General features: G+C 43.6%; 2 protein-coding genes across 2 annotated transcripts in view; one reads left to right on the forward strand and one right to left on the reverse strand.

The window, feature by feature from the left end:
• The window catches only part of LOC147336891 (uncharacterized), a 3,197-nt gene extending 97 nt beyond the window's left edge, over positions 1-3,100 (forward strand). Inside the window, exons 2-4 of the mRNA XM_086287700.1 lie at positions 1,508-1,560; positions 1,813-1,911; positions 2,459-3,100. Of these exons, the coding sequence (XP_086143826.1) occupies positions 1,508-1,560; positions 1,813-1,911; positions 2,459-2,776 (470 nt within the window). The 3' untranslated portion in view covers positions 2,777-3,100. The remainder of the gene's footprint in view (positions 1-1,507; positions 1,561-1,812; positions 1,912-2,458) is intronic.
• A 17,626-nt stretch (positions 3,101-20,726) lies between these two features.
• On the reverse strand, positions 20,727-50,040 carry LOC147336892 (protein NLRC3-like). The gene is made up of 6 exons (XM_086287701.1): positions 49,922-50,040; positions 48,494-48,572; positions 48,146-48,332; positions 46,217-48,008; positions 43,177-43,350; positions 20,727-20,985 (listed from the first exon to the last, which is right to left on the reverse strand). The coding sequence occupies exons 1-6, from the start codon at positions 50,038-50,040 to the stop codon at positions 20,727-20,729; spliced, it is 2,610 nt and encodes an 869-aa protein (XP_086143827.1).
• Positions 50,041-72,089: the final 22,049 nt, after the last annotated feature.

Here is a 72,089-nt window from a genome sequence, read left to right on the forward strand (position 1 = left end):
CTAACGTGTTTTTGTTTTGTTTAAATTTAATTTCGATAAACATTCTTTTTTATTTTTTACTGGAAATATATTCGTACTTTGTGCACAGTGAATGTTTGTTATAAATGAATTCGAATCCAAGTAATTGTAATTTTAGAAGTTTTCGAATGTGACAAGTACGTAATGTTATTTCAAATTAGAATGGTGTAACGTTTTGGCGGTTTACCGTGGGGGACAACATTTCCCATAATGCATTGTATTCTTGCCCGGGAAGTTGACGGTTGGCAGTTCTAGCTCCATGCGTTTGAACTTTCTACTAAAACTTTCTACTGTCCGTTTCTACCGGTTGTCATATTCGCCGGTAATGCACGTGCGTATTGTGAGTATACTTATTTCAATAAGTGTCCGTGTTACACAGTCAGTAGTTTACGCTGTTGAGCTGTGTGTGTGTGTGTGCTAGCATGAAGCGAACAATATTAAACAACATGAGTGTGTTATCATTATGGTAATTAAACACGCTTGTATTTTTTCGTAGTCTCAAATGTGTGGTTGTGAGATAATCTCGAAATCCTTTTAACAGTTTAGAGGGGTATTCCACTAAGCGAGCTCTACAAGTCAAGGCTTGCGGAAAAATGCTTCGCCTGATTCAGCCTAACATTATACACTGGTCGAACTCGGTGCTACGAACGAAGTTCAGCTAAATTGTTCGCGCTAATTCGACAAGGCTCAACCAGCCAGACTGAGGCGCCTACTTGACACCTTTAAGCCAGACCCTATCGATTTTGCTAGATAAATTGAAATGAAATGAAAATAAAGAGCCGCGTTCTGCTCCCAGGCTAAGAAAGAATCATTGATGCAGACTGTGCGGATCACAAATACTCCCTAACCTGTAAGGCTGGGGTGTCCAAACGTTTTTCACTGAGGGCCACTTACTAGAAATTAGGTAAATAACCTTAACTTTAGTGTATTAAAGATCACAAAATCACTTAAAAGTGGTCGAATATGTTATATTGTTGAATATAATTAAAGACAAAACTGCCTTCATCACAGCTTTCCATAAATGGATCTTTATTGATTCATTCAGAAAAAGCTTTGGTAGCTTATTTTCAGAACAGCAGCCTCAGATTTCTTCTTAGACAGAAGATTTACAGCACAGAGAAAAAACAATAAAGGGGAAAATAGGACGGGTAAATTTCAAGTTTGTTATTTAAGTTATTAAGCTTAGCAACACACCTATCAACATTAGTTTGAAACGGTTAACATTTACAGACTGAACTGGACTTAATAACAGGAGTGCATATAATCTTAGTAAATTATTGTGGTGAGTATCAGCTGCGCTGGGTATGTAAATCGGGCCATCCAGCTGCGATGCTGATTCGACGTCACTCGTGCCAAAAATCCGGACAAATGTCACTTGATCAAGGAGCAGATATGCATCAGATGAGATCAGCTGACTACATGTGTGTGTGCTGTGCAAAAAATGTTTTTGAACATTAATAAGTCGTCTTTGTGCACATATTGTTTACAGATATCAGATTGCAAAGAGCTACAGAGAGTCAACATTTCACCAGTTGTCAGTGGGTGAGTTTTATAATTTGTCCTAATTTAAATAAAAAATAAATACAAAGAAATTAGAGAATTTTGCCCTGAATTATTCAAATTTTTAGATTTTTTTGGGTTACCCTTCTAGATTGACAGGTTTAGCCCGTTACACAAAAAGTTTGGACACCCCTGATCTATAACAATGACAATCAGAACATGGCTATCCAACACTTTGTTTTTACTCTGCATTTGTGTAAATACTATTCTAATAGATATTGTATGTTCATCTAGGAACAGCATGATGTAAATACAAGACGGGCCCTCGTGCACGTTCGTGCACTTCCTGTGTACCTGCGTGAAGATGCCTCCACGTTATTCAGGACTTGTGATGTAAGTGTACTGGCCTCAGCATCAACCCCTTTGCCTAGCTGTTCAGTCAAACATATGACATCACTCAGAACTCAAGGAGAACCAGGGTGTATATCAGGAAGGAGGTTCAACACAGTCCTCATCTGACTTGTTTTCTCCCATATATCAACTATTGTTGAATAAGATTGCAAGAAGATTGTTACGCATAAACCAGAAAACATGAAAATAGTTGAAAGATTATTAAACAAAGACAAATCCACAGATAAAAACTATCTCTCTTTTAAAATTCAAGTGTTCTATTTTTTGGAGGTGCCATGTTGTGGTCAGAGAAATGTTTGGTAAATAACAAAAACAAATATTTTGGCATATATTTATTGAAAACATTTAAAACCAAACCCAAATTAAGATTATTGTAATGCATCATGATGTATCGCAATATCAAATTAAATCGTTGACATTATAATCCTAAAAGAAACGTGTGACTTATGAAGATTCACACCTCTAATCAATAGCATGATTTGTGTCCTTTTGGGGCTGAACTCATTCTTGTATTTTTTTTGTTTTTCAGTCAGCAGATGGTCCAGACCTCACTGACACTCCTGTGGCTCTGCTGACAGTTGTCACGGATGACACTACTGATTCGGCCCTCTTCAGTCCCGAAAGCATCTGCATTGTCATTGAGGATGAAATACTTGTGAATGGTCCCACGAATCTGGCTGAGTCATTTCTCCTGCTCTTTGGGTACATCTATGCACTAGACCTACAATATCCAAAGAAACCTGAGCTTACATTCACATTTATCCAGAAGGTTGTGATGTGCCTTGAGGACAACAAACAACTGAAAGGGCGTCTACTGATGCTGAAGAATGATTTGTTCAATGAGTGAATCACTCAGAATTGACTACTTGTTGAGCTGAGTATTGAGGAAGCTTTTTTGTTTGTTTTTTTCCTAATCATTTGCCTCTTCTACCTCACATTTAAGACGAATGACTGTTCAGTTCATGCACTATTCATGTTTAATGTTCTGTTGCCTAATACGTAAATGCACTGCCTTGATGTTTGTTCCCTATAAGTACAGCAGTGGAAACAGTACTGTTTGTTTTCATGTATTTTTAAAAAAGAAAGTGAGCTGCAGCTGTCAAGGTACAGTAAGTGTTAAATGCCTCAATGTTCTAATAGCTGCAATTGCTGTTAATACTGAAAATGTTATTGAATTTTAGAATTGAGATGGAGACCTTTGGAGTCTTTTTCTCTTGTTTTATTTATGAAGCACTTTTTTATGAGTGAGCTCTGTTGTTTGTGCCTTTTTAAAAGCACATTGCGTTTAATAAAAAGTTGTTAAATTGTTAGTGTTGTTACTTTCATGTTTTCTAACACTTTTAGCTGATTATAATTTACTGGGCAAACAGTTTAGAATTATTTGTAAGTGTATTTCACACCGTATTTTAAAAATATTGAAGATTTTAAGTGTTATTTCCCATATTATAAGTTAGAAAATATGAAAAAGTTGAGTGTATTTCCCACCTTAATTAAGTTGAAAAATATTGAACATTTTGAGTTTATTACTCCCTAATTATAAGTTGACGAATATCAACATTTATGAGTTAACATTGAGGTAATTTAAGGCAACTGCAACTATAATTTTTATTTTAGTTAAACTTAAAACTTTTAAAAACATCACTAAAAAATTGTTGTGTAATCTGTTACACAACAATTTTTGAGTTCTGTGAACTTATTAGGTTTTACAGTGTGGAGTCATTGGTTACCGCTCCATCATAGACATCTTGCGGCCCTCCCAGTATACTTTCAGACTGTGTCGTCATCGATGGATTCGCTATGCTGGCCAGCAAGCCCATTCGGTCCTACCAGTTGAGTGTCCACCTGTATGGAGCTGGAAGCGGGTCTCTGGAGGAGGTGTGGATTACAGCAATCTTCGCCGGCTGGGACGTGCTCCTAGTAGCGTCAACGTGGCTACGCTTCGAATGGCTCTGCTAAACACTAGGTCACTGGTGAACAAGTCCTTCGTTGTAAACGACTTTTTTCTCGCGTCAAGGCTGGATGTCCTGTTTCTAACAGAGACCTGGATTCGCCCTGGTGAGTCCTCTTCCTTTTCGGAACTTCTTCCACTGGATTGTGCTTTCTTTAACTCTCCTAGGACCGCGGGCAGGGGTGGAGGGCTAGCATCGGTTTTTAGAAGTAAATTCCGAGTGCGGCAACTGCCTCCCGCCTTGCATTCCAGCTTCGAAGTTCAACTACTGGAGCTGTCCGGTTCCCCCCGGACTCTCTGTGCGGTGGTGTATCGACCTCCGAAGCGCAACAAGGATTTTATCCGTGAATTTGCTGATCTTTTAGGAATTATCTTTTTAAATTATGATCGTGTACTTATTTGTGGTGATTTTAATATTCATATATGCTGCGAAGAGGACCTATTGGCTAAGGATTTTCTTGCCCTTATTGACTCTTTTAATATCACTCAGTGGGTGAGGAAATCAACCCACATTAAAGGGCATATGCTGGACTTGGTATTGTCGTATGGACTGGACATTTGCATCACGGACATTAATGATGCTGGGATTTCGGACCATTTCCCAGTTATGTTTGATGTTCAGCAATGCAATATGGAACTGAACTCTGAGGGTCCACTGAGCCTATCACGTCCGATTAATTCTGAGGCTGTTGCTCTTTTCTCTGCGGCCTTTGCTAACTCTTTCTGTTATGATGACATCAGTAATGCACCTCTCTCGGTTGATGGCGTAGTCAACTCTTTTATCTCTACATGTTCTTCTATTTTGGACACTGTGGCTCCAGTAAAGATTCAACGTCGTAAAACCTCACGCCAACCTTGGCTAAATGAATCCATCCTCGCTCTTAGACGTGAATGTCGTCGAGCTGAGAGAAGATGGAAAAAAGATCAACTTCAGGTGTCCCTTGACATCCTGCATATGAGCCGGTCTAAATTTCAGAAGGCTGCCAAAATGGCAAAAACTTCTTTTTTGTCAAACATTATTGCGACTAATAGTCACAATCCTCGAGTTCTGTTCAAAATCTTTAACTCAGTGGTTAATCCCTGCTCTGATGTTTCGATGGGTGCCTCCCCGGCCCTCTGCGAAAAATTTCTAAATTATTTTATAGATAAAATCTCAGTGTTAAGGGCCACACATTCTCCGGTAGTAAATCAAGCCCCAGTTTCTGAATGTTCAACGGTTTTTCAACAGTTTGAACCTGTGTCATTCTTGACTTTAAAGGAAATAATTAATAACCTGAGAAGCTCAAATTCTCTGCATGACATTATTCCTTCTCGTATCATTAAGGATGCATTGAATACAATCGGGTCTTGTATTTTATTTTTAATGAACTCTTCACTGTCATCTGGCTATGTTCCGATTGTTTTTAAACATGCAGTCGTACAACCTGTTATCAAGAAAAGTATCCTTGATTGTAACATTCTAGCAAATTACAGGCCGATTTCTAAACTCCCCTTCATGTCAAAAGTTTTAGAGATAATAGTGCTTCGGCAACTACAGGCCTACTTAGAGAGAAACGGTATAAGTGATAAATTCCAGTCTGGATTTAGACCGCGTCACAGCACCGAAACTGCCCTACTAAGAGTCGTCAATGACCTTCTCCTAATCGCCGACTCTGGGCGCTCTGCGGTCTTAGTTCAATCCGGTTGTTCAGTGATGACACGACGAATCCTACTTCCGGGTCTAAAGTAGTCTGCGTTTAATATGGCTTTTGTGTTGTTAACATGTTTAATGTTATGTATTTTCTTCTATTTGATCTCAAAAAGCTCCTAAAACAGTCAGCGATCACTGTTGACCTCCCTCGGCTTTTATTACCACTAATCATTTATTTAAGCTCAGTTTTTAAAACCTTAGGATGTAACTACAGCCCAGCCCATGCAGCAGTATATGAATGACTAACCTCGTATTGTGGATGGATTATCTCAGTTGTTCTCCTGGCTGAAGTTTGGTCCTTTTACAGCATCCTGACATGCGATTACATTTGTTCCTGACCACCGAGAACACTCACGTTAACTTTTATCGAGTGGAAAAAAAAGTTAGCTTGTTTATGTTATGCTAACATAGCTGTGTCGCTAGCGGTCACGTAGCACATCATTATATACCAGCTAGCTCAACTTCAGTGACCCTACAAACGTCACTGCTGTTTAGTTTTCTGTCTTCATTTATGCTGGAAGTGATAGCAGAGCTGTACGTTTGAATTTGTTTCCAAAACCCCGCAGTCAGGACATGCTATATTATATTTAGATAGAAGCTAGTGAGCTAACTCCCTGCTAACTTCTAACTCCGTTAAATGTCATAAATTCCGTTTTCATGGATGCCTGGATGTTAAACTCAATTGTTACACCTGGTAGAGCAGAACGCTGATCATTTTATTAAAGATGAAAGACTTTAGACAGTTTTTCAACTCTCAGTAGTGCCATAGTGATCGTTTGATATATGGACCTGTAGCGGAGTTTAGACCCAGACACGGCTAGTGACGTCAGACTGAACAACCGGATTGGATTTGACCTCAGCCTTTGACACGGTTGACCATGATATCCTTTTGGCAAGATTGGAACAAGTAGTAGGCCTCAAAGGAAATGTTCTATCTTGGTTTAAATCATATTTTTCTGAGAGGTCGTTCTCCGTCATGATGGGAAAATATTCCTCTTCTTCTGCCCGTTTTCGCTGTGGTGTGCCCCAGGGCTCGGTACTGGGTCCTGTGTTGTTTTCTCTGTATATGCTGCCCTTGGGCTCCATTTTTGAAAAACATAATGTCTCTTTTCATTGTTATGCTGATGATATTCAAATTTACCTCCACCTGACTGGGGATGCTTCATCTTCACTACATCCTCTGTTTGATTGTCTGAGCGATGTCAAAGACTGGTTATCACGTAACTTTTTTACTTTAAATGAAAAGAAGACAGAAATTATTGTTTTTGATAGAAATATGCCTCTGGGACAACTGACTGGCACATTTGGGCCTGTTGCTAACCACCTCACTGATACTGCTAGGAATCTTGGAGTTTTCATGGATAGTTCCTTCAAACTAGATAAACAGGTCTGTACTGTGGTAAAAACCAGCTTTCACCAACTACGCCTAATTTCTAAGGCTAAACCTTACATACCACACAAAGATATGGAGAAACTCATTCATGCTTTCATCACGTCAAGACTGGACTATTGTAACTCTCTCTACTTGGGCCTACAATCTTCTCTTCTGCAGCGTTTGCAGCTGGTCCAAAATGCCGCAGCACGTCTCTTGACCGGCACTAGAAAGTACGACTCTATCACCCCTGTTCTGGCAAATTTACACTGGCTTCCTATTAAATACCGAATTGATTTTAAAATTTTATTGTTTACTTATAAAATTCTAAACAATATGGCACCTGACTACCTAGCTGATCTCCTCTGTCTGTATAGCCCTCAGAGAGCACTAAGATCATCGGGCCAACTGCTCTTAGTGCAACCTAGGTCTCGGCTGAAGACCAGAGGAGACCGTGCCTTTGCCGTTGCTGCACCCAGGTTATGGAATACTCTTCCCTCTTCATATTCGCGCATCAGATTCCATTCAGTCTTTTAAATCACGTTTAAAAACGTATTTGTTTAACCTGGCATTCAAGGCGAATTAGGGTAATTTACATCTGGTTTTGCATTTAGATTATATAATTATCTTATATCCTATATATATATCTGTAATTTATATTTTATTGTGATTTTATCTGTATCATGATTTTACTGGAAAGCACTTTGGTGTACTTCGGTCTTTAAAAATGTGCTATATAAATAAATTTTGATTGATTTTTTTTTTTTTTTGATTATGTTTGACAGGTCTCCACTTTTTACCGGAAACGATGTAAATGTTCTTATTCAGTCTTTTAATAGGGAATGCACCTCCATTTTGGATCAAGTGGCACCTATTAAAACAAGCTCGGCTTTACAAAAGTAGACATGCCCGTGGATAAATGAGACTATCTTAAACTTAAGGAGAATATGCCGCAAAATAGAACGACTACGGAAGAAAACCAAACTTGACGTACACAGGCTCCATCTTCGAGATCTCATGCTCTCCTTAAATGATACAGTGAAAATTGTTAGATCTGAAAATTTTTCTAGACTCATAACAAAAAACAAGAGAAATCCCAAGTTTCTTTTTGACAAAGTTAGTGCTATTGTCTCCCCAGATGTGGTACCTTTAGATGTACACTCTAAAGTAGATAGTAATAAACTCCTCCAATTTTTTGTTGATAAGATTAACGACATCAATGCGAAAATCTCCCCAAAGCTTTCTTGTTCTCCGAGTCAGGCACTCCCTCATATGACCCCTGTATTAAAGTCGCTGCACTGGCTACCAATCAGATTCAGGTTCCATTTTAAAATTCTAGTTTTAACTTTTAGAGCATTACAGAGACACTGACACTGCCCTCAATGTAATAAAGGCCTGACTGTGTCATGAACTCAGGAGTATAGGAGACCCTCCCTAGTTGAACTGTGAAAGTAAAGCAGAGAGGAGTTAATGCTGAGTGGAATTTCCCCAGAGAATGTTTGGGTGAGGGTCTCAACATTTGTAACTGGATAACTGTGGTCTGGAAGGGACATGGGTTTTTATGACCTCTAGGGAGTCACCTACACCCACAGTGTTTTAACTGTCACGCACACTCACTCACGTGCACAAACATACACACAGGTATGCATACACAGTCACTCACGAGCACTCACATAGACACGCGGGAACGAGCACACATAGGCATTCATGTGCTCGTGCACATAGACACAGACAGAGTTTGCAGCACACTGTAGGGGGTTTTATGATGGGGTCGCCTCTATAAAGCTGGCCGTAACTAACAAAGGGGTAAAGATTTTACAGAGGGATCCACCGGCCTCGTCTTCCCTTCTAGAAGTCTATGCTTAAATAAAGATGAATAAAGGTTTTGTGAAATAACTACTGAGTTCCGGTGCCATCTCTGGATGCCTCGACGAATAAAAAAACTGATTTCGCAACAGTTTTGGTGCCGAAACCCGGGATTCGCTCGAGGCCCAGAGAGGATGAATTGGCAGTGCTGAGATCGTGAAACGAGGCGAACAGAGAGCTAGCTCACATGATTAAAAGGTAAGCACGACCTGTTTATTTTCGAACCGTGCATATTGTTTAAAGCCTAAATTATCTGTTCGCTAAGTTGAACGTATCTCAGTGTAAATTCACTCAGTATGTTAAAGAAATGGTGTGTGATCCGTCTTAGTTAGTAATTAATAGCATCGGTGTTTCATCCGTGGCGGTGTGTGATCCGTCTTAGTCATTAGGAAAAAAGTGGCGGTGTGTGATCCGTCCCCGTGCGTTAAAGCAGGAAACGTGTGTTACTATTAGTTAGAAAGCAGGGTTTAAGGCCTCGTCGCCAGCTGAGGGCTGTGTGTGTCACGGGTTTGGTTACCCCACCTAGTCTCAGACGCGGGGCTAGGACCTGTGAGGGCAGGAGATCCAGGGTGGTGACCTGGGGATTCGTGGCTCCTTAAATAACTAAGTCGGGGAGAGGTCTCTGTCACAGTCTGAAGTATGCATAAAAGAAGGATCGGTTGCTTTCGCCGGTTAGATTCCGAGCTGAGTTGAACCAGTGCCTGATGCAGAAGGAGGACGGTGTAGTGTGTGTGAAAGCGCCGTTAGAGTCAGCGTCTCGTCTGAAGTACGGGAGTCAATTAAAGTAACAAAAATAATTTGTGTCTAAAAATGTGTGTTTGTGGTGTGCAGAAATTGCGGCAGGAGGCCGTGTCGCGAATTGTTGCAAACTGTGAAGTCAATTGGGGGGTTTAATTTGGTTTTATTTTTTATGGGGAAGAGAAACTGCGGTATCCAGTCCGTGGCATAGTTTGAATAGTTCGTGAGGCAAATGTGGCGCGATCTGAAGATCGTGAGCCTAATTGTTATCCTGAATCAGCAGAAGTGTCTCGCAGAAAGTTTGTATGGGACTGCAAGAAGTATGAAGTGTGTGTGAGCCAGCCTCGAGGGGCGGGTTCACAGGTGGAACGAACGAAGAGTAAAATGTGCGTGTGTGTGAGAGAGAAAGAAAAGGTGGGGGCGAGTGACCAGCCTGTGAGTGTGTGTGAATTCATTGATGACAAAGAGGGAGACAAAGTAGATTAGTTGATTTCCTGTGAAATAAAATAGTCAAGAAATCGTAGTGATCAAATAGGAGAAAATGAACTAAAGTAAATAAAGCAAATTAAAAAGTGGATTAGCATTAAAGTAATGATAAATAAATTGATAAAATTAACAGTGACATTTAAAGGTGACCAAGTACTCAAGGATGAATGGAGAATTTGATTGCTGACTGTAGAAAATGATGAAAACAAAGAAAATAAAAAGTGTGGAAGTGTGAGTGGGAAATTGTCTCCAACTGGGGGAAGCAGTGACACTACAGGTCACCTTTTTCCCCTGCTGGACACAAAAGAAAACATAATTTGGAGTGTGGTGGATGAAAATAATTAACAACAACATCAAGAAGATTTTTGTGTTTGGGGTTAAGAACAAATAAAATTTCATTTTTAGGGTTTAGCAGAGGCCCCAGTCCGCGAGATCTTCAACGCACACCTCCGGCAGAGCTTCAACAGCATTCCGAGGGAGACTGGGGACATTGAGTCCGAATGGACCATGTTCAGCGTCTCCATTGCCGAAGCTGCTGCATTGAGCTGCGTCCGCAAGGTGGTTGGTGCCTGCCGTGGTGGTAATCCCCGAACCAAATGGTGGACACCAGAGGTGAAGGGAGCCACCAGGCTGAAGAAGGAGTCCTATCGGGCTTGGTTAGCCTGTGGGACTCCGGAGGCAGCCGACAGGTATCGACAGGCCAAGCGGAATGCGGCTCGGGCAGTGGCTGAAGCAAAAACTCGGGTGTGGGAGGAGTTCGGAGAGGCCATGGAAAAAGACTTTCGGACTGCCTCGAAGAGATTCTGGCAAACCGTCAGGCGTCTCAGGAGGGGAAAGCGGTGCTCTACCTGCACTGTGTATAGTGCTGGCGGAGCGCTGCTGACGTCGACTGAGAAAATTGTCAGGCGGTGGAAGGAATACTTCGAGGACCTCCTTAATCCCACTGACACGTCTTCCGAGGAGGAAGCAGAGTCTGGGGATGAGGGGAATGACCCGCCAATTTCCGGGGGCGAGGTCACTGAGGCAGTTAAACAACTCCTTGGTGGCAGAGCCCCTGGTGTTGATGAGGTCCGCCCCGAGTTCCTGAAGGCTCTGGACGTTGTAGGGCTGTCCTGGTTGACACGCCTCTGCAATGTTGCATGGAGATCAGGGGCAGTACCTGTGGACTGGCAGACCGGGGTGGTGGTCCCCATCTTTAAGAAGGGGGACCGGAGGGTGTGTTCCAACTACAGGGGGATCACACTCCTCAGCCTCCCTGGGAAAGTCTATGCCAGGGTGCTGGAAAGGAGAGTTCGTCCGCTAGTCGAACCTCGGATACAGGAGGAACAATGCGGTTTTCGTCCTGGTCGCGGAACACTGGACCAGCTCTTTATCCTCTCGAGGATACTTGAGGGTGCATGGGAGTTTGCCCAACCAGTCTACATGTGTTTTGTGGACTTGGAGAAGGTATTCGACCGTGTCCCTCGGGGTGTCCTGTGGGAGGTGTTGTGGGAGTATGGGGTGTCTGGCCCATTGCTACGGGCCATTCGATCCCTATACAACCGTTGCAAGAGCTTGGTTCGCATTGCCGGCAATAAGTCGGACTCGTTCCCGGTGGGTGATGGGCTCCGCCAGGGCTGCCCTTTGTCTCCGGTTCTGTTCATAATTTTTATGGACAGGATTTCTAGGCGCAGCCAAGTGGCGGAGGGCTTTCGCTTTGGTGGCCTCAGAATCTCATCTCTGATTTTTGCGGATGATGTAGTTCTGTTGGCTTCATCGGGTGAGGGCCTCCAGCTCGCACTGGAACGGTTCGCAGCCGAGTGTGAAGCAGCGGGAATGAGGATCAGCACCTCCAAATCTGAGGCCATGGTTCTCAGCCGGAAAAGGGTGGAGTGCCCACTCCGGGTCGGGGATGAGTTCCTGCCCCAAGTGGAGGAGTTCAAGTATCTCGGGGTCTTGTTCGCGAGTGATGGGAGAAGGGAGCCGAAGATCGACAGACGGATTGGGGCTGCAGCTGCAGTAATGCGGACGCTGCACCGGTCCGTCGTGGTGAAGAGGGAGCTGAGTGTAAAAGCGAAGCTCTCAATTTACCAGTCGATCTACGTCCCTACCCTCACCTATGGCCACGAGCTGTGGGTAGTGACCGAAAGAACGAGATCGCGGATACAAGCGGCAGAAATGAGCTTCCTCCGAAGGGTGGCTGGCCTCTCCCTTAGAGATAGGGTGAGAAGTTCGGCCATCCGGGAGGGGCTCAGAGTAGAGCAGCTGCTGCTCCACATCAAAAGGAGCCAGCTGAGGTGGTTCGGGCATCTGACAAGGATGCCCCCTGGGCGCCTCCTGGGTGAGGTGTTCCAGGCATGTCCCACCGGGAGGAGGCCCCGGGGCAGACCCAGGACACACTGGAGAGATTATATCTCTCGGCTGGCCTGGGAACGCCTTGGTATTCCCCCGGATAAGCTGGAGGAGGTGGCTGGGGAGAGGGAGGTCTGGGCCTCTTTGCTTAGGCTGCTGCCCCCGCGACCCGGCCTCAGATAAAGCGGATGAAGATGGATGGATGGATGGATGGTTTAAAGTCAGAGTTTAAAACAAAATGAGTGGAGATGTGTGGCTTTAGGGTTAGTAATTAAAAATATATGCAGTTACAGTGAATAATGAAAGTCTCTCAGTCTGTCGTTTACAGGTGGGGAACGGACCTGGATCAATTCTCCATGGGCAGCAGTCGGAAGGAAATTATAGGTTAAAATCATTAGAAAAAATAGAAACACCCAGCCAGAATTTTTGGCTGAATTGTTTTGCAGCTTCCCGTCCTAATCCTGAACAAGCAAGCTCCAAGGAAGCTAATCTCTCCCTGAAGACACCGAGTGCAGTTCCAGAAGCACAGCCTTGAACATCAACAGTGGACAGCAGTCCAAGAGACAATACCAGTGTCCTGAAAAGAGAGGTCCAGCAGCGCTGTGGGCAAACGGCATCAGAAAGAGAAGAACCACCATCTAGATTGGATGGATGGAGATGCGTTTCCAGCAAGCTGCAACCTCACTGTGTATGAAGGACTTTTGAGAAGACTGTCTGAGCTTGACATTTGCCATGTTTGGAGCAAGATGGCAATGAAAGAGACAGTGGGACAAAGAGAGACACGGGACAAAGCTGAAGAAAACTGACTGCCATTGGACTGCAAAGTGGGAGAGAAGAACGGAGAAAAAGGAGAAGGGGAGGACAGAGGCTGCTGTTTTAGTGTGGGGAATCAAATTGGGTTAAGGAATCCGGGGAGACAAGCGACTGCCTGGAAGTGGAGGATTGACACAGTGTCCAGACCACCACAAAAGGGGGAGGAAGACAAGCACTGAGGTATGGAAGAGTACTGTTAGAAAAATGGAAAGGTGACACCACACATACAGATAATATGCACTAGAAATGACACAAAATCATACACAAAGTGTGACACATTAAAAGAGGGTATTTGTAGAAGGGGTTAACCACACACAGTGTGGTTGCCAATGGTAACCTGCAAGCATTTGGGGTTTAGCTGTGCCTGACTATGACAGAGTTTTTCATTTAGATGTTTCTGAAACAAAATTTGGAGTGAACGGAGTTTTGTTTCAGAAAAAAGGGGGAAGGTACATAAAAGGACACACAGAAATAGAAAATGTATTAACCCGACTAACACACACACACGTAATGAAGCTCATTAGGATCAAACACAATTTTAAGTAGGCAATACGGTTACTATCATCCTGTCTGGTTTATTGAGTTGGTTGAGAACTGATACATAGACGACTGAATTAGTATTATTTTGGGGAACATGATAGCAGGGGTGAACAGAATCCTGCAGCCAGAGTTTAAATGAGTGAAACTAGCAGATTTTTTGTTTTTGTTTCTGTTTCTGAAGTATGGGGAAGGTTTTACCATGGCACCAAGTTTTAGATTTGGTGTTTTCTCACCTATAAGAGAAAGAATATTCTGCAACAAGTCCTAAGACCGGGCTTCTGTATTTTTATTTACTTTTGTTTTTCAGTTTTATCTGTTATTTTTCATTTTATTTTTATTTTTGAACAGTGCACTGATTTCTGTTTGTGAATTTCTTTTCTTTAAGCAGATCTGCACGTCGGGAATTAAAAGTGCTACACGTCATCGAGAAAATTGTTGCAAGTGAGTTTCTCCACATTAAAATGGGCTCTGGAGAAAGCCACTTATTTGGGACAATTAGAAAATGAGAGTCCCTGCCTAAAAAGGATTCAGCGAGGTAATCCGATGTAAAGTTCTTCTTTTTCTTTTGAAATGACGTCATTTTGCTGAGAGTGGAAACTAAATGCGACAATAGGTTCCACTATCAGCAAAGAAAGAAAGAATGGATGAATGAATGGAAATAAAAACAAACTGACTGACTGGTAAAAGCTGACAAGACTTGACCACGACTCAAGGTTAACCTCCACCTAGACAGGACAACAGGGTGGATGAATTTATGTGTTTCTTTTTACAGGAGCAGAAAGATGACAGCAACATTCAAGGTTGCGTGATGATTTAACTCTTAAATGCCACTTTCTATGTTTGTGAATCTACCAGGGGTGTGTTATTCATGGGCTTGTGTTGTGTGTTGCTCACAGAGATTACTGTGAGAAAGTGTGTATACATCTTTGCAGCGCTAACATTTGCATTCACTTTTCTACAGCATTACAGTTCTTCATGTGATTTGATGATGTGATTTATAACAGAACAATTGGTTGATGTTTGTTTCTCTACTACAGGATTTCTGGGTTTGTGTGTGAAGAAAACTGTGTTTACAGGTTATGAGTTGGTGATGCTATTACACTGTGTTGAATACTACAGGGGAGATGTGAATAACGTGAGAAATTTCCTGTGTTGAAACCGTTTAATTTTATGGCTTAATTTTATGGCCTTTTACAGCACCTTTGGAATGCGGATGGCCGACGCCTGCCCACCAGGATGATCCATGTGTGCTCCTAATGTTTGTTTTTTCTAAGAGTGCATGTAGAGGATTCAGCAGAAAACAGAAAAGTGACATGAGAAAACAAATAAGGGATGCAGTGTTTATGGAATAGTTGAATATGGGCTCATTAGCTGGCCACTATTGAGCTCCTAGTGATAAAATGAGTGGAGTGACATTGTTTAAGGAAAGTCACAGATTAAATTGTGGAGTAAATTGGGATGATTCTTGATTTGGGACAAATTATGGTAATAATAGTGATTTAATGATTGGAGAAAACCTGCACATGATACTTGTCTGTTATGCTGAGTACTTTATCACTCTCATGATCTATAGTTGGTTGCAAATGTGAAGTTTGATTTAACAGATTTGTTTTCCAGGTTACAGGCTCCAGGTGGAGCTGGGAGTTAAACAAGCTTAACATGTGACTGCTGATTAATGTTTTACACAGGGCTACAGGTTGGAGTATGGCTGCTCCAAGGGACAAACCCTGGAGATTGTTTTAGAGAGAATGTGCAACATTCTTGTTCATGTCTCATTGGGGAGTTGACACATGGTGAAAGCCATGTAGCAAGAGGAGTGTTATTTTTTAATCTGTAGATGTCGCGAGGTGCCATGACGAGAAGGAGTGGCTGAGAGGATCGTCCACAAAATGGGAGCTGAGGCCAGGAGAGAGGCTTGAGGAGGATCAGAGATCATCTTCAGCACAGCAGACACAGAGAGCTGTGCTACTGAGCTTCCAAGAGATCGAGAGGAGACTTCCCACAGCAAGATTTTAAATAAAATGAAAGATTCAATGTTGACGCTGAGGAAGACAACTAAGGTGTACGACGTGCTCTGCCTTAAATCTTCAGCAGTGTTGGACGTGAAAACTCGAGGGATGGAGAGAGCATGCCAAGCTCCAAAAGTGACAGTGCAGAGGAAGTCCAGCGATGGAATTGGGATTCTGTGTGAGGCACAAACACTAGGAGACTAGGAATAGTTGACACCACTTGACACCACTTTTCCCAAGGATGAAGATCACCTAAAGTGTGTCACTTTGCCATGCAGATTTGATGCTCTGCAGAGAAGCCTTCTACGAGGGAGAGATGTAAACAGACGAGCCTTTCATCTACATTTAATTCATGTCAACTTCTTTAGGCTGGTTGAGGGGGAATTGGAGAGAAACGGTAGTGTTAGGTGTGACTGTGGTCATTGTAACTGTGATTTTTCTTATAAGTGAATTGCCCAGAGACAGACTTGAATCCATTCCAGCGACTCCACCATCACCGGCCACGGTGAAGCGAACCAAACGTAATGAAACAGGTAAATCAGATGAGTGTTTTGATTATTATGGCGGTGTAGAGTTGGACTACGTTAAAGGGTCCACAATCTCATATACATTTGATCTTTGCGCTGTCATTAAATGCAAGGGCTTGCTGAACAGTTGACTCCAACATCTTTAATGGCAGTACAAAATCGGATGGCGTTAGATATGTTGTTGGGAGAAAAAGGGGGCTTTTGCGCGATGTTTGGGGATATGTATTGTACTTTTATTCAAAATAACACAGTTCCCGACGACTCTGTGACCCTAGTTCTGGAAGGTCTGAGAACGTTGTCCACCACAATGTATGAGCATTCGGGAGTGGATAACCCGCTGGAAGCGTGGATGACCTCTGTCTTTGGGCAATGGAAAGGTTTCATTATGTCAATTATGGTTTCTTTGTCTGTTTTTATTGCAGTATTAGTGACATGTGGGGGTTGTTGTGTGCCTTGTATCAGAGCTTTGATTGTGAGACTCATGAATCGTGCTGTGGGAGAATCTGATACAAAGGCAGACACCATGATGCCACTTTTGGGAAATGGGGAGTCACAGTATGAAAACATTATGGTGAGGGATTTAGTGCCAATTATCTATGAAGCCCACATCGTTTCTGGGACACCACTCAGACAGCCAGCAATTTAAGGAGAACATGCAGCTAAACATGTCACTCCTGGTCTGATTGGGGAGGGGACCAGAGAAAACTACAGAGTCCGTCCGACATTGTTTTGGCAAAGTTGCACACCGATTCAATATTGATTTTAGTGACCTCCGATTGGCGTAACCGGGTGTCATTACTGCCAACGTGAATTATGATTTTACTGAATTTACGTTTACCCTTAGCCAGCAGTTTTAAATTTCCTTCAGTGTCGCCTGCTCTGGTCCCTGGAAGACATTTGACTATGGTTGCTGGTGTCTCTAGCTTCACATGTCTGAGAACAGAATCACCAATTACCAGAGTTTGACCCCCGGCGGGTGTGTCGCCGAGTGGGGAAAAACGGTTAGACACAGGTGGTGTACCTGGGGCTTCTGTTTAGTACTATGCTTCCTCCTCACCGTCACCCAGCCGCCCTCTTTCCACAGCTGCTTGGGGTCTGCCGGGGAACAGCTAGCGGGGCCTACGCTATCTTCGGCTCCACCAGCTACAGGGGCCTGGCTAGCTATGGGTGAATGAAGGGTGCGAAGCCGAGTCTCCAATTCAGTAATCCTGGCCTCCAAAGCTGCAAATATGCTACATTTGTTACAGATATCATTACCGAATTTCCCAGAGGAACCCACCCGAGGAATTAATAAAGTTTTATCTTATCTTATCTTCTGCTAAAGGAGGCCGAGGAGTAACTAAACATCTGACACAATGAGCAAGAAAGTGCAGGAGGGACAGGTGAAGTAGCCATGGTGCTAACGAGTCGGCTACGAGCTAAGCTAAGCTAGCGAAACAGTACAGAGACAGTGAGTGAATATTTTGGCTATAAATTAGGTAGTGAGTACACAGAAAGTGTGCTTCGGATGAAGCACGTGAAGATTATACTATGAAAAAAGAATGTATTTAAAAGTTTTTAATTAAATTGCTAAGCAGATAAGCTACTCAGAAACACCACTGTGTTTGAGCAGGAACAGGAAGTGATACTCTACCACAGAGCGAGCGAACACCAAGTGACAGCGCCACCAAGAGTCCAGGATCACAAGAGCTTTAACACTCTCTCATGACCTTAAGGTGTGTGTGCATGCCAGAGCACTCTGGAAGGCACACAGAGTCTTCACAGACTACTAAGGATCGAACCTCTGCATTATGCAATCGATTATAAAACTCATATATGAGTAAATATTTCTAAGCAAACCTTACAGCTGGTTTTAAAAGCAGAATTTATTTGTTTCTCAAATGAGAAAGAGCTATCGAGAAACACTCCTAAATCTTTAGCAAACAGAGTTCTGAACTTTTCCAGTGGGCCAAGGTCAACATTATTAGATAATGCTAATTCTTTCCCTTGCATTATAACAATATGAGGAGTTAATGCTAAGTATACTGCCATTAGCGGCTAATTCTAATTAGGGGTGAATAATTATTACCAGCTAATGCTAATATCGTTTTCTCTTCCCTTTTAACAATGTGAACAGCTAGTGCTAGGTAGGCTGATGCTAGCAGCTAATGCTAATTTGACGTGAATGGCATTATATTAGTGAGGAGTTAATGCTAAGTAGACTGCCATTAGTGGCTAATGCTAATTTTAGGTGAATAGGAATTGGCATCTAATGCTAATTGACCCTGTGCACGAGAAAATGCTAACTTCCTGGTTTGAGACCGGATGTGGGGTTGTACATTTCCGGTAGCTTTACTTTGCGGTCAATCGCTACTGCGAAGATATCCTCCAAAATCATGTCCAAAACTCGAAAACGGAAAGATTGCGTTAAGTTACAAAGAGGAGAAGGTGGGAACACTCACCACTGTTGTGTCATAAAAAAATCTAATGATCAATTTTGACGTTTAAAGAGTTTAGATCGATCAGTTGTTTACATCACTCAACACAAGCAGAACTGCATTACTGCAGCAGAAGACACATCGTCCACATTCAGAAGCACATCTCTGTATAGTGACTGGTCTTATGATTTAAACAGGCAAATGTTCAGCATTCAAAGTACAGGTGAAGAATAGTCAAACCGGATGTTTCCCGTTATGTCGATATCAGCTAGTCAAGTACACACCCACACAGCATGTTAACAAACCGTGAAAAAAGCCACACAAAAATGAATGATTGCTGGTAAGGGTTTCTATACATTAGTATGTACGAAGGGTATGTTGTGACTTACCTTCAAAATTACAGCGGTCCCTCGCTAATAACGCGATTCAACTTTCACCTCGCTGTTTCGCAGATTTTTTAGTGCAAGTTTGCATGCTTATTTCTTTTTACGTCACATTGTGTCCTGCGTCCGGATTGCTGCAGACAATCTCCTCCGTGAGGTCTCTCCTGTACAGTACAGAATCGCTGCATCGATTGCTAGCAGTGTGACTCTGAAGTGCAGTACTGTATGTCCACGATGTCCACGAAACGTTTTGCACCGTCAAAAAATAAAATTGGCTACTTGATTTCACCTATCGCTGGTTATTTTTAGAACATAACACCCGTGATAAAAGAGGGACAGCTGAGAAATATAACATTTGAATCCATTTTCTCTTTTGCTCTGAGGCGCGGGGGGAAAATATTGACAAGTCGATGAACATCATTTACAGATATATTGGGTAAATGCCCAAGACATCTATAGAAATGTAAATCGCCGCTTGATTCATTCATTTGCTTAACTTGTTTTGGACCGTAAACCAGGCACGAATAGGACACCGGAAACAAAGCTCCCCACAGGAGTTTCCGCACCGGAAGTAGCATATGCTAACGTGCACATAGTCAATACCATATTTTCTTGCTTTATAACAATGTGACCAGCTAATGCTAAGTAGGTTACCGTTATTAGCTAATACTAATTTGAGGTGAAATAGCATTATCCGTTAATGCCAACAATATTTTTTCTTACTTTTTAACAATATGAGTAGGTTATGTGAACACTTTTTTTCATTCAATTTTAACTTTTTCCCTGCGATGTGAAGAGTTAATGCTAAATAGGACGCCATTAGTGGCAATTTCTAATTTTAGATGAAAAAGCATTAGCAGCTAATGCTCATATTGTTTTCCTTTGCTTTGTAAGAATGACAGAAGCTAATGATACGAAGTCTACCATTATTAACTATTGCTAATTTGATGTGAATTAGCATTATCTGATAATGGTAACCCTTTTCCCCTGCATTATAACGATGTCAGGAGTTAATGCTAAGTAGGCTGCCATTAGGGGCTCTAATTAGGTGAATAATTATTAGCAGCTAATGCTAATATTGTTTTCCCTTCCCTTTTAACAATGTGAGCAGCTAATGCTAATTTGATGTGAATTAGCATTATATTAGTGAGCAGTTAATGCTAAGTAGGCTACCATTATTAACTAATGCTACTTTGACGTGAATTAGCATTATGTGCTAATGCTAATACTGTTTTCCCTTACTTATTAAAAATGATAGTAGCTAATACTAATACTCTTTTCCGTTGGGTAACAACAATGTGAGGAGTTAATGCTTAGTAGGCTGCTTTTAGCGGCTTATTCTAATTAGGGTGAATAATTATTAGCAGCTAATGCTAATACCGTTTTCTCTTTCCTTATAACAATATGAGCAACTAATGCTAATTTGATGTGAATTAGCATTATATTAGTGAGGAGTTAATGCTAAGTAGGCTACCATTAGCAGCTAAAGCTAATTTGAGGTGAATAAGCATTAGTAGCTAACGCTAATACCCTTTTCTCTTGTGTTATAATGATGTGAGACGTTAATGCTACACAGGCTTCCATGAGTGACATAAATACATAAATATCCACGTACTATCCAGCTAGACTAGTGTGTCTGTCCCTGAAAATATTCCTGCATGTCTGATTGTTCATGTGTCATCTGCAGGAAACAAACAGGAAGTGAGAGAAAGGCACAGTAAATGTTTCCAGCTCTTCCTCCTCTATCAGACATTCTTCATACCTGAGAGTGTCCAGGCTCCAGCCTGGTTCCTTCAGTCCAACGGAGAGCAGCTTAATTCCTGAGTAGCCTGGATGATTGTAGCTCAGGTCCAGCTCTCTCAGAGGGGAGGAGTTGGAGCTCAGAGCTGAGGCCAGAGAAGTACAGCCTTCCTCTGTGATCAGACAGCCTGACAGACTGCAGACACACAAAACAACAATCTATCTGTCAACAATCGTTTTCTCTTTGTCACAATAACATCTATCCATTTACATCCATTCAATGTAACTTTATTTATAAGTGACAATACCCAACAGACAACAACAGTCATCTGAAGCTGTTTAACAGTGTAAGGTAACAGCATCCAATATTAGAGAGAAAGTCCCAAACATCAGACAATCCACTGTGAGCAGTGATGGTGGGAACAAGAACTCCCTTTGACACAAAGATCCTCCCAGTGAAAACAGGCTCCAGGAGCATCTACCATGACTGGTTGCAGGGTGAGGGGAAAGAGAAGAGATGAGCTCAGAGAGACAAGAACAAAACACAAACTAAGGAGAGAGAAGACAAAAGTTAAGGACATGCAGTAGTGACATATAAAAGCATCAGGAGTGAAAAGAGGGGAGAAGAAAGCAGAGCATCATGGGAAGTCCACCAACAGCCTGAGCCTATAGCAGCATAACTAAGGGATGGTTCAGGGTCACCTGATCCAGCTCAAACTATAAGCTTTATCAAAAAGGATCTGTTCACGCTCACAGAACAAGGTGACCTTTAAACATCATTTCACTAAATGGATGGACTGAGCACAGCCTACAGATGAACTGGTGCCAGAGATCATAAAGAACATCAAACAGTCAAATTCAACACTTTTAATGGAAATATGAGATTAATGCTGCAGACAATCATGAACCTGCTGAATTCATGAACATCAAGAATGCAGCGAGTGGTAAAATAAAGATTTGACCTCAGTGTGCTCAGTGTTCCTGTCTATTCCTAACATATTCCTAACATGATAGCTGCACTTTAGAGCTCTAAAACTGGAACTGAAACATGTTTAAACTCTACATGTTACTCAGTACATTCAGTTCTGACACTAGCCCACAGTCTAGGGCTGCCACGATTAGTCGACTAGTCACGATTACGTCGACTATTAAAATCGTCGACGACTGATTTAATAGTCGACACGTCGTTCGAAGCTTTGTAAGATCACAAAAGACGCAGGAATAAGTAGTAGGATTTAAGAGTGTAATAACGGACTGAAACAGAAGATGGCAGCACCGCATGTACAAGGATGCCAGCTGCCGTTAAACCCCGAAGAAGAAGAAGCTGTGTCCCAGAATTCATAGCACAGCCCAGCTCAGTTTCCAACAATGGCGGCAGCTAGTTAGTTTTAATATTACTCTTATTATTCTTTCTGGGTCACAAAATAAACTTTTAACATATTTTCAGGCGAGAATGTAGCTGTGAAAACCTCAAATATCTGCTCAGTTTATCAAGACACCGCATATTTTCAAAAGCGCTCCGACGTTTTCGGAGACGTCTGTCACCCACTAGCTCGATAGCTAGCCGGGGGCTAGGCTAACTAGAGCCGTGAGAACACCGGACTCCCGGCAAATCGTTTTCAAACCCACCGGTCTTTCGCTACTCAGGTTAAACATGATATAGAAGTCACTTAGATAACTTAAAAATGTTATTGTTTGGCTTTTTTTTAGTATTTTATTTGTTCCTGAGTAAATCGGTTTGGCTGAGATTAAAGTTATAGTTTTTACACAGCTGAATAAACGTCAAGCAGACAGCTGATTATCAGAAGTGTGAGATGCTGGAGAATTTACTCCGGTGTCCTGTTATATTTTAGATAGCAAGGAGTTTATTAAACTTCACCGAAACAATCTGCAAACTTCATTAAAATTTAACAAACTATCATCTTGTCTTTATTTTTAGTTAGCACATACCTTAAACACTTAAAGCTGTAAGCTAATGATAGTTATATAAGAGCAGATGCTGCTGGTGCAATAAGCTGTACGTTTTACGTCCAATGGATGATGATGTGATTAGTCGACTAATCGCAAAAATAATCGGTGACTAGTCGACTATCAAAATAATCGTTTGTGGCAGCCCTACCACAGTCCAACAAAGGAAACATGGAGATCACATCAGTTTGTCATCAAAGTCTAATTATTAGGGAAACTTAACCTGTTATAATCTCGTTAACTCATTAACTGATTAACGTCAGCAATTATTTTAATCACAGTTTTTAAAATCATGATTATTGTGAAAGTGCTCACTGGCTCTGAATATAAAAGCCATGGGTCACAGGAGGGATGTTGATCACTGCTGGCTTGAAATGGGCGTCATTATGCGTCTCAGCCAATGGGAGCATTGAGGGTGGGCCTAATACTACTGCAGCGCTCACATGACCCAGGACAGAAAGAAAGGGGCGGGGACAGAAACATGGAGACAGGTACAGATCTTTGACATGTTCACTTTACACTGTTCCAGGAGGCAGTGTTGATACAACTAAAGTTATCTGTTGTTGAAGAAGTCGGTCTGAGGAACGTTCTTAGGATCAACAAATGACGGCATGTATGAGCCTCAAGACGCAGCATCACAAGAAGAACACATGAGCTGTAGAAAAAGGAGAGACTAGGAAAGCCACGGTGTTACAACATGAACCAGCTGTTGGTCTCTCTGGAGACTACTGGACGTAGCTGGGTAACCATGGTTACCTGGGAGTTACAGAAACGTGCAGAACATGTGATTCATGTTGCACAGCAGTGGGACATTTGAAATAAAGTCAGCACACTCAGTACAGATAGTGCATCAAATATGATGCTGCTGCCAGACGTCTGCCTTTGAACACGTCCCTGCATCGCGCACAACACCAAGGTTGCCATGGCAATCACAGCTGACAGGGACAAAGCGCACAGCTGGAAGCCTGCAGGTATATTTAACATGATGTATTTCTCAGTGTCCTGTCTGTGTGTGAGAGACAAACAGCCTCTGTATGTGTGTGTAAATACAGCATGAATATGTAGAGGACATGTTTGTGGATATAAGTAAATGAAAGCTCTGCGTCATTTGAATCTTTGACTCTTGTTTCTGTTGCAGGTCTGTGACTGAACTTCTGGGAGGAGAAACGTTGGTTTCATGCTCTGTGATTCTGTGTTTTGTCATCTCTCTCAGGTGATGGAGAGCTCAGATGATGACCCCGCCTACGTGGTCAAATTCAAGTCTACATTCAGAACAGACCTGGAGACACGCAAGCAAAATGCCAACATTGTATATGTGAAAACTGCTGCTGGAGCCAGATTCAAGGAGCTCAAGTGTTTACCCAGATCTTACTGAACTTACTGAAGGAACAGAGGGTTGTTGGAGGGAAAACAGTGGAAGCAACAACATCCGAGCCACCAGAGAAGAAGTTGGCCCTGTTGGTGCTTCATCAGAGTGTGAACAGGAGGAAGACTCAGCTGAGAACAGTGTGGTGGATACAGAGCAGAGCCCACCATCAGTACAGAGGCCTGTCCATTAGAGTGCTGCTCCAACATGCAGCACATGTACTTGGCCACAGCTGCAACATCTGTACCTGTGAAAGCTTCTTCTCTGTTGCTGCTCATATTGTGCAGAAGAAGAGAGTTTCTTTATCATCAGAAAATGTCAATGAGCTTGTGAGTCTTAGCAGCTGGCTCGGTGCAGAGGAGGAAGAACATGTCAAGTCAGAGGAAGATAAATGCAGTTCATGTTGTCAACTCAACCTGGACTGTTGAAAGAGTTTTTCTTTGTCTGGTTTCTGACTGAGATTCTCCAAAGGAAATCCAGCACAAACACACACTTCACACACTCAAAGTCCTGCACAGTAAATGAGCTGATGAGCGTTTGTGCTGCTGCCTGATAACAGAACAATAGTTCTGCTGCTTCCTGTTCTGGAAACACACATTTATAAATGTTCACTTGCTGTTGATCAAAGGTATGTTGGTGGCTCTGGACGCTGAGGGAACTTTGTAAAAAACTAGATCAAATGTTAACGTCCTGGCAGAGGCAAAGAACTTTGATTTGATATTTGATTAGATTCATGTTTCAGCTCAGACTGACAGAAATATTTGAACTGCTGCTGTGTTAAAGGGAACACTGCTGTTAGAAAGCACCTGATCTGTTTCTGCACACTGAATGTTGCACTTCTCATACTGCAGTACTATAGAGATTGACAGACCATGTGACTTTTGCGCATTGCATGCCGGGAACTCGTGGCAAAACAATCCAAGTACCTGCATCAAATGCAAGCATTTGCAGCACCGCAAAACGTTCATTCTTCGGTTCCAATAAATTCTTGCTTTTTCTTTGCCCCCCAAAAAGGTATGTACAAAACGAAGGAGAACAATGCCGGTCCGTACAAAGACAGACTTGATGAAAAGTCAAAGAAAAGATACGAGGAAAAAAATCAAACCAGTGAAAGGGTCAGACCCTTACGAGCACACAGAGTGGACAAAATACGTTAGCGTGCTGCCCAACTTTCACCACGCTCAGATTTATAATCATACGGTTCTTGGAGTGAGTGCATACACTCATGAAGTTTAGTAACTTCAGCTCACTGCAACAAGCCCAGGTACAGTTTACCGACGGATGGGTACAGGACCTTGAAATGCACCGTGTAGAAAGTAAAGACCATCGTACATATAAGTTTACCAGTCTCACAAATCGTCGTCATAAATACACATTCGTTAACCATTTATCAATAGGACCTTTGAGCTCAATGATAATTAATTAGTAGTGGAAATAATTTCTGGTAGCATCACAGAAATGTAGCAGTGACAATAATATTGTATGCTGTAATCGCACTGGGAAATTAGTGATACAAAACAACTGTTTTATCCTGTGAATAAAAGTATATGTTTTTGTCAATGTACCATGGTAATAACAGAAGAGAAACGCAATATTGTGTCAGGACAATTCACTATTTATGCACAATAAATAAAGGAGCATAGCGCGACAATTTCTGTTCAGTGCCAGACTTGCTTGTAACCTATATCACCAATTATGTTAAGAAAAATGACGTATTAACTACAACAGCAGACTGACCTTTGTGGAAATGCTTGGAGCAGACTAACCTGTGAGCTGGAGTGTTCTGGGGCGTTATATTTTGTCTTTGAATGGCTGCAATCCAGTAGCCTGTTTGTTACTTCGGAAACATGGCTCGAACAATTTCTCTTCAACGACGTAATCCGATAATCTCTTTACCCGTCGGCTTTCCGTGGCTGTCATGCGACCGGCTATTGCAGTTAATAATACAACAGCTTCTTGCCATTTTTTGTGTTTCTTTTTATTGCTGTGTAACTGTGAAAGCCTGCGTGCGCTAGTACCTCTTGCCACGAGTTCCCAGAATCCTTTGCGGATTTACCCCTGAGTGACGTCACATTTTCAATCTCTATTAAAATAAGTACACAATACACTACTTTTGAACTCATGATTGAATGTTGCTGTAACAAAGCCATTAATGGTGATTCAAAGTGTTCATGGTTTCCCAGCACAACAAATGATTGCACAAGTGTGACTGATCCACTTTCTAATGTGTGTGTAGCCCACACTGTGTGTCACTGTGTCACAGGTGAGTCTGTGTGTCCAGGTTCTATGAGGACAACAGGATATAGTGACTGAGTCCAGCAGCTTAAAGTCTGACTCCATCCTCCATTTAAATAACTCACAGCAACAACTGAATAGCTTTGCCTTTGTGTAGCTGACACTTCATTTTAATGTCCTTCTATTCTGGTTCATCTGGTCTCAGTTTCTATAAGCACACAGGTTTCATCAGGACTCTATGACCTCAGTAATCTTTGCTGGGCCTTAATGCTCTGAACAAAGCTGCACATCACAAGACTAAATAGAAATGAATCAGTCTTTCATTCTCACTGCTGTTTGACTTCAGCTCTCAATGTCCCACCATAACCCATGGAAAGAATTACTGTCCATCCAGGCTGCTGAACATGAAGCTGAAGAAGGTGGAGTATTGTGAGGGCTGATGGAGATGATGATGAGGAATCCAGGAGCAGTGGGCGGATGGCAGCATCAGCATGAAGGATCAGTGTGAGAACACATCATCATCCACAAAGGAAACCAGTCTGAGTGTCTGACGCTCTTGTTAGAAAGACGCAGTCCCAGCAGTTAGCTTGTCTGCTAGTTAGCTGAGAGCTAACTCACTTGTACATTGAATACCAAACCGTGTAAACCAGGGGTGTCAAACATATGGCCCGTGGGCCAAATCCAGCCCTTGAGATAATTTCATATGTCAAATATTGATGAATTTTCAGGCTTGCTGATAATCAATGTGAGCACGGCTGAGATGTTATTCTGATGAGCAAACCATGTGGCCAAACACTTTAAGAGACAGACTGGGATCATACCATTATGTGAAAGAGGACATGTCCCATAGACAGCAAGGGTAGTGGTAGAGACCAGTACAGAGAGAAATGGGAGCTGTACTGAAATGCAAGCGTGTCAGGAAAGAGTGAAAAGGCAAAATGAGCAGCATCTGGCTGCATTTCAGTGATATTGGAGACCACAAAGCTGAGTGCAACATTTATACAGGAGATATACAGGAGACGCTGAGAGCAGAACTGATAAAATTAGGAGCTGGCTAAAGTGAGACCCATTTTTATTTCCACCCATTTTCCATTGTGGAGGACAAAAGGTTTCAAACTGGTCCAGGTCTTAAACCTCACGTGTTCTTCCTAATAGCAGTAAATGGATAAAAATAAGGATTTTATGAAAACACTGAATAAAAAGGGCTGCATTTAAAAAGACTAAATGTACAGTTCAGTATTGAATCCTACATAAAATAAACTATATATAAAGTGTGTCTGAATGGCAGAGATGCAGAAATATGTGCATGTAGCACAGAGCCACGGCTCAGTGTCTGAATGAGTCTCACAGACCTGAATGTGCTGTTGAAGCCATTTATAATTATAACGTAATTCTTTACTCGTTTGATCTGCTCCTTACCACAAGCCACCAGATGTAGAAGGTTTTGGACTTTTAACTATATTTTCTTAAGTTTTACAACTTTTCTTACTGTTAAAAACCTTGTTATGGCCATTCATGCTGTACAAAGTAATTAGACATGTGTGGTATCTACAAAAACGTCAGGATCTCAGCTAAAAGTTCACAAAACCATCTCAACAACCACCAAACAGCTAAAACAGCAGGTGAACAGATTACACAAAAAAGATGTAAACACAAATCCCCCTGATCATCTGTTTTTTAAACATGAAGCGTAGTTTTGGACGTTCATTTACTGCTGGTTCAGTGAATTTTGGTTGGACAGTGATGAAACCTGCAGCCTCAGAATCTGTGAGAAGTCTGCTTTCAGCTCGCAACAGCATTGTTGTGTTGTGTGGATTCACCTCTGCAAACTCATCACTGTTTCACCATCATGTTTCTACTTAGACAATAACAAAGGAAGCAGTTCCCAGGAACTACTTCCTGTCTTGTTAACATAAGAGTATGTTGCCCTTCAAAACACCTCCACTTCTCCTCTTATTAGAGGACTGCCTTATTATTAATCTGCTAATTCTGTCAGTTGATGAAAGAAAAATGCTTGATCTCACCTGAGAGTTTCCAGTGTACAGCGTGGACTCTTCAGTCCTTCAGACAGAAGCTTCACGCCTGAATCCTTCAGGTTACTGTTACTCAGGTCCAGCTGTCTCAGATTAGAGGTCTGAGAGCTGAGACCTGAGGACAGAGCTTCACAGCTTCTCTCTGACAGGTCACAGTGACTCAGTCTGAAAAATAACAGATAAACAATTACAAAAATAAAACACTTCTGTTGAAGTGTAATGAGATACTATTATATTTAGCAATATTTCATCTTGTTTTTGTCAGGAAACTGAGCACTGATGCAGAGCAACATGTGGAGAGAATCAGAGGAGAAGAAGTGAAGAGAGAACAGCAGTAAAACAACACTGAATTGTTCAGTGTGCTTTTGATATCAACAAAATATGTCAAATTTCTTTATTTTGTATTTCTTTTAGTAGAATTGATGATTATCACTTAGATAACAACCACAGGCCAGGTCTAAATTGCACTTTGGTGACAGTTACACCCAGAAATATTTCAGAAACGTGGACAATTTGTGCTCCAATGTATTCAGTATTGAACAAACTGAGTACCGATGACCACTTAATATTTTTGATATTTTATTTGAGTTGTTCCACCTGATCTGTGTTAACTAGAATAAACATTTAAAAACTAAAGCTATGGTCACATAATTACTTACAGAGCTTTGTTGGAGGGTTTGAACACTGGCAGCAGCCTCAGAAGAGCCTTTTTAAAGGCTCATGTTCTCACTTAGATCATTTATTTCTACTTACATTTCTTTCTGGGAAAAATGGGGATTACTTTGAAAACAAGAACTATTTTCCCCAAAAATCAGCCCTGGATTAGTAAATCACTCAAACATGTTCTCAGTCAGAAGAAGCTGTCTTGTTATGAGGGAGAGAAGAAAAAGATTGAGGCACAGAAACTTGTTGAAAGAGAGATAAAGCAGCTAAAATCAGGTGTAAAAGTAAAGCAGAGCATAGGTTGAATAAAGGACACTCAAGGCTGGCTTGGAAAGGAATGAAGTCCATGGTGGGGATGCAGAACAAGGACCAAAGATGAATGTGATGCTGAATCAGCAGAAGACTTGGACTCATTTGATTCCAGCTTTGATATCATTGATTTCAATGAAGAGCTTTGTAATTGTAGCAAAGGGCTGGTAGCTCTGAGAGTCCCAATGATGAGTGTTTGTGAAGGTTCGCAGTCATCTAAAGAGCTTAGAAAAAAAGGCATCTGGACTTCTTTAAGTTTCTTGAAGACGTTTCACCTCTCATCCAAGAAGCTTCTTTATTTCTAGGGTCAAATGGTGGAGAGTCCCAGATTAGCCTGTGTACAAACAGACTTCAGCCATATGAGAGTGAGTGTGAGTGAATGAGAGCACACACAGGACACTCTGATCTCTGAATGTGTGTGACGCAGTGAAAAAGAGGATTGTACTGGATATACTGTGACTGACAAACAGAGTTTAAAGAGAAAGGTGTTTGGATTAAAATGGATTATGCTAAAGTGAACGTGCTAATGAAATCTGAACTGACTGAAATGTGAAGTGAAGATAATTCAGATGTAAAATAGAGAGAGGGGGTGGTAATAAGGTGGGGCTGAAGATCAGTGAAGGGCATGTAAACACCTGATTGGTTGAGTAGATATCAGATCGACAGTTTCACAGTTTTCCCTGTGGATTATAACTTTAAGAAGATGTGACATTCATCAACGAATCCTGCTCCCCGGATTATTTCCATGAACACTGAGCTGGATCACATCTACAGTGCTGGAAGTGCCCGTCTCACCACCAACCTCTCTGTGCACATTCACTTTTCAACCCTTTGTGAGACACTAAAGGTGTAAATCTGAGTATTTATCTATGTTAGTCCGAACACCTCTAATAGGTTGGTTTAGTCTTTCCAAGTCATAACTTCCCTTAGATCTGCGGTCCAGGCTCCTAAAATCATCCTAGTTTTACAAGCACTACAATCTAGAGGAGAGCTGCACTAAGAGGTGTGACTGATAAGATCTGACCTGCAAGGATACTCATGTTTATGTGTATGAGGACAAGCAGGGAAGACCTGGACATCAACTCTGTCCGGCTGCCTGAGTCCTCTCACCCACATCAGCTCAGAACTCTGCATTATCTACTGAGTCAGACTCAGAGGATCAGGGATCAGAAGTTCTACAAAGAGTAGAAACAGACTTCCTGTATAGAGGTGTGTGGGCCTACTGATCCACAGTGTCAGCACAACTTTCATACCATATTCATCTCTTTCTTTCAAAGGTCGTTTTATTAGACAAAGGTTCCAATACAATGTATACAATAACACAAAATGCTTCAGAATGGTCCAAAATTTCAATCTTGCTCCCACCCTAACCCTTAAACAACAAATAATTGGCAACCTGCTGCCCGACTAAACCAAAAAACAAACAGAAGAAAAAAAAAAACAAAAGCAAAAATCAACAAACAGACACATAAGAGAAAAGAAAAAAAAGAACAAGAGGGGGGGGGGGGGGGGGGTTCCCTTGGACTACTCAGTAACAGTAGTTGTGGCCCTTTCAAAGAAGTCCAGAAAGGGGGACCACAGTTTATAAAAAAATTTTTTAGACCCACGAACTGTATATCTATTCTTTTCTAAATCCATACAAGACATTATATCTTTTAGCCATTGTGTGTGTGAGGGGGGAGAAGAGCCTTTCCACTTCAGCAGTATAGCTCACCTGGCCAACAATAATGAAAAGTTTAATGTTCTGAGTCTGGAGTTGGACAGATTCAGATTCTGGACCGCACCAAACATAGCACAGAGTGGCTCTGGTTCAATTTGATGCTGCAGGACTTCAGACATGGTATGGAAAACAGATTTCCAAAAGGTGGACAAAGAAGGGCAGGACCAGTACATATGAAACAATGTACCAGGAGCACCCCCACACCTTATACAGGCTGGGTCCACCCCTGGGTATATGTGTGCCAGTCTATACCTGGACCAACGCCCCCGATGAACTATCTTAAATTGGATAAGTGTATGTCGAGCACACATTGATATATTGTGAACCTGGCCAAGGATAGAGTCCCACAGTTCATCCATAATATGAAAGGTAAGGTCCTGTTCCCATTTAGATTTGACAGCAGCTACTGAAGAGCCTTGTAAATTGGAAATTGAGCTGTACAAGGCTGATATTATGCCCCTTGAGGTTGGGTTTACCATTAAAAAAAATCATCTACTGGATTGTGTGGAGGCATTTGGGGGGATTCTGCTGTCACACTCTGCACGTAGTGTCCGGCCTGTAAGAACCGAAAAAACTGAGCTGCAGCTATGCCAAATTTGGTGGATATTTGAGAGAAACTTACAAATTGTCCATCTTCATATAAGTCTGCAAAGGATTTTAGGCCCTTTTTATGCCAGATATGAAAAGCATTATCTGCCATTGAGGGAACAAATAGGTGGTTTGCTGCAACTGGGCTTTGAAGTGAGAAAGCCCGGATACCCAGACTCTTCCTAAACTGAGACCAGATTCTAAGAGATTGCTGGACAACTCTATTGTTACTGGGTAGAGGCAATGCCAAAGGGAGTGATGAACCTAAAGTCGCAGGTAGAGAAATTTTCCCACTTGAATATGACTCCATGGCAACCCAAACTGGTGGTGACGGGTCAAGATGATAGTGTCTCCAATACAACAAACACCTGATATTGGCGGCCCAATAATAGTACTGGAAATTAGGGAGGCCTAAACCTCCAGCCGGCTTGGGCCTTTGAAGAATAGATTTCTTCAATTTGGGAGGTTTACCATTCCAAATAAATGAAGTGATCAGTGAGTCTAGAGATTTAAAAAATTATTTTGGAATCAGGATAGGGAGGCATTGAAAAACATAAGAATTTTGGAAGTAGCATCATTTTCACTGAGTTAATCCTACCTATTAAAGATAAGGATAATGGGGACCATCTGGACAGCATGTGCTTGCACTGTTCCAGCAGAGAGAGGAGATTCATTCTTAAACAAACAATTAAATTGCTTTGTGACACATATCCCAAGGTAATCAAAGTGATCCGTGACTATTTTAAAGGGAACATTTACCAAATCCAGATTTTGAGCACTCTCGTTAATCAAAAACAGTTCACTCTTATTCATATTAATTTTGTATCCAGAGAGATGACTAAAAGCATTCAGTATATTAAGTACAGCGGGTAAGGAGGTAAGCGGGTTGGAAAGAAATAGAAGAAGGTCATCGGCATACAGTGAAACTATGCTCAATCCCCCCCCCCCCTCCATATGCCCTTTATGTCCCCACTACCACGGACTGCAATTGCTAATGGCTCAGTTGCAAGGGCAAAAAGCAAAGGGCTTAAAGGGCAGCCCTGTCTCGTTCCACGGTTGTCGCGGGGTCCTCTCCTAAACTTCTCCCGAACAAATACAGGCATAGTCGGAACGCATTCAGTGTGGATAATTTATTTATTTATTCTGCCGGCCTCCCAGGTGCACAAAAAGTTATTTACAAAGAAAATAGAACTGACTTAAGTCAGCACAAACAAACATCTATATACAAAACACAGTCTGCATGTTACCCTCTCTGTAATAGCTCACTGGAAAAAAGACAACAGGTGGGCCCTGACCGCCTTCTCTTATACCCCATAGCCCCTCCCACTAGGCGTAATAGTCATCTCTTTATTATTTCTTTTATCAAACCGTCTTTCCCCCTCAGCTTATTTCCTGCTGTAGTCCTACAATACATATAGTTATATACAGACATTTATGGCCACTTCCAGGCAGCCTACAGTGTTTCACAATAACACAAAACAAAACAAAAAAATGATGCAGTTCACGTGACCCTTCAAGCGCGCGCGAACCCACTATTTAAACCCCGGAACACCATGCCATCGGCTTGCATAACCCCCGTATAATCGGCAATCACAGCGAGTCTCCGCGACCGGCTTTATTGAAGGTAAGTGGGAAAATATGTTGGCCACCCTCTGCGCTGCTCAAAATATACCTCTCACCCCTTTTAGTTTATCTGCCCGGTCGACGAAAAGACGCGCAGCCACGGTAATTGTAGAAACTAATGGTGGTGGTACGTGTATGCGCCCAGATCAGCTGTCTGCGGCTCGGGACGGTGTAACTCCGTCACAACGGTGGAGCCTAAAATGGTCAGAGTAGCGGCAGTTAGTTACCACTGAGGCCGTGGGGCTTGCGTAAAGAAGTTTGATCCATGAGCAAAATAAGGGGCCCATTCCAAACCTTTCTAAAGTAAAAAACAAATATTCCCACTCCACCCTATCAAATGCTTTTTCTGCGTCCATAGCAATAAGGCATTCAGGCACAACATGGCTGGGGGTATAGATAATATTAAAAAGTCGCCGTATGTTAAAGAAGGCGTGCCGATTTTTTTATAAAGCCAGTTTGGTAGGGAGATATTATAGCAGGAAGAATCTTTTCCAGCCTGTGCGCCAGTAGCTTAGACAGAATTTTAACATCCATGTTTAACAGAGATATAGTAGTATAGTATTTATTTATTGTCATTGTCGGAACAATGAAATTGCGTTTGGGGCTTCCATACAACCCAAAAAAAAGAAGAAAATAATAAATACCCCTTAAAACCCAAGTGTACATATTTAACCCAGTGTGACTCCAATGCAATAAGACAATCCTTAGCAATAACATGAGAACATGACACGTAATGTTCGTAGAAATTCAGACAGAGACCTGAGAAACATGACAGAGTACAACAATGCAACCCATTCAATATTATTGTACTGTGAGATATGATATCAGATATGATAGTTATCTATTTAAGAAAGAGGGGGGGGGGGGGGGGGGGGGGGCAGGAGGGGGAAGAGAATAAAGATATGATGCACCAATGCAGACCAGTTCATTGCTATTAAGAAGTTGGATATGGTTATTGTCCGTGAGAGGGGGGCAGAGAGTTCAGGAGCCTCACAGCCTGTGGATACAGGCTGTTGGCCAGTCTGGATGTTCTGGCCTGTATAGACCTGTACCTTCTCCCTGAGGGCAGCAGATGGAAAAGGTGGCGCGCAGGGTGATGTTGGTCCCGCAGGATACTGTGCACCCTCCTCAGACAGCGAGTGGGGAAGATATTACTGATCTCTGGCAGACTTGTTCCAATAATTCTGCCAGCTTCCTTCACCACCCGCTGGAGTGCTTGCTGATCGGCCTTGGTGCAGCTGGGGAACCACACTAGAAATCCACACGTCAGAACGCTGCTGATGGCACAGTTGTAGAAGTTCAACATCAGAGATCTGGGTATGTGTGCGCTCCGCAGTCTCCTCAGGTAGTAGAGGCGCTGTTGGGCCTTCCGTGCAACTGAGGTGATATGGTTGCCCCAGGACAGGTCCTCGGTCACAGTTACCCCCAAGAATTTAAAACTGCTCACCCTCTCCACCGCCTCACTGCCAATGAAGAGAGGCAGATGGTTGTTATGACCCTTCTTCCGGAAATCTACAATGATCTCCTTGGTCTTTTTGGTGTTTAAGACCAAGTTATTGTCGTGGCACCATGACTCTAGTTGTTGCACCTCTGTCCTATAGTTTGTCTCAACGTTGTTGGATATAAGTCCGAGCACTGTAGTGTCATCGGCAAACTTAACAATGAGATTGGACGCGCAGGAGGAAATACAGTCATGGGTCTATAAGAAGCACAGTCAGTCGGGTCCTTGCCCTTCTCAAGTAATACTGTGATACAGGCCTGGTAGCATGATGAAGGAAGTGCCCCAGAGTTTAGCGACTCTGTAAAAACTTCGCAAAGGAAAGGGGCCAAATCGTCCGAGAACTTTTTTATAAAAGTCTGCAGAAAATCCATCAGGGCCTGGAGACTTCCCAGATTTCATAGATGCTATTGCCGCCTGAATTTCCGCCTTTGAGATAGGGGCTTCCACAGTCTGTCTGAGCTCTGGGGAAAGCGAGGGCATATCAATGTAGTCAAAGAAACCATATAAATCTTTTACATTAACAGTAGATTCTGACGTATATAACTTAGAAAAAAATGAAGAAAAAATGTCATTAATCGCCTTCTGATCCCTAGTCACCACTCTATCGTCTGCCTTCAAGCCAGTTATAATTTGTTTAGCCCTAATACCACGCAGTTGGGTGGCCAAAAGCTTACCGGTCTTTCCACCGTGTTCGTAAAAATCGCTCTTGTTCCTAATCAGACATCCTTCCACTTGTCGAGTGGAAAGTAGATTGAGTTTGGTTTGTAAACTTAAGCGTTCTTTATATAGCGCCGGTGAAGGAGACTGAGCGTACTGCCTGTCGATGTTTAAAATCTGGTCTGAAATAAGCCTCTGTTCCCGCTGTGCTCACTGTCTTTTAAATGCTGCCACTGAGATGATTTCTCCTCTCAGAAATGCCTTCAGGGCCTCCCACACAGTCCTGTTTGGCATCCCAGGTGTTCTATTCTCAGTAAGAAAAATTTTAACTTCAGAAGAGATGTTGGAAACAAATTGTTCATCCGTGAGCAGCAATGGATCCAATCTCCAGAGCTTTCTCACAGAGTCGCAGCCCTGAAAAGCTATTTTGAGCACGAGGGGGGCATGATCAGAGACAGTAATACTTTCATAGCTTCAGGATCTAATATTATTAATTAGCAAATTGTCAATAAAAAAATAATCTATTCTACTGTAGGTGTGGTGTACGTGTGAAAAGAAAGAATAATCTCTACCAGTAGGGAACAAAAACCGCCAGGGATCCGTGAGACCATAATCTTCAAGAAAAGACTAGACATAAGTTGCAGATTTATTAAGAGTAGCAGGTTTGGGGGATGAACGATCTAATACCGCATGCAAATAAAGATTAAAATCGCCCCCCAGAATCAAAGAGGGAGTATTTAAGTCCGGGAGGTGTGAAAACAGGTGTTGAAAAAATTGCACATCATCAAAATTGGGTGCATAAAGATTAGCCAAAGTCACAGACCTGTCGCAGAGTTTGCCAGACACTATTATAAACCGTCCGTTTTTGTTTGACACAACATTAGATGGAACAAATGGGATGTTCCGATCGATAAGAAGAGCTGTACCCTAGCCTTTGCTTTAAAATTAGAGTGAAACATCTGTCCTGACCAACATTTTGCCAAGCGTGAGTGATCTGAATCCTGCAAGTGAGTCTCTTGCAAAAAAACTACCCCGGGCTTAAATTGCTTCAGACGTGATAAGACACTCTTTCGCTTTATTGGGTGGTTCAACCCCCTCACATTCCAGCTAACAAAGGTAAGATTACCACTCATCAAGGAAGTCCCACATTTTTATGTACAGAGTTGCCAAAGGAGGGAAGGGAGGGGACAAAAACAAAACAAAACAAAACAAAAAAACAAAGAACCTGACAACCAACCCCACCCCAGAAAGAAAATGCAATACAATAACATATCACTGTGTAAAAAAACCCCTAAAACAATACCACCCACCAATATCACCCAGCAGGTTGCATTAAAAAGCAACCGTGTAAAGCCCTGCTTTCTTCCCATATTAGTCAAGAACTCCCCATACCACTAGCATCATACCTGCACCCTTGAACAGTAGCCCCTAAACTCGAGCCAGGGTCTCAGTTTTCAGGCCACGAAGAAGAGAAAGAAGAAAGAACAAAAAACAAATCAACCAAACAACGAACCAGTTTTACCTTAAAATGAACAGCAAAGAATATATTGCTATGCCAACAGTGCGGCTGTATAATGTCAGTCACAACGAGGACGCCACTTAGGCTAGTCCGACCCGTTATAGTTGTAAATTAGGGTGAATGCTCTAATCGGCTACAGTGTCCAACTCAGGATGGAGAGCTTCGATTTTCTTCCATGGTTTGAATGAAGCGAGAGGCCTCCTCAACTGACTCCAATCGCCGGATTTTCCCATCTGAAAGAGTAATGCGGAGCCTGGCGGGGAAGAGAAGGGAAGGACGAAGGCCTCTCCGGTATAACTCGGCCATAACATCCTTATACTGGGCTTGCTGCTTTTGGACGTCGGCATTGTAATCCTCATAAAACAGAAGTTTATGTCCGCAGTATTCCAATGTCCCTCGGCGTCTCCGTGCTTCCCTCATCAGCAGCTCCTTAATCTGGAAGCAGTGGAAGCGGATAATGACTGAGCGCGGCCTTCCATCAGGGCCCGGGTTGGGCATAAGGCTACAGTGTGCTCTGTCAAGCTCCGGGGGGGGATGGCAAAGTTTGTGCGCCGAAGACCTCCACCAGCAGCCGGGAAAAGAACTCAGTTGGCCGTGGACCCGGCTCCACCGATTCCAGCAAACACACCAAACGGATGGTTCTGCCTTCTGCTTCTACTCTCCAGGTCGGAAAGTTTAGTTTTGAAAAGTTTGTTTTCCTCCTGTAGTGAATCATACATAGCTTCGAGCGCTGCGAAACGCTGAACAACATCCACTGCGTTTGATTCAAGCTCACCAATACGTAGTTCTTGATTTGCAACTTCCGCTTGAATCTTGTCCAGCTTACCGTTAATTACATCCGATGTAGCCTTAAAATCTGCGGCTATGGCTGTTCTGTGCTGTTCGAGCAGGGCGACAAGCGCCGGGTTCAGGGCTGCACTAGCATCCTCTGCTGCGCCAGCGTTAGCACAGCTCTCACCAGTGAGGTTTTTCTCAGTTTGTCTCCTTCCCTTGGACATCCTTCCAATGTGACACTCTTAAATGACCCGAAAAATTCGTATCTAACAGCAAAATGGGGCTCAGAGAGTAAAATTTTAAAAAAAAAGTTAGGCAGGTGCTAGTGGCCGACACACCTTACTCCATTGCCGGAAAACGGAAGTCCTCCAACATTAACATCCACATCATATTCATCTCAGCACAACTAAAACATGTGACTGACCTCAGAGTTTCAAATCCACATCGTGGATTCTCCAGAAGAACACACAGCTGCTTCACTCCTGAATCCTGCAGGTTGTTGTAGGTTCCACTCAGGTCCAGCACTCTGGGATACGAGGTGTTGGACTTCAGAGCTGCTGCCAGATAATCACAGCTGATCTCTGACAAACCACAGTCCATCAATCTGTATAAAGAATGAAAGATGTAAGTTTATTAGACAAAGTGTGAGCTTGAAATCATTCAGTGTTTCATCATCTGTTCAAAGCTGAAAAAGGTTCAGAATGTAGAAGTTTAGAAAATGGAAACTCCAAACAGCTGAAGCCAACAGGAAGCAGCTTCAAACAAACACAACAAGAAAAAAAACTCTGAAGGTTTCACATTAAAGTCGTACATTTCTCATAAAAACAGGCCGCCTACAGGGAGGAGGTGGATCGTCTGGCTGAGTGGTGCGAGACAAACAACCTGCTGCTTAACACCCAGAAGACCAAGGAGCTCATCGTGGACTACAGGAGGAATGCTGACCCACATCCACCCATCCACATTAAGGGGACGGCTGTGGAGCGTGTGAGCAGCTTCAAGTTCCTGGGAGTCCACATCTCCGAGGATCTCATCTGGACGACCAACTGCTCCAAGCTGGTCAAGAAGGCTCACCAGCGCCTCTTCTTCTTGAGGACTCTGAGGAAGAACCACCTGTCCTCAGACATCCTGGTGAACTTCTATCGCTGCACCATCGAGAGCATCCTGACCAACTGTATAACAGTCTGGTACGGGAACTGCTCAGCCTCGGACAGGAAGGCGTTGCAGAGGGTCGTGAAAACTGCCCAGCGCATCGCCGGAGCACCACTTCCTGCCATAAAAGACATCTACAGGAAGCGGTGTCTGAAAAGGGCTGGGAAAATCATCAAAGACCCCAGTCACCCATCACATGGACTCTTCACCCTCCTGCCCTCTGGGAGACGCTACAGGAGCCTCCGGACTAAGACCACCAGGTACCGGAACAGCTTCTTCCCCACAGCTGTCAGACTCCTGAACTCTGCCTCCTGACATCTGACCCACGTTAAACTCATGGACTGAACATACAGACACACACAATGGACAACTGTACCCTCAAACACACAATAATAACATGGAGTGAACCACCACTCACAACCACTAGCACTTTATATAGCCTCTGTAGAAATTATCCACACCCTCACTTACCTTAACTGCACTACTGTATAGCTCTGTGTAAATAATCATTCTGTACATACGATAATTTTTAACCCTACAACTGTTTACAACTTGCATAGTTCCCATTTCTGTATAGCTGTATATCTCAGATTCCTGTAAAGTTATTTATTTCATATTCTGTATAGTTTTTCATATTTATATCCTGTACATATCCTGTACATAGCTTGTACTTACTACAGCCTGTACATACTTATAGTTATAGAATATTCACAACATACTTCATACCGTGTACATTATAACATAATAGACCCATTTCTGTAATATACTTACATATCTATATTATTGCTAATATATATTGTAATATATCTATATCACTAAGCACTTCTGGATGGATGCAAACTGCATTTCGTTGCCCTGTACCTGTGCATGTGCAATGACAATAAAGTTGAATTCTATTCTATTCTATTCTATTCAAAGACTTGAAAAAGTCGTGTTTTTCCTTCCAGGAACCACAAGGCTTCACTTTTAAAGGTGAAGTGTGAAACAAATGGACATATTTGAAGTCCAACACCTTTTTCCAGTCACATTATTAAAGCAGACAAACTACAAGCTCATTTTCATTCCAACAAGTCATCTTCTGACCTGGACTAACAACACTGGTCTCTATGTGCAGCTAGCTGTGAGACCAGTGCTCAGGGAGCGTCTACAAAGTGCAACACTGAAAGAACATAACACACTAATTTGCTTCCATCATCCAACCTGAAGAGGAAACAGAGACGGCTCCCCTTCAAAGTAAAAGCTGCTCCTTTTGGACACAGTATCAAAGAAAGTCTGCAGTATAACATAGAAAAGACAGAACAAAGTTTTGGTTGCTTTTAAATTGTGCAGAAATGAAACTACACTAAGCTCAATTATGTGACAGACATTTCATCCCATGTCAGTTTGGCCTCATCCTGGGCCGGATTATCCAACACACACTCTGACCACAGGCCCAGGGGCCACGCACAGCTGGGCTCCATCCAAGAGACAGGAAACAAACCAACACAATAATAAAAAGCACCATGTGATCTTCTTACATCTTCAACACAAACATAGTAAAAACATGAGCATATTTGTTTCCTGATAAAATGATGTAACAGGTAGAACAGAGTAAAGTGGTGGTGTTACAGCCTTTCTCCCCTCTGCTGCCGAGGCTGTTAGTCTCTCCCAAACTCAGCTACAGGACTTCCAAATGAATGAAAGCAGCAGAAGTGGCTTTACAAATGAAAGAGGAAGAGGAGAAGAAGAGGAGAGGGAGGCCACCCTGACCATCACTCCAGCTGAAAACATCACACTTCCATTAAAGTTGGTGAGAAAATGTTGAGCAGGATGAGCTGCTGGCTTATCTGGAGGCTGTAGCAGCAGCTCACAGTCACAGTGGATTTCCACTCATGAAAAAGCTCTGGCTGCTTAATTTCTCATCTCATATCAGAGACTTTAAAGCTTCACTGAAGCTGTACTGTGATGCTTCCTCTCCATATTCAGCCCAATGTGCTCTGTATTGTTTTATGCAGGTCATCTAAACAGGAACGAGCAGCTCATTTCAATATAAAAGGTTGGAACTGTAAAGAAAACAAACAGAGCTCATAAACTGAAACTGATTTCATTTTTCAGCTGGAACATTTTAGTTGTTCCTTTTTCAATACATACATAATTATATTTACAGTAAGTCTTATCAATCCCCTTTTCCCTGCCAGTCACCGCCAATGTTCCCTCTAATGTTTCATGTGTCTGAGCGAACAAAAACTCCCTGAGCGTCCCTTGGACCACTGTGAGCAACAGCAGACGTGTGCACTGTGGTCACACCAGCATCTAATCCATCCAAGTTACATGGTTTATTAAAGTAATCAAATTACAGCATTTACATTTATGTTAGACTACTTTTAATTAACTGTTTTAGCCCACTTACAATGAAAATTAAAAACAACCTTGTTCATGACCTGTAGTATGTTAACACTATTGGAAGTAAAAATAACTTGAACTCCAATTTTGAAAACACAACTTTATTTTTTCTATTTTTATAAAGCTCTGACTTGTATTATGAGTCTGTGGTCTGGGAGAGAGTCTGTAACTCTGTCTGCAAAATACAGGATATAATGACCAATGTTGGGCAATTAATTATATAGTTACTTCTTCAAAAAAGTTACTGAGTTTTGCAAACAACAAAGTTTGTTGCAATAAATACTGAATACTATCGTTGTTATAAACAACGATAGTATTCAGGAAGAAAACCAAACATTGCAGATATTTTATCATAACTCTGGTTTTACGCGGCCGATCAACACAATTTAAAAACTGGTATAAAGTCCACACTTTTTCCCTCAGTTGCTCCGTCTGTCCTGCTCACATCTCCAATGGTTGTACACGTTGTCATTAACGTGGCTTCATCTCATCATCAGCCACTTTGCTCGCTAAAACACCGGTGTCGGCACATAAGGACGCTGTCATAGCTTGTCAGCGACGTTGATTAGCTGCGTATATACGAATGTGAATCGCATCATTGGCTGGACTATGGGATAAGGTGGCATCGTTCTAATCCCATACGGGAGCAGCCAGTCACTCACTGACTAACACCGCAAAGCAGAATTGTTAAAGTGTTAATTTTAATTTCAATTGAGATTTGATTTTTTTTTTGTGTGCAACACAGATTTTCTTTGTGCAGAGACCTTGCCAGCAGCGCGCAGTTGCATGAGCGCAGCTTAGAGGGAACTTTGGGCACCACCACAGTTCACTTCAACAAAACTTTACTTCAGATTTGTTTTCATGTTTTGATCCAGTGATGAGAGCCGTTTCCCCCATGTCCAGTCCTTGTACTAAGCTAGGCTAAACATGTCCAGGGCCTGTCTCTGTGCAGCTTTTAATCTGATGTTAATAAGGTAGAAATGGAGGAAGAAGAAAATGACTTCATCAATCAACATACAGCTACCAACCCAAATGGTGAGGTGGTGGTTAGTTATTACTGTTGTTTATGATCCCCTACATTATCCTACATTCAAATATATTCTCCAGCTACAATAGTGTTTGTGTTCCTAAAAGGATTTCATGAACGTGTTATTGTTCATGTCACATCTGTATCAAACAAAGAGGAAGTGAGGTTTATCCTTCATGATCACAAACTGTTCCAGCATGTAAACCTGAGATCTGTGTGGAGCAGCTGACCTGTACGATGTGCTCAACACAAACATTATTTACCATCAGTTACTGTGTGACTGAACCACGTGGGTGTATGAAACATCGCTTTCAGTTTTAATAGCACATGGCAACATTCAGACGTGAATCTATACAGTAACACTTTGATTTGTTATAGTGAGGAGACTGTTGAAGGGAACGATGAGGGGAAACTGTAACAGCAGCAACAGAAACCAGGAGGCAAAGCTGAGGTCTGGGTTCCTCTATGCTACACACAGCCTCCTGCTCCTGGACTTTAGTAAACACATACATATCTCCAAGTACACTTACTTCAGAAACTCTATTAAACTCATTACAAGTTTACTTCAGCTTTAAATTACTGACAACATCAGCACACATGAGTAAACAAAGTAACTCACAGCTACTGTTCAAGTTTAGTCATCTTTAATATAAATATACCTCATTATTATGAATCTCACAGCTACCTGCTCATTGAACTGAACAATAATTCTGTTTTACCATTAAAACAAAATATGTGACTGTAAAAAAATCTTCAGAGAGTAATTAAGAATCTCCTAAGCAATCCAAAGATAAAGAAAAGTTCACCTGCCAATTCTATAAAGCTTGGTTGTTTATACAATAATATCGTTTAATGATATGTTTTGATCCTGACCTGAGAGTTTCCAGTGTACAATGTGGACTCTGCAGTGCAGCAGACAGAAGCTTCACCCCTGAATCCTGCAGGTCATTGTTACTCAGGTCCAGCTCTTTCAGACTAGAGGACTGGGAGTTGAGAACTGAGGACAGAGCATCACAGCTTCTCTCTGAGAGGTTACAGCCACTCAGTCTGGAAGAAAACAAACAAACAAATTAATTAAATCAGTCAAATGAAACATTTTTAATGCCAGCATACAATACAATTATTGGTGAACTAAATAGCTTCATTAAAACACAACTCTTCTTCTATATCAGCACTTACTCCTTGTAAGCTCCACCTGCTCCACCTTCTGAGTCAGAAGACATGAAAACAAACTGTAAATCTAGTAGAAACATGATTGGAAATCTTCTCAGATCCATTTGTACATTTAGAGCCTGATCCTGAAATATAGCAGCACGGACATTCCCAGCAGCAAAGGGTTCTTGCTGATCTGAGCTGGCTTGGCCCTGGCTTATTGAAGATTAAAGAAAGCGGAATCAGCTGTTCAAACCCCCACAAGGCTGCCCGCTGTGACTGAAACAATGGGACGGGTCGTGACTTCTCAAAATGGGCTCATTGAACGCAGCACGGATAAGATCTTGAAGAAGCTCATGGCGGTCGTGAGTTCTCAGACTTCGCTCATTGAGCACAAAACCGATAACCTCTCGGAGAAGCTCGTGGCTCTCCAACGGGAGATTGAGAGACGAGTGACGGACTGTGAGATCAGCTGTGAAATTGACATGCAGTTGTTCGCACCAAAGAAAGCCACCATTATCTCATGCGGCTAACATACCGGCGCCAGCTGTGGTCTCAAGGCTGGAGATGAACATAATAAATCTCACCCTGATAACAGACGGTGTTTAGACTGTTCCTTCCCATCCTAAGCATGCTTATCCCCTCCCGGTGCAGACAGTGGGTCGAGGGGACCAGCGCAAATGCTGCAGGCCCGGATGTGCTGTCTACACCGGCTGTCTCTCACCTTTTACCCATCCCTGTTGCTTGTCATGTGTTTCTATGGCGTATTAAGAGTTTTCATGTGCTCTGAACTGAGGTCATTTTTTTTCTATTCTCAAACTGATCTCCCTGTTGGAGCTCAGTCTGGGAGGAGTTCTTTTTTCTCCTCATCTTTCCTGATGTTGTGCATTTTCTGCTGTTCGGTTCCGGGTCGCTGCTCTAGCGGCTGACCGGCCAGCTACCTGGCCTGACCCGTCTCCCCAATGTGATGTTTGTGTATTGTATGTACGGTTGGAAAGCTCAGTATCCTAATTGCCCCTTGAAAATAAATACAGTGTTCTGAATCTGAATCTGAAAAGATTACAGAAGACGACTCTGTTCAGTAAATATTACGCTCATGCTGTCGAGAAATACCAAAGGTAGGTAAAACTCTGGTTGTTGCAGCCATCCAGTTTGACATGCTTTGTACTGTCCTGCTGCAGTTTGTGACACCTGGTTGATGAGTTGTGAAGGATGATGAAACAAACACTTCACTCAATGTTTGTCTTCTAAACTGGATGTAATTTGGGCAGCCGATAGTTTTTCTTAATCTATCCCAGCTGCAAATAGGAACACAACGAATAACTAACTTCACCCACTTGGATCCTTATCATTCAAGATTGTGAAAAGATTCTCTACTCAGAGAATACTGGAGAATTTAGATGAGAGAGATGATTTGGAAGATGATGAAGGGGAAGAGTTTTCAGAACTTGAGGCCTTTTGTCTACACTGTATAGGACAAAGAAGACAGGAAGGGAGGGAGAAGTGAGGAGAATAACACAGGAAATGGTCTTGGGCAGACTCAAACCAGGCCCTGGAGTCACGACTCTAACCTTCAGTACATGGGTCACCTGCTCAGCCAGGTAAGCTACAGCAGTCAGCAGTGTGTGAGTTAATTTGAAGACAATGATGACTATAAGTCAGGTAAAAAAAAATACTATCATCAACCAACAAGGGGAAAACAGTGAGCTTGAATGACCAAGCTTTGACCAAGGGTGGCTCACTCCTCGGTCTTCTTGCCCAAGGAGTGAACCACCCTGCATGGCTATCAGTGTGGTGCAACCAAGGCCATCATACAGTACAGGCCATCCAAGCTGATTTTAACTTTTCCTCCCAGATACCACCTTAAAAATCATCTAGATTAGGATATGTTGGCTGTTCTAGATCCAATCACAACAAACAGAGAGCTGTTGTGTGTCCAAGGTGAACAGGAAGAATATATACATGCATAAAGTCAATAAAGTCAGAAGGTTTGCTTTAGACTGTGCTGCAGTTTATCATCAAAGACAAACAGGCACCATGCTGCCAACAAATGGCATCAAGTCTGACTTTAGTTTACTTTTTTGTTCTTTTTTTTTTAATCAAGATTACATTTTATAGCAACCATAGCAGAGATAACCAGGGAAGCTGTGCTTGAGGGGATATAGCTACAACAGCTGGTTTCAGACTGAAGATGAACTGAGGTGCTGCACCCAAGTCTGCAGGTTCAGGGAGGGACAAACATCTGCTGCAACCAGATTGGAGTGAGAGGAGAGAGCAGGCCAACAACAACAAAGAAACAACAAACACACTGTGGAAGACCGAAGCAGAGTTTAGTTTATAGTGGAACTAAGGATGTTTCTCTGGCTGCCAGGATTCACTGAGTAATCCAAATGCTTTCTTTAATGCAGGACCCACCATGCATGTAAAAGCAAGTGTTTCACCAACATTTGTGACTAAAATAGACCTGCAGTAGAAATGTATCTAGGAGCATGCATGTGAATATAAAGTATCACAACATCAGGCACATGCAGCCTAAGTGTTTAAACAAACACTGATAACATAACAGCAGCAGTGATGATCAGAGTTTATGGTGAATCCAGCGTCTCGAGTACACCGAGTTCTGGAGGCATCAAAGAGGTTACAGTTGTATTGGAGAAATCCCAAAACTTTACAAATTCATAAAAAGACAGAAAGCCTGGTGAAATAAATTACTGACACAGTTGGATGTTAAAAGTAAAGACATGAGTACAAATGTACTCACAGAGCTTTGTTGGAGGCTTTGACCACTGGCAGCAGCCTCAGAAGAGCCTCCTCTGAAGCAGAGTATTTCTGCAGGTCAAACACATCCAGATCTTCTTCTGATGACAGTAAGATGAAGACCAGAGCTGACCACTGAGCAGGAGACAGTTTATCTGTGGAGAGACTTCCTGATCTCAGGGACTGTTGGATCTCCTCCACTAGAGAACGATCATTCAGTTCATTCAGACAGTGGAACAGATTGATGCTTTTCTCTGCAGACAGATTCTCACTGAGCTTCTCCTTGATGTACTGGACTGTTTCCTGATTGGTCCCTGAGATACTTCCTGTCTGTGTCAGCAGACCTCGTAGGAGAGTCTGATTGGTCTGCAGTGAAAGACCCAGGAGGAAGCGGAGGAACAAGTCCAGGTGTCCATTTGGACTCTGTAAGGCCTTGTTCACAGCACTCTGGTGGAGAGATTGAAGTTTTAGTTTGTTAAATAATTTAGATTTCTTGGAGGTTGTTTGTTGCTCTTCCAGCAGATTGAGTCCAGAGTTGATGAAGGTCAGATGGACATGAAGAGCAGCCAGAAACTCCTGAACACTAAGATGGATGAAGCAGAACACCTTGTCCTGGTACAGTCCTCTCTCCTCTTTAAAGATCTGTGTGAACACTCCTGAGTACACTGAGGCTGCTCTGATATCGATGTCACACTCTGTCAGGTCTGATTCATAGAAGATCAGGTTTCCTTTCTGCAGCTGATCAAAAGCCAGTTTTCCCAGAGACTCCATCATCTTCCTGCTCTCTGGACTCCAGTGTGGATCTGTCTCAGCTCCTCCATCATACTTGACCTGCTTCACTTTGGCCTGAACCACCAGGAAGTGGATGTACATCTCAGTCAGGGTCTTGGGCAGCTGTCCTCCCTCTCTGGTTTCCAGCACATCCTCCAGAACTGTAGCAGTGATCCAGCAGAAAATTGGGATGTGGCACATGATGTGGAGGCTTCGAGCTTTCTTGATGTGGGAAATGATCCTGCTGGCCTGCTCCTCATCTCTGAATCTCTTCCTGAAGTACTCCTCCTTCTGTGGGTCAGTGAACCCTCTGACCTCTGTCACCATGCCAACACAGTCAGGAGGGATCTGATTGGCTGCTGCAGGTCGTGTTGTTATCCAGAGGCGAGCAGAGGGAAGCAGTTTCCCCCTGATGAGGTTTATCAGCAGCACATCCACTGAGGTGGACTTTCTAGGGTCAGTTAGGATTGTAGTGTTGTGGAAGTCCAGAGGAAGTCGACACTCATCCAGACCATCAAAGATGAACACAACCTGGAAGTCTTCAAAGCTGCAGATTCCTGCTTCTTTGGTTTCAGTAAAGAAGTGATGAACAAGTCCCACCAAGCTGAACTTTTCCTCTTTCAGCACATTCAGCTCTCTGAAAGTGAATGGAAATATGAACTGGATGTCCTGGTTGGCTTTGTCTTCAGCCCAGTCCAGGCTGTATTTCTGTGTTAAGACTGTTTTCCCAATGCCAGCCACTCCCTTTGTCAGCACTGTTCTGATTGGTTCATCTCTTCCAGGTGAGGCTTTAAAGATGTCTTCTTCTCTGATTCTTGTTTCTGGTCTGTCTGGTTTCCTGGATGCTGTTTCAATCTGTCTGACCTCATGTTCATCATTGACCTCTGCAGTCCCTCCCTCTGTGATGTAGAGCTCTGTGTAGATCTGATTCAGGAGGGTTGGGTTTCCTGCTTTAGCGATGCCCTCAAACACACACTGGAACTTCTTCTTCAGGGTGGATTTAAGGTTACGATGACAAACTGCAGCTTGAAGTTCTGAATGAGAAGAAAAATAAACACTCAATTCCAAAAATAACTAATCATTAAAACATGTTGCTCCATCTTCCATCTCTGGAAAATGTTCATTTATCCAGCAGCTTAAATCTTTAGATAAATCCTCTTACGTCTCTGCAGACGGTCAGCCAGCTCCTCCTGCTTCATTCTCCTCAGGAAGTCCACCGTGATCTTCACAAATGCCTCTCTGCTGCTGCTCCTCTGACTCTCTAAGCATTCTGGGTAATCTGGACTCAGAACCTTCTGGATCTTCTTCAGCTCGTTCTTCACAAAAGTGATGATGTTGTCCTCCAGCAGCTGGAACAGAATATTTATGAATGAGCCAATCAGACTGAAATCATGGAGCCAAACATCAGATCCATGTTGGACACACTGACGATCCACTGGTCTACAAAGAGCAGCATGGAGATGACTGTGAACAGAACAGATGTAACAGTAGTTGTTGTACATGTACAGACCATAAATATGGAGTCCAGCTGTGTTTGATGCTGCTGGGCAGACTGACCACTGGGAACCTCTGAGCTCTGCTGGTCCACTCTGTGGAGGAACCATGAAGGATCAGATCAACACAGGATAAAGATCCAGGAGTTTCTGCTCAAATAACTTCATCTGAATCAAGTCTTTCAAGTTTTAAACTCTCAGATTGTGAACATATCAGTAATTTTCAGTCTGTTTTCATGGACGTTCTTTCAGTGGTGATGTCAGGGATGATTTTGAAGAAGCTCATTAAACTGAACCATCAGCAGATCACTGCTCCAAAACCAGAACATGATCCGAGTCTCCCTCCACCACCAGAACACCAGCTTTACTAACGTGGTAGATCAGTGTAGTACAGATCAATAACTGATGAGTCATTTGATCAAAATCACTGAGTGCTTCACGTCTGACCCTCTGATGCTTCTGTAGACATTTTGCATATTTAATGAATGTCTGACAGTTTTACATTCATTCTATGAACACAGTGGAAATGTTGTGTTATAGTCTCCATGTTGTTTCCAGCATCATAAATTCTTAAGTTCAGAAAATTAGATTCTTTCTTCACAGCTGAAAAACAACAACATTTATTCTCTATTGAAATCTGCATCGTCCACTCCAAAGGTCACAATCTGAAGGTAACATCTGGTTTTGTTCCCTGTGGTTAACTCTGAGCATCAGTATGGTGGGATTTATCCACTACATCCACACCACTGTGGTTCAGTGTTGTCCTGATGGAGTAACAGCAGCCAGTATGATCCAGGCTTTAGCTGCTGGGTCTCTGTGTGACCTCTCAGACTGTTTAACAGATCAGACACAAAGAGAATCAGAGCAGCTCTGTTCTTTAAAGACAAACATGAACCCACTCAGGTCACACTTTCCCCACAGATATGAGCATCACTGTCCTCAAACAGCAAATGACCAAGTCGAACATTTGGATCTTTTCTCTTTCATTCTTTTCTTTTTAATGAATCTTTGTAACAATCTGAGGATGTTTCAGGTCATATTTATCCAGGAAACACAAACATGTAAAGGAGTCATCACAGCTCTCTGACCTCGTTGCTCCAGGTTCACCACTGAAGAATGGAGGGAAATCTTTGGACCGGTCACTCCTCACAGACGGACAGCTGGACCCTGCAGAGTGTGACCTCTGACCTCTGCAGACACAAACATGATTGAAGCAGCTGTGATCACACAGACTGCAGATAATGCAGCTGTTTCCTGTCAGTAACATCCTCTTAGATTAGAGTTCAGCTTTTTACAGGAAAACTGGACAAAACTGATTTTTGTTACAAACTCATTTTCATTTCCTCTCAGCTCACAAACACAGTCAGACAATCAACCAGAGTCAACACTGATTATAATGTCAGTGCAGAATTATTTCTGTTACTCAGTGAGTTCAGCTCTCTGACCTCGTTGCTCCAGGTTCACCACTGAAGAATGGAGGGAAATCTTTGGACCGGTCACTCCTCACAGACGGACAGCTGGACCCTGCAGACTCTGCTCTGTCCTCCTCTTCCTCCATCATCATCTTCAGTCAGTCTGAGAGGTAAACCACAAACACTCAGTGAGTTCACATTAACAGGAGTCACTGAGTTACAGTCGCTGACCTCTGACCTGTCATGTGACCATGAAACCAGGTCAATATGTCAGTAGGTTCAGTCATCCAGGTCATGTGATCTAAGGAGCTTGGAGAGAAAAGAGACGTCTTTAAGTTTCTGGAAGAAGTTTCATCTGAGAAGCTTCTTCAGCTCTAAAACCAAACAGTGGAGAGTCCCAGATATTTAAACCTGAGAGGAAAAGAGACGCTCAACATTGATCATGTGATGAGTCACATGATCAATAGTGGGTCAACAATATAACTACAATATAAACACTTATTTCAAGGAGGAAACTGAGAGCCTGTTCACCAGAAGCACAAACATCTGGAGCAGCATGTCGATGCTGTTGGCTGAGATCCTGAAGACTGAAGTCCAGGCAGCTCCAGCAATGATCCACTGATGTGTTTTTATTCCATGTATGAATGTTGTTATTGACAGAGATGACGTTTGTGTGTCAGTGATGCAGTGACTGTTGTTGTTACCTGTACAGGCTGGTTAGACTCTATGAAACAGATCATACAGATCTCTGCATGTTAGAAGAGACTATTAAAGGTCATGAATGAGACAAAGGCAGGGAGGCGTCCTTTACAGCTAAACAGCAGAGTGAGAGAACAGCCAGCACCTCTACATTTATCACATTATACAGCACATGTATGATACTGACAGGGATGAGAAGAATTTAGTGATTCTGATCCCATCATTGATATTACTTATTGATTCTCAGTAGCTCTGCTCTGACAGTCACCACCATCACTGAGCAGCATATCAAAGACATTTGTGCACATTAACTGCATGTTGTGGCTCAAATGTTTGTGCATGTTGGAGGCATTTCCTCTTTGTTGTGATCAGTGTTGGTCATTACTCAAAACAGTCATTATTACACATATTACACAAAACACTTTAATTAAAAGTAATGGAGTACGTTACTTCATTACTCCTCATAACATTACTTTGATGTTACTGTGTAAAATGAACAAATGAGCATGTAACAACATAAAGCTGAGGTACAGCCCCACACACCAACACAGATCCTGATGAGGTCACGTGATGTTTCTCTGAGTGTTTATGAACACAAATCAAAGATGAAACAGCACAAAGACACTTCAAAGTGATTCTACTGTAGAAACATGAACAGGTAGAAACCTGCAGCCTGACTGCTCATCACTTTGTTACCTGTTCAAGTTCAGCAGCAGCAGCTCACTTTATCACGGTGCTGGTCTGGGGTCAGTGTTTACTCAGCTTTAACGTCACTCTGGCTTCTTGACTAGCTTAGCTTTAGCTTAGCGTTAGCATGCTGTGTGCTAGCTTAGCGTCAGAGCTCTGCAGGTGTCTCATGTGTAAATATTAATCACAGTGACAGTAAAGGAGGTAAAGGGCTGTGACGTCATCACGTACGCTGCGTCCTCTGTGGGCTCCGAGTGAACTCACAAAGTACAAACTACAAGTACACAAACACGAACGTAGCTCAGAGTGGCGGACACACTCGGCCTCGTTGGTCCAGCTGTGAGTCCGTTACTAGTGATGTGACGTTCTGTATCGAGGCTTCGAAGCGTGTGTCGAGTAATGGAGGGGGCGTTTCCGCGAAGCGCGTATCGAGGCTTGCTTTATTTATGGGAGGAGCTGAAAATGATGACGTCCGAAGCCTCGCTGCCCGGCTGTACCACGTGACTGGTTCAGGAAGCGGTTCGAACTTTGCCGCGAGCTATGACAGCGATATAAACCCCTCAGACTTCATTCAAAATGTGGGCGTTTGATGGAGAGTTGCGGTTAGTGAGAGTTAGAGACAGTTTGGAGAGAGTTAGAGACAGTTTAGAAAAAAAAATCGCCTACGACCTGCCACAGTGGAGAAACTGTTGTTTTTAAATAAAAACCAATGATGTGTCCCCTAAACACTAATCACTGTCCTTGCCTCAAGGTTACAAAAGCACAACCACTGCCCACACCTCACAGTATATGATCATTTCCATTTTAGGCATTTCCAAATAATCATGTTCCATACCGCAAGTATAAATATACACAGTATACTGCATCACTACAATATACATGTTTTACACACTCCTTTTGTTGTTGACATTTACAGGCTGTGTGCAAAAGGCCACACTCTTCAAATTCATGCCAACTAATATTTTTACGTCCAGTAGGTGTCCTACTAGAGCAAATGAAGCTTCAAGAAGCTTCGCGTTGGGGTGAACCAATTGGATGAAAAGCTTCAGTGCTTCATGAGGCTTCATCTGCCCATCATTATCCGTTACCGTGAACTATGGAGCGGCAGATTTGTGCTGAACTAAGCTGCACACAGCTGATGTTAGCCAGGAAACATTACACACTGACTTTAATGGAGAGACCGGAAATACAAACACACACAGTTTGTTGTGTGAAGAAATCAAACACGAGCTGAACAAACAGTAAAGTTCCTAAAGACAAACTGTTAAAGGAGGAAACAAAGCAAACTTACAGTTTCTTCACACACCAACAACAAGCTCCACAGCTGCACACTAAACACGGACACACAGGTGATTCCTGGAAGGAGGCGGGGCTTCACCTGAAACTCAGCACAGGTGGGAGGGGCTCAGCTCTGTGTGTGCTGATGTGTTAACTTTAAAAATATGCCGTCTGACTGCTCAGACTGAGTCAGAGTAAAGTTCACATGCTGACGTGTGGAGACATGAAACCTTGTTGTAGCTGCAGGTGTGAACACACTGATCCCAGATCAGCTCTGCTGTATTTGTAACATGAACATTTCTGCTGCAAAGCTTCAAATGTTCAGCATGTTTCTCTGTTTCCAGTCTATAGATCCAGTCACACTTTCTACCTTCACCTGTGCAGTAAAGACTGAGAGCAGAGCTGAAAGCAAGCGTCCAATCAGTGAGCAGCATCAACACCTGAGCTTCATTCAGACTCTGTTATTGAAGATGTTGTTGGTACAAAGTTCATCTGCTGCTCACATGAATCCATGAAAGATTTATTTCACTGAATGTTTCTTCAAAGCTCATTTCAACCTGTTGAAGTCATGAATGAAAGTGCAGACTGAGAGTGGATCACATGATGTTTGAGGTGTGTCATGTGACATGTTCAGTATTGTCACACATGTCTAGATTGTCCCTGATATCATAACTGCTCAAACACTGATGATTATATTTGAAGAATTATTCCTGATGGCAGCAAAGTTTGAATGGAGCTCTCTGTCTGTGCTGATTTGTCGCCCTCTGGAGGTCAAAGCACAAACTGCATGCATAACCACCACAGAGACAGGAAGTGTTTTTATGACTGAAACACTGAAATGATGCTAACGGCTGTCGTTAGGCTCACTGACAGCAGTGCTGATGTGTTCATGTCAAACACTGGCTCAGGTCAGACTCCTTCATCCTTCTCCAGCGTGAGGCCGCCCTCAGACCCACAGGAGCTCTGACCTTTGACCTCCTGACCCTAACCATTTTAGTCTTGTTGCATCTTTAAATGCAAATCCATCCAAACTGTAGCCGAGCAAAAGAAGCTGGAAGTTGTTCTATGAATGATTTTCATCCCAGAGTTTCTGTTTCCAGCTCAGACGTGTTGAACGCTGCTGCTGTGCTACATTTGTCATTTCCTGCTTTCACTACCATCCGTCAAAGCGCTGAAGTCATCTGATCACTTTAATGCAGTATAACAGGAGCTGTAAGTCTGACATTTATTTACTGTCATTCCAAACAGACACAGCTGGATTAGCATCCAGACAAAGGGCTGAAAAGATGAAAATCAGCATTTGATTATTATTATTATTATTAGGGATGCACCGATACCGATATCGGGTATCGGCCTCGATACCATATTTTGTAAAGTACTCGTACTCATTAAAAGTCCGCCGATACCAAGGACCAATACCACGGTCTGACACCTGTCTATGTCTGAGCAGCATGTATGGGGTTAATCACAGGCGCCGAGTGCCCGCCCCCAGGCCCCGGCTCCAGCCCAGAGCTGGGAGAAAGCGAGGCGAGACAAGTCAGCCGTGTGGAACTATTTCAAAGTGAACGAAGACGCGAAAACAAAGGCGGACTGCAAATTGTGCTCAGCGAAATTGTCCAGAGGAGGCTCAAAAGGTAGCGTATTTAACACAAGTAATTTAATCAAGCACCTAAAATCCCAACACAACAACGAGTACAAAGAGTTTACCCACACTTATTTACCCACGCTTATTAGCACAGAGGAGCATAGCTGATGCTATAGCAGTGGGATGGAAAATAGTTGGGCATTTTAAACATTCCGCCTTAGCGTACTCCCGCCTCGAGGACATTCAGGGACAGCTCAACCAGCCAATAAAGAGACTGCAGCAGGACGTACAGACGCGCTGGAACAGCACGTATTACATGCTCCAGTCCCTCATTGAGCAAAAGTGAGTGCTGGGCGTGTCCGAGCACGAACTCCCTGACTATCTCGCCGCTCACCAATGGGCTCTTATGGAGACGACTGTTGCCATCCTCGCCCCCTTTGAGGAACTAACTAAAAAAGTGAGCAGCTACGACGCACTAGCCTCTGATGTCATCCCAGCTGTGACTGTGCTAGTGAGACTTCTAAACAGAGAAACAAACGAGGACCACGGCGTCAAGACAATGAAACAACCTTACTGGCAGCTGTCAAGAAGTGCTTCAGTGACATCGAGACCAACCCACTGTACTTCATCTCCACCATACTTGACCCAAGGTAAAGTCTGTGTGCTATAGGTATTCAATGAGTATAGCTACAGTACTAAATGTAAGATTATTTTACATCTGAAATATTATATATTTGTAACTAAAATACACAAATACAAATGTATGCAATATATATAATATGAAATATATTTCCCTTATTATTACCAGAAAGTCAAATGGCTGGCATTTGTCACAGTGGTTTAGGGGAAACTAAAATCAGTCCTATTTTTCCACATATTAATACATTTATGAATTTTGTACAGGTATAAAGATCGCTTCTTCTCCAACAACACTGCTCCAGAGGCCAAGCTGCACCTGAAGCAGGAGCTGCAGATGATGTCCAGAGCTGAGACAGAGGGGAGTCGGGCAGAAGCTGCAGAACCTCCTGCTAAACTGGTCCTCGAGGCCCTAGCACTAGCAGCAGTCTGGACGCTGTATTTGATGAAATCGCTAAGGAGTAGCCCCAGGCAGCACAGCCGCTGGCAGCAGGTTCTGCCATTGAGCTCGACACATACCTCGGAGAGGCCCCGAGCCCTCATGAAGACAGTTCTCTGAAGTACTGGGGTGTCAACAAAATCATGTTCTCCACTACAGGGTGGCTGTAGCTCAGGTGGTAGAGCAGGTCATCTACTGATTGGAAGGTTGGTGGCTCGATTCCTGGCTTCCCCTAGTCTGCATGCCAAATATCCTTGGGCAAGATACTAACCCGAAATTGCTCTCCGATGCATTCATCGGAGTATGAATGTGTGTGAATGTCAGTTAGAAAGCACCTAGGAAAAATGTGCTTGTGCGAATGGGTGTGAATGGGTGAATGCACGAGTTGTGTAAAGCGCTTTGAGTGCTCAGAAGAGTAGAAAAGCGCTATATAAGAACCAGTCCATTTACTTTGGCTAAAATGGCCCGTAAATACCTCTCAGCCCCATGTAGCAGTGTGGAAAGTGAAAGGCTTTTTAGCTCAGTGTCACACATTACAGGGAGTGCAGAATTATTAGGCAAGTTGTATTTTTGAGGAATAATTTTATTATTGAACAAGAACCATGTTCTCAATGAACCCAAAAAACTCATTAATATCAAAGCTGAATGTTTTTGGAAGTAGTTTGTAGTTTGTTGTTAGTTTTAGCTATTTTAGGGGGATATCTGTGTGTGCAGGTGACTATTACTGTGCAGAATTATTAGGCAACTTAACAAAAAACAAATATATACCCATTTCAATTATTTATTTTTACCAGTGACACCAATATAACATCTCCACATTCACAAATATACATTTCTGACATTCAAAAACAAAACAAAAACAAATCAGCGACCAATATAGCCACCTTTCTTTGCAAGGACACTCAAAAGCCTGCCATCCATGGATTCTGTCAGTGTTTTGATCTGTTCACCATCAACATTGCGTGCAGCAGCAACCACAGCCTCCCAGACACTGTTCAGAGAGGTGTACTGTTTTCCCTCCTTGTAAATCTCACATTTGATGATGGACCACAGGTTCTCAATGGGGTTCAGATCAGGTGAACAAGGAGGCCATGTCATTAGTTTTTCTTCTTTTATACCCTTTCTTGCCAGCCACGCTGTGGAGTACTTGGACGCGTGTGATGGAGCATTGTCCTGCATGAAAATCCTGTTTTTCTTGAAGGATGCAGACTTCTTCCTGTACCACTGCTTGAAGAAGGTGTCTTCCAGAAACTGGCAGTAGGACTGGGAGTTGAGCTTGACTCTATCCTCAACCCGAAAAGGCCCCACAAGCTCATCTTTGATGATATCAGCCCAAACCAGTACTCCACCTTGCTGGCGTCTGAGTGGGACTGGAGCTCTCTGCCCTTTACCAATCCAGCCACGGACCCATCCATCTGGCCCATCAAGACTCACTCTCATTTCATCAGTCCATAAAACCTTAGAAAAACCAGTCTTGAGATATTTCTTGGCCCAGTCTTGACGTTTCAGCTTGTGTGTCTTGTTCAGTGGTGGTCGTCTTTCAGCCTTTCTTACCTTGGCCATGTCTCTGAGTATTGCACACCTTGTGCTTTTGGGCACTCCAGTGATGTTGCAGCTCTGAAATATGGCCAAACTGGTGGAAAGTGGCATCTTGGCAGCTGCACGCTTGACTTTTCTCAGTTCATGGGCAGTTATTTTGCGCCTTGGTTTTTCCACACGCTTCTTGCGACCCTGTTGACTATTTTGAATGAAATGCTTGATTGTTCGATGATCACGCTTCAGAAGCTTTGCAATTTTGAGACTGCTGCATCCCTCTGCAAGATATCTCACTATTTTTGACTTTTCTGAGCCTGTCAAGTCCTTCTTTTGACCCATTTTGCCAAAGGAAAGGACCTTGCCTAATAATTATGCACACCTGATATAGGGTGTTGATGTCATTAGACCACACCCCTTCTCATTACAGAGATGCACATCACCTAATATGCTTAATTGGTAGTAGGCTTTCGAGCCTATACAGCTTGGAGTAAGACAACATGCATGAAGAGGATGATGTGGACAAAATACTCATTTGCCTAATAATTCTGCACTCCCTGTATATTGATCAGTGCTTTCAGGATCTCGTGATGAAGAAGGCCCAGTGTGCAGCTTCCCCGGCCAAACCTGAGACGCCGTCGTCAAAAAGACAACGCCTGGCAGATTCCCCCGGTACAACATCGCCAGCCGGCAAAGATATCGCTGTTACGTTTCGGTGTTGTCAGTGTGTTGTTTTTGGCGTGACTGTTATGTGTTTCCTGTTTTACTTTGAAAGTCTGTGTTATCTTAGTCTTTTCAGTTTACGTTTCCCTGTCTCGTCAGTTCTGAGTTGCCCCAGCTGTGTTTCCCTCTTGTTGTCCATTTTCCTGATTGCTCCCTCTAGGTATTTAAACCCTGTGTTTCAGTGTGTCATGGTTGCGATCTCCCCCGTGTTGTAAATAGTTTGGTGTTTTGTTGTAAATAAATAGTTTGTTGTAAATAGATTTGTTGATACTTTCGTTTCGGGATTTTGGTGGTGAGCTTTAGTGGGGTTTTTGTGTGTGTTTTTTTTTCTTTATTTTTACTTTTTTTCGTGTTGCACTCCGGTTGCCTAGGCCGGGGTGTAACAATCGCCGACATACTAGAGTCAATCGACAAGCGATTGTCCAGTTTTGACGCAAGGCTGTCCTTGGTGGAGATTCTTCACCGGGAATTTAAATCCTTGCGAGAATCCCTGGAGTTCAGCCAGCAGCAAGTGGAAAACGCTAGCTGCTGAAAATGCCACGCTAAGGGAGTCAGTGAAATCTCTCACAGACAATGTTACTCAGCTAAATAGAGAAAATAAAAAAATGAAAGAAACAGTTATTGATCTACAAGCTCGTAGCATGCGTGATAATCTGGTATTTTCTGGTATTCCAGAAGCCGCTGGAGAGGACGTGGAGACCACGGTAAAAAGCTTCATCAAAACCCACCTGAAGCTGCCAGAGGGCACGGTGAAGAACATAGTCTTCGATCGGGTGCATCGCCTCGGCCCCATTCGGGCTACGGCTGGGAGACCACGTCCTATCGTGGCCAAATTCGGCCACTTCAAACAAAAGCAACATGTGAAAAGCCGCGGCAGGGAATTAAAAGGAACGGACTTCAGCATGAACGACCAGTTCCCCAAAGAGATCTTGGAACGACGCAGGGTCCTCTTCCCAATCCGACGCGGCTTCATCCAGAAGGGCTCCCGCGCTGTCATCGCTGTGGACCGGCTGTACGTGGACGGACAGCTCCACCGCGACCCCAACATCACTCCGTGGCTGTATTAACCTCACACCAGATAAGAATCAGCTACACCCTTTCCCTATCCACTCACACTAACTTGCATTAACATCTGTTGAACTTACCGGTATCAAATTGCATGTTAAGTGTGATTTCATAGCATAATTAACACCGTCACTCTCCGTCAGTGATTTAATTGGAATGTTTACATTTTTGTTTTGTTTTTTTCTCATTTTTTCTCTTTTCCCCCTCTTGTTTTTATGCTGCTCACCCTTGTCCTTGGTTTCTTTATTTATTTATTTCACTGCTTCGATCACCTGCTTCGACACTCATCCACAAACATCCTTTATTTCAACACATACGCACCATGCGCTCAACGGCAGCACATTTACTTCAGTCAGACAGTGCACACAGTCGTTTAGGATACACACACTTAAGCCAAGCCTACTCATATTAGTAAATATGCACACACATAGTCAGACTCAGGGAGCATCTTGCCACACATTTTTTCTCTCTCTCCTTCTCTTTATTTATGAACAAGTGACGTATTCTCTCCACCTGTCTAAGCGTACATCCCTAGTTATACACAAACATCTATGGGTGCACTGAGGTTCATTACATGGAATGTAAATGGAGCTGGCTCCAGAGAAAAGAGGTTAAAAATATTTAACCAACTCAAAAAACTACAGGCAGATGTTGTCCTTTTACAAGAGATCCACAGACCTCTTAGAGGTTTGAATGAACTTAAAACACCTGAGTTTCCTAATGTGTTCTCAGCTTGTTATAATTCTAGACAAAGGGGAGTAGCAATTTTAATACATAAAAATATTAATTTCACAGTACTCGATACAGTTATAGATCCAGAGGGTAGATTCTTAATCATTAAACTATCTATACTTGATAAAAAGCTATGTATTGCAAATGTATATGGTCCAAATGTTGATGATCCCTCATTCTTTCACGGTTTTTTCAGTGCACTCTCTGAACACTTAGATGGCACACTTGTTCTTGGAGGCGACCTCAACCTTGGACTAAATGAAGACATGGATAGGCTCAATACAGCGGGAACTCAGCGTAATTGGCAGTCCACAAATATAATCAAGCAGTATATGAGTGACTTTGGTCTTGGCGATGCATGGCGCTCCCTTCACCCCACCAGTAAGGAATATACTTTTTTCTCACATGTCCATCACTCTTACTCTCGTCTGGATTATTTTTTGGTCAGCAGCTCACTGCTGAGCAACATTTCTGACACTGAGATTCACCCTATAGCTGTCAGCGATCATGCTCCTGTATCTTTAACACTAATGCACAAGAATAATACTACGCCAAGTAAAAACTGGAGATTTAATACATCGCTGCTTAAAGATGAAGACTTTATTAAATATTTTAAAAAAGAGTGGACTTCATATTTAGACTTTAATGACATTCCCGGAACATCAGCTTCTGTTTTATGGGAAAGCTGTGATGAGAGGTAAAATAATTTCTTTCTCATCACATAAAAAGAAAAAAGAAAACAAAAATATTCAGGAATTAGAAAAAACTATCAAATCACTAGAAGAAGCCTACGCGTCCCACCAAGATAAGGAAACATTGAACAAAATACGCAAAAAAAACCTAGAATTAAATGAGATAATTGATAAAAAAAAACAAAATTCTTAGTACAAAGACTACGCTTACAAAATTATGAACATGGTAATAAATCCGGTCAATTTCTAGCAAACCAGCTAAAAATAAATAAAGAAAAAAACAACTATATGTGCTGTTCAAGATTCATCTGGGAACACAATATATGAACCGAAACAAATAAACAACATTTTCAGGGATTTCTATAAAACGTTGTATTCACCACAAATAAACCCATCTAAAAAGGAAATTGATCAGTTTTTGGACAATAACTCTCCCAAAATTATTAGACTCTCAAGCAATGGCACTGGATTCGCCACTGACATCAGGTGAACTCCAGGATACCCTGATAAGTATGTGTCATGGTCCTGCGGCCATGACTCAGTGACTTTGTGTTTGTGTTCCTTATTGTTATTATTCTCTTTATTATTCAAACTCGGGTGGCACGTCCCAGCGCGCTATAGACAGGCGGCTACAGCGTCTGGTGACCGGTCTCCCATGGCTTCTGGGCTCGCTTTGTTCGTGGGAGCGGGAGTTTCTTCTTTTGGACCTCGGGCTTCACCCCCCGTCTGCTTTTACTTTCGAGCAGCCCGAGGCGGTGAGCGAGCGAGATGCTCTGGCTTCCCCAGTTTCCGGGACTCTGTTTTCTGGGGCTATTCAGAGCGGGATGGGAGACTGTATGGATCGCTTACCTACCTTCGTGGTAACGGATCCTTCCCAAGTGGGCGTGTACAAACCCTCTGCAAAACTGACAGATTGTGTCTCTGCCGCTCCTTCTGGGCCAGGACTTTATCGCCATTCTCCGGCTCAGTTCTGTGTCCAGCCACAAGCTTCCCAGTCTGTAGCTTAACCGTTAGCCTCCCTAAGGACACAATTACCTGTTCTGCCGCCGCTCCAGTTAGCCACTCAGCCACCACCACCGCTAGCATCGCTACAACCCATAGTTCAGTTAATGGCTGAGTCACAACATGCACACTGTTTTTCCACCGCTGTTTCTAAGCAGGGAGACGAACTGTTTCACAACGGACCTGTTCCTCAAAAGCTGGCAACATTAGAGACCATTGCTCACTCCGGGGCTTCCCCAGAGGCTGGGTTACTGCCCTCAGCTTACTCTGGACCCCTGGAGGCCAGGATGCCAGCTGTGAACTGCACCGGGCTGTCACTGTCTGAGCAGGGTCAGTGCTCTGCGCAGTTGCAGCCCTCCTCATGTGTGCCAGAGGCCCATGTGCCTACTGGTTTTGTTTCATGTGTGCCAGAGGCCCATGTGCCTACTGGTTTTGTTTCATGTGTGCCAGGGGCACTGTTGCCCGCTGGTTCTGCGGCTGTTTTCGCTGGGGGGCCCGAGGAGCCCGTCCAGCTTCCTGGATAAGAATATGCTATAAATGCATATTCTTAATGCATTTATAGCTCCTAGTTTAGGTTGTGGTGACAAACATCTCCTCTTTAGCCTTCCAGCTGCGAGGTAAGAACCTAGTTAGCCCGGCTCCCCGGGCCCCCCAGGGGGCTGCTGGGGAGCCCCCCAACAGCCTCCTGCTTCGCCTGCTGGGTGGCCCGAGGAGCCCGTCCAGCCTCCTGTTTCGCCAGCTGGGGGGCCCGAGGAGCCCGTCCAGCCTCCTGCTTCGCCTGCTGGGGGGCCCGAGGAGCCCGTCCAGCCTCCTGTTTCGCCTGCTGGGGGGCCCGTGGAGCCCGTCCAGCCTCCTGCTTCGCCTGCTGGGGGGCCCGAGGAGCCCGTCCAGCCTCCTGTTTCGCCAGCTGGGGGGCCCGAGGAGCCCGTCCAGCCTCCTGCTTCGCCTGCTGGGGGGCCCGAGGAGCCCGTCCAGCCTCCTGTTTCGCCAGCTGGGGGGCCAGAGGAGCCCGTCCAGCCTCCTGCTTCGCCTGCTGGGGGGCCCGTGGAGCCCGTCCATTCTCCTGCTTCGCCCGTTGGGAGGCCCGAGGAGCCCGTCCAGCCTCCTGCTTCGCCTGCTGGGGGGCCCGAGGAGCCTGCCCAGCTTCATGCCACGTCGGCTGCTGCGTCGGCTGGGGGGCCCGAGGAGCCCGTCCGGCCACCTGTGGCTGCTTCACCACCTGTGGCTGCTTCACCACCTGTGGCTGCTTCACCACCTGTGGCTGCTTCACCACCTGTGGCTGCAGCGCCGCCTCCTGCAGTACCACCACCTGCAGCGCCACCGCCCGCAGCCGTCCCGTTGCCGTCAGGTTCTGCAGCCGTCCCGCTGCCTTCATCCACGCCCGATCCGGCCTCCGTGTCTTCAGTCACGCCCGATCCGGCCTCCGTGTCTTCATCCACGCCCGGTCCGGCCTCCGTGTCTTCATCCACGCCTGGTCCGGCCTCCGTGTCTTCATCCACGCCTGGTCCAGCCTCCGTGTCTTCATCCTCGCCTGGTCCAGCTTCATCCTCGCCTGGCCCAGCTTCAGCTTCAGCTTCATCTTCGTCTGGTCCAGCCTTCGTGTCTGCATCCTCGTCTGGTCCAGCCTTCGTGTCTTCATCCTCGCCTGGCCCAGCTTCGTTTGGGTCTGGAGCTAAACGGCCGTTTTCTAGACCGCTGGCTAGGCTACTGGCCGGGCGCCATCGCCTGAGTGGCCGCCGTTGCCTTCCGCACGGCCGACCCCCGGACCGCCATCGCCTGAGTGGCCGCCGTTGCCTTCCGCACGGCCGGCCTCCTGAACCTTTTGCGCGCCACCACGGCCTTCTTCGTGGCCGGCCTCCTGAACTGTCCCATCCTGGCCTCCTGTGCTATCGGGCCCCAGGCCGACCACCTGAACTGTGCTTTGGACTCTGCTCCCCTGTGGGTTTTGTGAATGTTTGTTTGGGACTCTGGGGCCTCCGTTTTGGTCATGGCCCGGTCCCTCCGTCCTGGGCCCCCTGCCGCCCGCCCGGGTCTGGTGGTGTGCTTCTGTGGCTGTCGGGGGCCAGCCCTTGAGGGGGGGTACTGTCATGGTCCTGCGGCCATGACTCAGTGACTTTCTGTTTGTGTTCCTTATTGTTATTATTCTCTTTATTATTCATGGGCTGTTTTGGGATTTTAGATACTGGGTTCTGGGTTTGTGCTCCCTCTTTTGGTCCCTGGTGTTAGTGTTCCCCTGTCTCGTCAGGTTAATCAGGTCCAGCTGTGTCTCCCACCTTTGTGTGATTTCCCAGTGTCTCTCTGTGTACTTATAGTGTGTGTTTGCCTCTGTTCCTCGTCGCGTCGTCTGTGTTCATACCCTGTGAAATCCCCTGCATGCTCTCCCTGCTGTTCTCCCTTCATGTTCAGGTTTGCCACTCCTTTGTGTAGTTTCACCCAGTTTAGTTCATCCTTAGTTCTGTTTTGCTGTCTCCACTTTATGTTTGATATTGTCAATAAATCGCCTTCACATCTGAGTAAGTGCTGCATTTGAGTCCTCCTTCCACTCTTTGCAATTTTTATTGAACCACTAGCAGCAGCAATTAGACAGAATTCAGTAATTAAGGGCATAAAATACAAGAACGTGGAACATAAAATCAGCCTTTATGCGGATGATGTGTTACTCTTTCTCCAAAATTCCCAAACCAATATCTCTTGGGTGATTGAATTGATAAACTCTTTTGCAAGAATATCAGATTACTCAATTAACTGGTCAAAATCTAGAGTCCTACCGATTAATTGCTCCCTCCATAATTGTCATGGTCCGCGGCCCGGCGTCCGGGGTGCTGATGGGATGCCCACGGGCGTAGCTGCTAACCCCACACCTGCATCCCATCCCAGGCAATCACCAGGTGGACTTTTTAATCCTGCCCTACCTGCTGCTCCACTCCAGTCCGTAGTCGTCTCTATGCGGTAACGTACACCTGCGGGAAAGCCCTTATGACAAATTATCCATCTGAACTAACACTGTTTTGCCCTGTGTACTCAGATCACAACTCGGCGTTTTTGTGAGCCACCTGCCTGTCCACCTGCCCGCCTGAGATTTGGATCACGATCAGCCCCGCCGCCTCGACCCCTTTTGGAGCCCCCCCCCCTCTGGTTCACTCAGCCCGGCTATCACCGTAAGACGCATACTCCACCCTCCCTCGTATGCTGCCATTTTTCCGCACCCCAGTAATCTGTTTCTCCTTTTGTTTTGCAGCCTCCCACAGCCCCGCTCTCGGCGTTCCCTGCGCGACTCACCTCCCCGGTCCTTCGGTTTTTTCTGGTTCCACACGTTGTTTTTTCCGGCTACCCTCACGGGACACCTTTAGTTATAATAAAAATTTGGTTTCTTTATTCTCTCCTACCCTGGTGTGTGTGTTCTGCTTCTGGGTCCAGCTTACGCACGGAACTTTGGTTCATGACAATAATTCCTCTTCTACACCACTGCAATTGGGAAATATAAAATATTTAGGTATTAATGTTTCTCCCAAGCTTGCAGATCTAACTAAATTAAACCACATCCCACTTTTAAAGAAAGTAGAAGATGATCTGGCTAGATGGAAATGTCTACCCATATCACTTATGGGAAGGGTTGCCGCTATAAAAATGATGGTCTTACCAAAAATAAATTATTTATTCTCAATGATCCCAACTAAACCGCCACAAGATTGGTTCAGATCTCTAAATTCATGTATGTCCAAATTCCTTTGGAAAAATAAGCCCCCACGTATAAGCTTAAAAACACTACAAAAGACCAAGGATAAAGGAGGATTAGAATTACCTAACTTTCAGCACTACTTCTTAGCCAACAGGCTTCAGTTTATCTCAGGATGGCTAAAACTTACCCTCTTAGATGAACCTTGGCTAGATGTAGAACAAGCACTTTGCAATAATCTAGAGATTTCAGATCTACCATTTATCAGCTCAAACATCCAACGACATGAATGCTTCAAAAGCATCAGCATCAGCTCTTCTCTGACAGCATGGTGGGAGTTTCTGAAGTTGACAGAGTCTTCATTAATCCCATGCAAACGTACATCTATCTGGAACAACCCATCACCATCACCTAGTGGGGGTGGGGGTCATAGTTTGGTCCCGCCTTCACTGTTGTGATTGGTGTGGGGGTAGGGACAGGCTTAGGGCGTCGGGGGGTTCCCCGGGAAGATCTTCCATGGGGGGCTCAACCCGGGGTAGCGGTCATGGCCAATTAGGGGCTCTGTTGGCTCTTAGGTGACGGTTTCCTCGTGGCTGCGTGCAGCGGGGCTGGGGGAGGGTCTGTGCTGATGGACGTGGGTTACTGACCTGGTAGCCTGGCTGCCCCTGGGTGGGTCTGGGATGGGCGTGAGGTTCTGGGGGCGCTCCGTCTCTGGGCTGGGGCCCTGGTTGGTGTGTTGCCGGTGTTGTGGGCGGGTGGGTGTATGAGGGCCCAGCCCTGGCGCAGGGTGCCGCCGGTGTGTCGAGCTGCCTGTGGGGCTCTTCAACCGGTGGTGGTGGTGGTGTGTGTGTGTGTGTGTGGGGGGGGGGGGGGGGGGGTCACATCTTGCAGGCGCTTTCCTCTCTTCAGGAACTCTCTCTGCAGGAGGGGGAGATACAGGAGAGGTGGAGGAAGATCTCAGCCTGGGTGTCTATTGTCTTATGTAGTCTGGAAGATGAGTGGATGATCGGTTGGGTGGACTGTCCCGGGCTCTGTGGGGCTGGGAGGCGCTGCTGCACTGGGATCCGGTCCGGATGGGCCTGGGCCCCCTTTCCCTGGCGGGTCGCGGAGTATGGGGTGCCTACTGGGGTCAGTGGGGGAGCTGGCCCCAGGGAGGGGTCACTTGCCCCTCCCTTCCTTCCTTCCCTCCCGATCTCCAGCTGCCTCCCTCTTCCCGCTCCACCACAACCACCCACACATGCAGGGCCTTGGAGTAGGAGTGTGTCACCAGGGTGCAGAGGAGGCTACCCCCCTCTGTCCTCTTCTGGCTGCCTCTGCCTCAATTTTATCCCATAACTCAGACATTCACATTACTCACACTCTCATTACACATACATATAGGATCTTGCGGGTGGGCACGATACACGGAATCCAGGTTACCATCAGGGTGTACACCTCACCCCTGGCGTTGTTGCCCACCTCTCAATTTTAAATACACGTAGACATTGAGGGCTAGCAGGAGGGACTATGCGCTTACCTGCTGCTCTCTGGCAGGTAGCTCCATGCCCTCCTGGGTTTTAAATGCACCTTAGAACACACATGCATCAACACTACAATGAGCGGGTGGAGGGAGGTTTGGAGTCTTCTCTCACCCCCGTTCTCTGCGGCCTGCTGGAGCGGGGGTGAGAGAAGACTCCATGGGCGCGTCACTGCAACTCCCCCTGGCTTCTGCTCCGCGGCTGCTGAATGAGCCCTCATCTGGGACTCTCCTCAGCTCTTTCTGGGACAGTGGCGCGGCTGCCCCTCTGTTGGTCTTCCTTGGTCTCTTGTGTTCTGGGGGCCTCTGGATGTCTGGAGTTTTGATCTCCTCCATACCTGCTTCATGCCCTGGAGGACGGGGTTGTGGCCCCCCCACACCCTCTAGCAGATCATTACATGAAGGAACCTTTTAAAAAAACAAGCGCGTCCATGCTCACAGGTGTACACACGGGTGATCACACCCACAAACTACACCCTTTTTGGCTCCTACCTCAAAGCACACTGTGTTCTGTTGATCTTATGTGCTGCACAATAATGTTTAATATTTAGTGTTTTCTGTCATATTCCCATATATCATTGTGATGTTGTTTATTCTATTACTCTTGTTCTCTTCTGCTTGTTTTCTTTTTTCTTTCTCAATAGGTGATCCAGGTGATCGATATATATATATTTTTCTTCTCTGCCCATTCGGTTGGTTTTTGTTTTTTGCCCTTCTCCCCCGTCCCTCTTCTCAGCTGTTTTTCTTTCCCTCTTTCTTTCTCCCCTTCTTTCCCCCAGTCAAGTCTGTCCCGTATTCAGCAGGTGAAAATAAAATAAACAATAAAAGGTGAATCAAATGGACCATTACGGCAAGGCTGGGATGGTCAATTTGGTAAAGTAAATCCGTTGGGCATCTTTCTTCGCCTTTAGACAATAATTCTGATGGGAAAAGAGCCAAACGGGACCGGGAAAAAAAAAAAGAGAAAAAAAAAAGAAAACATATCACTGTAACACTCAAAAATGTTCAAAACTGCAATCATATGAAATCATAAGTGAAGGATTGTGATGATATTGTGTTATTGAGCATCTGCTGAGTTCAACCTCTAAGAATTACGAGTCTGGACTTTAATGATAGAACAAAACTCAGACATCAAAGTTTCTCACATTACAGAATCAGATGAACAGACATGAAGGGATAATTGTGGTTTTATGCACAGAGTCAGAATCGGAGTCAGAGGTGTTCCTCATGATGTTTGGTGATGGAAACAGTCTCATTGACGTTTCCATCACCAAACTAGAGAAACTAGTAGCTGCACGCAGCAGAGTTTAGCACAGCTGATCTCTGTGACGCATCAACAGGAACAACATGTTGTTAAACAGGACTGTATAAAGACTAAGAGTCTGACTCACACCTGAACAATGAGGCTGTGCAGCATCGTCCTGTCACACCTGTTAAACCACTCGTATCAGTTTGAGCCCAAACAGTAACACGGTCACATGACCGACGAGGCCAACGCGCCCAGACGAACGTCTTCCTCGTGGAACTAATTTGTTCCTGTTATCAGATTTGTGAGCAGAAGCTGAAACTACCACACGAATAAATGTTCTTCAAACTGTTTGATTCCAGCCAATCAATAATCTATAATCATGAGGATTCAAACACAAGAGCTAAACGTGTGGTTACATTGTAACCTTGGTTCTCTGAGTGAGAGACTCTCTCTCCCCTCTGTCACATATAGGGGAGAGAGAGTGTCGGTGTGATGGAGAACATCAGGTCCAAACATCACAGAAACAAACAAACTGTTAAAGGAGGAAACAAAGCAAACTTACAGTTTCTTCACACAGAGACACCAACAACAAGCTCCACTGTCCCACTCTGATCCTGTCTCGTCCTCTGTTATTCTTGCTCTGAGCTCTTTTTGGGTGTGTGTTTCTGTCTCCACCCACAGGAATGCATTGATACACTGTTGATAACGACTCGAGAGCAGACGTGTGACAGAAAACAGAAAAATAACCTAAACAGCTAAATAACGTAGAATAAACAGAATATTTATTAATATGTTTAATTTCTCTTTAAAAACTTTTCTGCTCCTCAAATCCTTTGTTTAAGTTCAATCTAAGGAAAGAAAAGCATCTTCTTTAAGTTTCTCAAAGAAGTCCACGATCTGTAGGCTCATGGAAATTCATTTTGTGGTTTTTTGAGCAGAAACACCAGAGTGTAGAGCAGGAAAACGATCCCAGCAGGACGTCTCTGTTGGGGAAATATCCCAGTTATCCCCCTGAGCCTGGTTAGTGAACTGAATCAGAGCTTTTCATCGATCCTACAGGTGCTAACATACAAACATGATCAGCAGCTTCTCTCATATGGAGAACACACTTCAACATCTGCAGCAAATCCTGTGTTTTATGTTGATGTGACCAACATCTTGTGTTGAGTCTTTGAAGATGAGGAGCCAAACACAGACAGTGGATCCAGAAGGACTGTTTATTCAGGACTTTAATACGACTGAACTGATGCTTCACATCCTGTTTAGAGACGATCGACCAACACAGGCTCAGTCCTCACTCATCACACGGACTTCAGTCACACTGGGATCAACAGAGGAGACTGTTCACCATCACAGTTCAGCAACAATAATCAGAGCTTTTCTCTCTTGGTGAGGATCACATGTTCTGACACACAAAATATCTTCTGCTTTAACTCGTCTCTCTTTTTTAGTTTGGTTGTCGTGTTTTTTACTCTTTGTTCCTGTCAGTGTCAAATATGAGAGCAAACTGTTTTATGCAGGAGCCAAACCAACACCAAGCTGACCAAGAGAACCTATAACACCACCAGAATTTATTATCCACACTTTACTGACAGATTTATGTGCAAGTAAAGCTGTTGTTTTAATTATGTTCACTGCTTTCAGCCAAGGAAGCATTCGTTCTTGGAAGTTCACCAAACGAGTAAATCCAGTTCAGCAGAGTTCCAGTTTGTAGCACAGCTGATCTCTGTGACGCATCAACAGTAACAGCAGGGGTGGGCCATAGAAACGATATACGATAGAAACAATATAAATTTTGCCAAAGATAGAGATTGTGACTATACCCCATGTTGATGATGTCATCAAGCTGCGCCTGTTTTGGTCGAAAGCATCGCAGCGGCTACAACAATTATCATCTGCAATTATGGCGGACGACAGTCATAACAAAGAGATGAAGCACTATTGAAATATGGGGAAAGCCAAAAAGTTGGCTTCATCCTCCAGCTTCACTGTGCTAATGTTATGCTAACATAGCTGTGTCGCACAACATTATATACCAGGTAGTCCAACTTCAGTAACCCTACAAACGTCACTGCTGTTTAGTCTTCATTTATGTTGGAAGTGATAGCAGAGCTGTACGTTTGAATTAGTTTCAAAAATCTCTCAGTCAGAACATGCTATGAAATGTTTAGGTGGAAACTAGCGAGCTAACTTCCTGTTAACTTCTAACTCCGTTAAATTTAATAAATTCTGTTTTCATGGATGCCTGGATGTAGGGCTGCTCGATTATGGCAAAAATGATGATCACGATTATTTTCACTGAAATTGAGATCTCGATTATTTGACGATATTTATTTAACAATAACAATGTGTTGAATAATGACTTTAAAGATTGTCAAAAAATAATATAAAATAGTGCAAATACTGATAACAGTGCAAATGTTTGCAATATAAAAAAATTAATAAAAAATGTAAACATCTATGTTTAGTGAACTTTGCAGTGTTGCTCTGTGGTGCAGCTACGACACCGTAGCAAAGTTTACACTCTGTGTCTACTTGATCCACGTCTGACTGAACCCATGTTTCCAAACCACTGAAGTTTTTTTACCTCTTTTCAACCAACAGCAGTCACTCTCCTCTCCAAATAACTTCTGCTTAGCTTTCCGAGCTTCCCTCGGGTCCTCTTAATCAGCGGTCCCCAACCCCCGGGCCTCGGACCAGTACCGGTCCGTGAGTCGTTTGGTACCGGGCCGCGAGAGTTGAGGCTCAGGTGTGAAATGTATAGTTTTCAGGGTTTTTATCGGTTTTCCACGTTATTTTGTTATCGTTTTTATCGTTTACTTGGTTTTCCTGGGTCTTTTCACGTGTGTTATGAATAAATCTTTTTTTCGGTACCGGCACTAGTTTTATTTTGTTGCATTTATCCGCGACACCTTAAAGGCCGGTCCGTGAAAATATTGTCGGGCATAAACCGGTCCGTGGCGCAAAAAAGGTTGGAGACCGCTGCTCTTAATTGTTGTGACGCGTGTTCGAAATGCGGAGAGGTGCGCTCGTTTTGCCACACGGAGCAGCGCGAGAGTAAAGCACGAGGGAGGGGCTAATAATCGGCTCAGTCATTTTTAATGATCGTTGAAAGCCCAGATCGTAATCGAGATTAAAATTCGATTAATTGAGCAGCCCTACCTGGATGTTAAACTTAATTGTTACACCTGGTAAAGCAGCAACGCTGATGATTTTATTAAAGATGAAAGAATTTAGACCGTTTTTAACTCTTAGTGTTCGTTTGACTTTGGTACCTGAAGCTGTCGGAGTTTTGGACCCAGATTACTCCGTGAAGCTCCTCACTACGGCAGCCCTAATGCTCTGACGATCCATCAAGCAGTGCTGCTTACCAAAGTTGTACTAAAACATTTTTAACAGATTTCTGCAGCCAAAATCGGTTCGAGGTCAGTAAGCACAACCAGAATTCATACATAAGGCACACTCTCAATTTTTGAGAAAATTAAAGGATTTTAAGTGTGGAAAATATGTTATACAGAAGAATATATCATGATATGGATTTGAGGCCATATCGCCCAGCCCTAAACAACAGGTTATTAAACACATCAGTTTGATCTACAGATGGATTCAGATCATACATCAGGTTTACTTCATGTAAAATAAACGTCTCACTCTATGAGCTCCATCAGTCTGTGTACCTCCTCATTGTCATTTCTGAGCAGAGTTTACCTGCACACTTCCTGATGTCTGACAGTGTCACAGTGTGTGTGTGTGCCAACATTAACCAGCTTATCATCAGCTGCTTGTGCTTCATGAATAACTCAGACTGACAGAGTAATGAACAGAGCACAGAGGGAGGCTCTGCTCTGGTCCATCAAGCAGGATTCACATAGTAACATGTTTTTCCTTTGAACACTTCATTGTGTTTAACTTGAAACAGATTAAAAAGTGTTCGATTGTGCACTTCACACAGTCCTGAGTCACAGAGGCTTAAATGTGTTTGATTCTGAGAGGCTTTACTCCTGCATCAACATCAAGTATATGTAGGATTTAAACCGCAGTGAAAACATCCTTAAATATTGATGGTGTGTGAGAGAGTCTGTATTTACTTCTGATTATCTCTGTTTGCAGTGACCCTGAACTGAGCTGGAGCGGCTTCATGTTGTTTTGACGTCACTCAGTAAAACCTGAATGTCGGCTTCTGAAGAACAAACTGGTTTCATCTGTTTCCAGTTAAAGGGACGATCATTGTTCCACCAGTGATGTTGGATCCAAAGTTTCATTCAGATCGTTTTAAACTGTTTATCAAAGACAAATGTTTGAGTGCAGAGTTACTGACTGATAACCAGAGTGGATTCAGCCAATCATCAAATCATCTCATTGGTTTTATTTTATGTAAATACAAACGTCTCACTTCCTGATCTGCTCATAAAGTTCCTAAAGACAAACTGTTAAAGGAGGAAACAGAGCAAACTTACAGCTTCTTCACACACCAACAACAAGCTCCACAGCTGCACACTAAACACAGACACACAAGTGATTCCTGGAAGGAGGCGGGGCTTCACCTGAAGCAGGACAGGTGGAGACTTAATAAGAATTTTCCCCTCACAGGGAGGAGGCTGATCTTCAGATGAGTTCCTGTTAAATCTGACGAAACAAAGTTAAAAGTGGACTCAGTCTTGTCTGATTTCACTCTGTTTTTCACTGAGC

This window comes from Aulonocara sp. 'chitande type north' Nkhata Bay, linkage group LG3 (assembly GCF_057382095.1).
Source record: "Aulonocara sp. 'chitande type north' Nkhata Bay isolate Kocher_YH1m ecotype deep benthic linkage group LG3, A_spYH_male_GT1.1, whole genome shotgun sequence".
NCBI classification, from domain to species: domain Eukaryota; kingdom Metazoa; phylum Chordata; class Actinopteri; order Cichliformes; family Cichlidae; genus Aulonocara; species Aulonocara sp. 'chitande type north' Nkhata Bay.

Coding starts and splice junctions, on each gene's coding strand:
- LOC147336892 (XM_086287701.1), bottom strand. CDS start 50,040: ATGATGATGGAGGAAGAGGAGGACAGAGCAGAGTCTGCAGGGTCCAGC. Junction 48,333..48,493: donor AGCTGGACTCCATATTTATG/GTCTGTACATGT, acceptor ATTCTGTTCCAG/CTGCTGGAGGACAACATCAT. Junction 20,986..43,176: donor TGTACACTGGAAACTCTCAG/GTCAGGATCAAA, acceptor GTGTGTCTGCAG/TCTGTCAGGCTGTCTGATCA.